Source organism: Thermobia domestica, chromosome 10 (genome assembly GCF_964235325.1).
Source record: "Thermobia domestica chromosome 10, izTheDome1.hap1.1, whole genome shotgun sequence".
In the NCBI taxonomy this organism is placed as follows: domain Eukaryota; kingdom Metazoa; phylum Arthropoda; class Insecta; order Zygentoma; family Lepismatidae; genus Thermobia; species Thermobia domestica.
The window spans coordinates 25,381,006-25,453,094 of record NC_137463.1 but is presented as its reverse complement, the minus strand read 5'-3'; the positions used below and the strand labels follow the sequence as shown (position 1 = coordinate 25,453,094).

Sequence of the window (72,089 nt, the reverse complement as noted above, 5' to 3'; positions counted from 1 at the left end):
AAACTTGGGAGCCTAGTTTTGTCTTTGTGTCTGTAATACATAATCATTTGTCGATTGACTTCAGAAGACTGAGTTTAGCCCGTGAGCATAAGTTGCATAAAGTTCAAACATATCAGATGTACGGTCTTGTTTAACAAATCCTGTGTGCACATATGAAATTCAAAGACAAAGGCAATCAATAGTCTTTAAACAGCTGTATTTTTATGTCAAGTGTAAGTACTAAAATGTACTACGTATAGTTCCAAGAGGTGATCCTTAAAAAAAAAAACTGAACTTACGTATCTAACATTGGCACTCATCTTCTTCTTCATGATTTGATGTAAGAAGCGGCCGCATGATTTCCGGCCAATTGTTTCATCGCCAGTATCTTTGAGCAATGAGTTAGCAGTGGAAGACAAACTTCGTTCTTCTAACTTGATATTTTGAAACATTTACGCAAGTGGTTTTGTTACTTAAATACATATCTATTCACTCTAATAAATTTCAAAAGTACCATTAACTTTATAATAACGTAATGAATGTAAGAGTTACCATGAAAATGTATTTTGTATTTCTTTTTTAATACGAAATTCATTTTTTTTTTTTTTGAATTTCACTGGAGCTATAAGAAATCAATTGTCAGGCTCCCCTCTTTAAATTTTAATCGCTCCCCTACCGCCCCCAATGTAACATTAGGTTTATTACTTTTAAATAATTTTTACAAAAAATGGTAGAAATACTGGATTTTTAAATTACCAAATCATGCTAAATAATGACAGGTTAGATATCAGAGAAAGTTATCTTTATCTACCATCTTAATTAGGGGCGGATCCAAATCTCCTTCGGAAGCGGTTAGATTATCAGTTTCTCTATCACCAGTCTTTTGCAGCACATTCGAAAATGATCTCAATGCAAATTTGTTACTGAAGGCACTGTCAATCGATCGATCACATGGTCCAAATTGGTAGCAATTTCGAAGACGCCTTACCTCAAAACTACACAGTAAAACTTGCTTGAAACAATGAAAGCGCAGTTGCCAAAGTATAACTTTGATTTACAAACATGAACTTCGAGGTTTTGTTGACAGATGAAGTAGGAATTCCTTACATTCTAATGCTACGAAGTTCTCAGTGTTCCTTTGTATACATGACTCCAAAAGTGCATTACCACCTGCAATTCTCCTTTTCCTGCAATAGCAGGCAACCCAAAAAGCTCGGCGCTTCGGTTGGTTGCGAATTCGAAAGGCGTTGGACCAAACCTCAATTTTGTAAAAAGTATATCAGTGTGGCAAACTGCAAATAAGAGAATAAAACAAATTGTTAAAAATGACAACTTTATTATTGTGACGGAGTTGGATGACATCAAAAGTTACAAAATGATCTTACTTAAGCAGTTCAAACAAGATGAATGGCAAGAAACAGATATCAGAGGAAACCATTTCTCTGCTTCCATCCCGGAAGAAGAATTTCATAAAAAGGAAACAATACATAATGTAAAGGTTTAATATAAAAAGCCAATCCCAAAATTTTCAAAGCTGACACACGAAAGGCAAGAACAACTGAACCAAAGTGAATGAAAGTGTGCAGAGATATTGCAGACGTAAAATGAGGGAATCCGGGTTTCGAATTTTAACGGGGAAAACGGTTGGATGGGGCACGGACCCCTCGAAACATTTGATCACGAAATATCAAACGCGCTAGTAACAGTATGTCAGATTGTGTAAAGGACATGAAGAATTGCAACGAAACTTTATGTATGGACAATACGCAAAAAATAAACGAATACGTTTTTTACTTTCTCCGGAAAAACTGTTTTAGGGGCAAAAGGCCCAACCAAAATTTTGAAAGTTGACGCCCGAAAGGCGAATAAAAGTGAATCGAAAACAATGAAATTGTGAAAAATATTGTCGACGTAAAATGAGGCAATACGGGTTTCGTATATTCCTGGAAAAAACGGTTGGGTGGGGAAAGGACCCGTCCAAAATTTTGATCACGAAATATCACTAGTCACAGTATATCAGATACGTGTACAGGACATATAGATTGCAACATTTGTGTATGGACAATACGTAAAAAAGAAAAGAAAACGGGTTTCTTATCTTCTGCGGAAGCACGGTTTTAGGAGGCAAAAGCCCCTACCCAAAGTTTTGAAAGTTGACGATCGAAAGGCAAGAAGTGATGTGAAGTAATGAAATTGTGCACAGATATTGGAGACAAAATGAGGATACGGGTTTCGTATTTTCCTGAAAAAAAGGGTTGGGTGGGGCACGAACCCCTCCAAATCTTTGATCAAGGAATATCAAAAGTGCTGGTAACAGTATGTCACATGCGTGTAAAGGACATGAAGAATTGCAACATAACTTTGTGTATGGACAATACGCAAAAAATAAACGAATACGAGATTTTTGTTCTACGGAGAAACGGTTTTAGGGGGAAAAGGCCCGCACTCGAAATTTTGAATGTTGACGTCCGAAAGGCAAGAAGTGAACCGGAGTGAACGAAAGTGTGCACAGATATTGACGACGTAAAAGGAGGATACGGGTTTCCTATGTTTCTGGAAAAACGGTTCGGTGGGGACCGGACCCCTCCAAACATTTGATCACGAAAAATCTAAAGTGCTAGTAACAGTGTCAGATGTGTGTAAAGAATATGAAGAATTGCAACGACACTTTGTGTATGAACAATACACAAAGAATAAACGAATACGAATTTTTTATGTTCTGCGCAAAAGCGGTTTCAGGTTGCAAAAATCCCCACCCAAAATTTTTAACGTTGACGTCCGACAAGCAAGGAAGAAGTAAATCAAGTGGGTGAAATTGTCCGCAGATATTGCAGATGTAAACTGTGGATACGGATTTCGCATTTTCCGAGAAAAATGGTTGGGTGGTGCACGGACCCCTCCAAACATTTGATCACGAAATATTAAACTGCTAGTAACAGGACGTCAGATTTGTGTGAAGGACATGAAGAATTGCAACGAAACTTTGTTTATGGACAATAAGCGAAAAGGAAACGGATACGTTTTTTTTATTTTCTACAGAAAAACGGTTTAGGTATCAAAAGCTCCCACACAAAATTCTGAAAGTTCACGCTCGAAAGGCAAATTAAAGTGAACCGAATTGAATGAAATTCTGCACAGATATTGTGTAACATCAAATGAGGGAATACGAGTTTCGTATTTTCCTCGAAAAAAGGTTGGGTGGGCACGGATCCCTCCAAACATTTGATCACGAAATATCAAAAGTGCTAGTAACAGTTGTCAGATGGTGTAAAGGACATGAAGAATTGCAACATAACTTTGCGTATGGGCAATACGAAAAGAAATAAACGAATACGGGTTTTTTATGTTCTGTATATGAACGGTTTTAGGTTTCAAAGGCCCCACCCAAAATTTTGAAATTTGACGCCCGAAAGGCAAGAAGGAATGAACCCAAGTAGATGAACTTGTCCACAGATACTGCAGACGTAAAATGAGGATACCGGTTTGATGTTTTCCTGGAGAAAACGGTTGAGTGAGGCACCGACCCCTCCAAACCTTTGATCACGAAAAATCAAAAGTGCTAGTAACAGTATGTCAGATGTGTGTAAAGGACATTTAGAATTGCAACATAACTTTGTGTATGAACAATAGGCAAAAAATAAACGAATACGCGTTTTTTTCGGGGGAAAAACGATTTTTAGGGCAAAAGTCCCCGTCCAAAATTTTGGAATTTGACCCCGAAAGGCAAAAAGAAGTGGACCGAAGTGAATGAAATGTGCACAAATATTGTAGAGGTAAGATGAGGGAATATGTGTTTCGTATTTTCCTCAAAGAAAAAAAAACTTTTGAGTGGACCGAGGCGTTGAGTGGCGAGGAGTAAACCGAAGCGAATTAAGTTGTATGTAGATGTTGGATATGTAAAATATTGCCTTTCGTGTTTCACAAGTGTCGTGTCTTCACCCGATTTCTTCAAATTTGGCAGATCAACTACACGCACAAACATTATAGTGTATTTTATAGTATTTCAGGAGGCATGTTTAACCCTTAGAATGTTTATGCGCATAAACAAAAAGACGTGTCGATTTATTTCCAGTTTGCTCTTGTCTGCCAAATTTGAAGCAAAACTGATAGGGTTACTTCAGAAAGACGAAAGGGCTTATTTTACATAGGGTCTATATAATATCTACACAAAATCATTTCCTTCGGTCCACTGCTTCCTTCGCTATTGCGGTATTATTAATTTTTTTTCGGATTGGGCTTAGGCCCAAACACTGTTTTTCCGCAAAAATTAAAACATGATTCATTTATTGTTTTGCAAATAGTCCCAATACGAAGTTTCGTTGCAATTTTACATATTTTAGGGACTTCTGACGTATGCGTAATTTTTATCCTCGTCACCAAAAGTACCGTTACATCGCCGTGACGGGTATGTGACTGCGCGGTACTCCAAGGAAGGGATAGTTCTATAAGAATTTGTGATTAATTTTGAAGAGTTTTTATTTTGACTAGGGAATTAACATAGGTATAGGGAGTAAATACACAGATTTGAAGCATCAGTGCACTGTCATCTCTGTAAAGATTCCTATTCTCAGCTTTTCTATTTATTGTTTTATATGTTGAGTTAAACACCACAACATATGTCACTGATATCGTAGATCGTAATTTTTTTTTTTTTTTGTAAATCGTGTCTGTAACGTGTCAAAACATTTATCTCCAGACATGATGTAGAGAGAAGAGAAAGAGATACATCTGCAATATATGTATATGTGATTTATGAAATAAGTGTAGGAATTACGTAGTTAAAGGACACGTAAGAGAGCGAAAAGGAGATATAGAAGTCTGAACTTTCAAAAACGTCCTAGATAGGTGAAAATATAGTTAAAAATTGCCAAAGATATCACGTAATTTATTTTTCTTTTCTTATATTCTAGTATAATTTTTCACGTCCAAACATCTCTATCCAGAATTACGAGATAAAAGTGAATAGAGAAACGTTTCCATCTGAAGGATTAAATCAGTAAAAAATCTTTTGACTCGGACTAGTTTCGAACTCACAACCCTTGAATCCATGAGTCAGCGCTCTACCGATTGAGCTAACAACTCCTTTTGTAAAAGACTCATTTCTACAACTACCTGTTGATGAATGGTGTGTATTAACCAAGTTGGCCAAAATGAAATCTTTGAGTTCTACGTCCCGCGGTTATGCCGGTTAGGCTAAAGGAGACGGTGATGATGAGTAATGAATGAAATGGTGGAATGAAGAAACTGGGAGGAAACGGGAGAACCCCGAGAAAACCCACGCACACGGTGTTTGTCCACCACAAATTTCACTTGGCGGGGGCTGGGATCGAACCCGGGACCCCAAGTACCAGAGGTGAACGCTCTACCACAGCCACCGCGGTCCGACAAAGTTGGCCGAGATAATTGCTCCATATAGCTATTGCTATAATAATAATAATAATAATAATGATAATAATAATAATAATAATAATAATAATAATAATAATAATAAGAAGAAGAAGAAGAAGAAGAAGAAGAGAATTTTAAAAGGCGCATTTGTTAAAAGTTTGTATTGCGGAGCAGGTCCTAATATGAGTTTTTAATAAATATAAATGTAAGCGTGCTTTATCCGTGCGTATTGCTCAAACTGCGCAACTCACTACCATAGTTCCATAGGGGTTGTGCGCGTATGGTACAGTAGCCTTGCATATTCCTCCATTTGGAGGGAAAATTATTGCTATCTGAGAGCATCACTTAGAGAAACAACCACGAGATAAATCTGCAGAAATTCCATTCACGTTAAGTTCTAAGAGAGAGAAATTAATGCAAAGAACGAAAATAATAATACGCATCATGCAGAGATCGAAAAAGTATAGAAAGCTAAACAAAATGGGAAAAAAGGAAAGAGGGAAAGGAAAGAGCAAAAGACATGGGAATAAATTAAATTTTAACAAGCAGTCTGCGTCTTTCCCCCTGCCTCCTGTACCTGTCTTAGTTTTTCTTCTTTCATAGGATAAATCTATAGTGTTTAATTCCTTGAAAGAAAATGTAATTCAGTCTGGGGTGCGACTCGAATACAGAATTTTTAGAACAACTGTTACACACGCTACCCACTTATCTACAGGTATACACGCTATATCAACTATGTTTATAAATCAGCTCTCACACGCGCTGTTATCAAACGTGTTAAATCAGTCATTGTCAGTGAGTCGGTGAGCTATGACACACGCTGTTTGTCCACCACAAAGTTCATTTCGAGGACGCTAGGATCGAACCCGGGACCCCAAGCACCAGAGGTGAACGCTCTACCACTGAGCCACCGCGGCTCCAGTTGTATTTAGGGGCTAACGCCTTTGAAAGAATCACTATTCATTTCAGCGACCGTGAAAACTAGGGATTTGACACAAATATAGGTCATTTTGGATTATTTTTACGTGTTTCGGTACCCCCACCCCCGCTGACCCTTGCCCGCATACAATGGTAGCCGATTTTGAGTCATTGCTAATGGAAGTGTCACCATTGATTTCAGCGACCGTGAAAACTATGGATTTGACACAAATATCGGTCATTTTCTAATATCATTACATGTCCCGGTAATTGCACCCTTCCCCTGAGAACCCTGGTTCGAATTTTAAAAGAAAAAGCTTCGTCCTAGTCTGGGGCCTGGACAGAAGTATCCGTGATCAAAATTTAGTAACTTTATGTCAACTCGTCTGATCCCCAGGACGCATACAGACAGACACACAAGCAAACTCGTGCTTCATACACACAACAGATAGAACAAACAGCGTTCTTTCGCATAGAACGTTGCTATGTTGCTTCCACCCAGTTAAGCCTTCTACTAAGTGCCGGAGGGCATCAGTCTTTTATACGTAAACACGTCTGTTTTAATTTGCCTCTTCTATCGAAGTAATGGGTCGCGTGTACTCTTAGCTATTTTGTTGTTATTGACCTTGAAGAACCAACAAATGGTTTTTCATGAAGTCACAAGTCGCTTTGGTCCGTAAAGTTGATATACAGTAGAAATGACCTATGCTTTACTCACCCGTTGTGAAATAGAAAGATTATGTTAGTTTTATCTAAACACCCACAAATCTGTTATAGCAAGAGGCCCTTCCACAACTACTTCCAATCTGGATTAAATTTCACGGCTAACTTTTTGAATTATACACAAGAGTATCATTGATATGTTAGTGTTAATAATATTTATGGGAACAAGAACACATTTTAAAATTCCAAACTATGCTGTGCATAAAAGTAGGAAAAGTTCCAGAGCCCTGCAAACCCAGGCCCAAAGACCGGCCCGGCCCGGCCCGGATGGATCTGAATTCAGTGCCCGGCTCGACCCGATCCGGCCCGGCCCGAATCTCGAGCCGGGTACAAACGGGCCGGACACTAAACTGGCCGGGCACGAACGAGCCGGGCTCTAAACGGACCGGGCGTAACCGGCATGGGGACAACCAAGTTGATAAGTCAAGTCAATCCTTCGATATGCAATGGGAAATGAGAAATGTGTCATCATAATATTACAATGTCTATTTGTTCTTCTCGAATAGGAAAATCGTGTGAAAGTTTACCCAAGGTTTTCTTTCTATGGCCCTATTCTGTCTGTCTATTTGTTATCTGTGCTTGCTTTGTCCAGCCATGTTTATTATACAATAATACAGCTCATGGACGTAAAAGTCTTATACTACGCTCATTAGTGCATTACGAGTAACAGAAAAGATATGTAAAACTGCTACACCGTATGTGATACTAATACTACAACTACTACAGCTGATACTACTATTACTATTAGATTACGAATGCTAGTGTTAATTCCATTATTGCTGCCACTGCTACTACTATTACTACTATCACTACTTCTACTACTCATTACTATACTAATGCGACAGCGAATACCACTACTGCTATTACTAGTAATACGAAAACAAAACAATGAAAATGAAATCTTTGAGTTTTACGTTCCACAATTATGCCGGCTAGGCTAAAGGAGACGGTGATGATGAGAAATAAATGAAATGGTGGAATGAATAAAGTAGGAGGAAACGGGAGAATGCCGAGAAAAACCCACACACGGTGTTTGTCCACCACAAAGTTCACTTGACGAGAGCTGGCATCGAACCAGGGACCACATCAACTAGAGATGAACGTTCAACCACTGAGCCACCATTCCAGGAATATCTAATCGACCCTGGCATCTTGGTGATTTATTTGATCATTATATTTTGTTATATTTGTAGTATCATACTATAAACAATACAGAAAGATGTAACACTATTTGGTATTTGCCTTGCTAATTGAACATTACTACAAATTGTACTGATTTTATGAGCACGCCAGTTCACGGTTTTGGCCTCCGTGGTCTTATGGTAGCGTACCAAATTCTACTTAGTATGTCAAGTACTTGACTTTATCATACGTTCTTTAGGTAACTACGGCTCAGGCCGTATGGATGATGATGGGATGAATTGGTGGAATGAAAACAGTGGGAGGAAGTGGGACCATCCCGGAAACTGCCAAGCACACGGTGTTTGTCCACCACAAAGCTCACATAGCACAAGCAGTGATTGGTCCGACTACCTCTAGCACCTGATGTGAGTGTTTTTCCTACTGAGCCAGCGTTGTCCCTCGTAGATCAAGCATCGGTTCACATTCTATGCAGACCGGCCATAATAACTAGCATTGCTCCGTTTCTTTCTCTATTTAGAAGGTACATTTGGTACCACCGGACATGTCAACTCTGACGCGAAGTCGTAGCAGTTATAGTAGTATTAGCAGTGGTCCTAGTAGTAATAGTAGAAGTAGTAGTAGTAGAAGTAGTAATAGTGGTAGTATTACAGTACTTTGCAGTCTTGAATAAAGAGTCAGCTTCCCAAACACATTACGATTAGTATAGGCTGACAGTAAGACCGTACGATCACGGCAAAGGCAGGGGTAGTGGAGGACATTTAAAAAAAGGCTGACAAGATTAGTTTCCGATCCGTCTTTCAGAGTGGCCGGGTCCGGTTCGGCCCTATAGCATTTGTGCTCGGCCCGGAATATGCCTGGCCCGGTTCGGCCCGGTTAGGGTCCGGTCCAGTTTGATATTATTTGAAACGGGCAGGGCAGGGCCGAGACGGGCATATTCCGGGCCGAACCGGGCGCTCCCGGCCCGTGCAGGGCTCTGCTGTCGACAGATACCTGAGCAAAGACAGTGATATAGAGAAATGGTTTTCTGCTATTGATTCTGCATCCAACGAATAGGTTCCATCTTATCCGTTAACTCTATATTCAAGCCAGAAGTGGTTCAAATTAACAATTTGCGGTTCTAACATTTAACGGCAACACACAGGCATAAGACTTTTTTGTAAGCGATTGCGCGTGTATAGGCAACATATCATGGTCATCCACAAAATTGAAAAGGGTTTAAATTTATTATTACTTCCGGTTTCAACAACAGTTTCAACTTTTATCGTCATAGCATGAAACGGTAACATAGCGAGAACTGATTTTTGAAAACGAGTTACCATCTAGAGCCAATATTAAGAGTATCCAATATATTCTACCGAAACCACAAATGGTTGAAATTTACTATTACTTCCGGTTTCAATTTCTAATTTTCGCCTAATAGAAATAGTAAATGCTTCAAAATGTGGTCTTTTGCAATTAATTCAGTGCCCAAAGAATAGATTTTTTTCTTTCGTTAACCTTCTACTCAAAGCGGAATTGGTTCAAATTAGCCATTTCCGGTTTGAACGTTTGTTGATATATAAAGAAAATGATAATGGATATTGAGAAGTGGTTTCTGTAAATGATTTAGAGTCTAAAGACGACATATCATGACTATCTACAATACTCCAATAAATTCGGCTGTAGTTAGAATTTACTATAACTCTGGTTTCAATAACGGTTTCAACGTTTATCGCTATAGAACGAAAACGGCAGCAGATAGCGAGAAGCAGTTTGAAGCAAACAATTCAGCCTCTCAAGAAACATATCGTTACTATCCATGTAACTACCAAAGCTGGTAATTGTTCAAATTTACTAGTACTTTCGGTCCCAATACTGATTTCCGTAGAGCAAAAGTGTTAAAAGATATTAAAAAGTAGCTTTTGGCAATCGATTCATCATCTCAAGAATAACTTCCTCCTTCTTCATGGCAGCTTTGATCAAAGCAGAATTTGTTAAAATTAGCCATATTCTGTTTGAACGTTCCTCGCCATAGAACGAAAACAGTAACAGATAGCGAGAACATCTTTGTCCAAACGAATTAGCGTCTCAAGGCAATATACCATAATTATTGTCAACACCCTACCGGAACAGGAAGTGGTTGAAATTGACTATTACTTCCTATTTCAATTCTTTTTTCCATAGATCAAAACAATAGGAGATACCAGGATACGGCTTTTTCTTACGATCAACAGGAAGTGTTTCAAATTAACTATTATTTCCTATTTCAATTCTTGTTTCCAGGAATCAAAACAATAGAAGATATCAAGATACGTCTCTTTTAAAATCAATTCAGGGTCGTAGGAAAGTGTTCCTCCAAGAATTCAGCATCACAAGAATATTTTCCACCAATTCCTATTCAAACCAGAAGAGCTGAAGTTAGCCAAGTACGGTTTCAACGTGTATTGCTACAAGTTTCTAATCTATGACTAAGAGTGTCAACTTGTTGCATATATTAGACGAGTTACCAGTACCAATACCAAACTAAAAGAAGTGAAGATTTCCAAACTATATGAATTCAATAGTCAAACTTGAAGTAGTATTCTCATCTGTCACAAAAGAAAATGCATGTTTTTCGAGGAATAGTATCTTTATATCACCTCTCGAAATAATTAAATGTTTTAAAGGACCAATCCCTAACCATAAATCGATAAATGTATTATCTTTCGTTTTGCAACTCAGACAAGATACGATAGAAATATCGTAAACCTTAATAGAAAGACAAAACAGCTACGTTCTTTTACAAGCTTGAAACTTACGAATATTAGCAATATATATTTACAGAGTAGGGAGTTTCTACTACGTTATTCCATAGTTCATTGGATCCGTACAGAACTACCACCCAGATGACCCGTGTTCGAAACTTCGTGCTTTGCTTGTGTTAAAAGAGAAAAGATGATTACAATTGTAATTGAACTCAAAATCAAGTCAAGTTAGAGATGCGCACGAGACGAGTCGAGACAGAATTTTCCTGACAAAATTCGAGTCGAGACACAGCTTTTCCAATAGAGAAATATACATTTTTCGAGTCGAGATATTCCTTTTACAGCACATTTTCGAGACGAGACAGCCTCAAATCTTGTCTCGTGCGCATCCCTAAGTCAAGTCTATGATGGAGCTCAGGAAATCAGCACTTATAATTACTTTACTGTTAGGATACAGCTGAGTTGATTCACTATGTTCTATGCTATCAAATGAAGTATAAATATTACATTGAAGTTTTCCAGACAAGATTATTGGCGTGGACAGCAAACTGTATAGCGAAAAGAAAGATAGAAAGTGAAGGGTTAACTTTAAACGGCCCGCTCCAGTTGAAGTGCTTATACAGACACAGACAGACAATAAATGACACGGAGAATCAGTCGTATTAGCAAATGCTAAAACAAATCTTATGCTCTTACTCACTTTCACTAACGTGTCTGCTCACTACGGACGCATCGTAAGTATATACATTAACATATAGCCACGAGAGAATATATAGGCCGAACTCAGATTTTGAATAGAGTCAAAAGTTCATTTCCGTAAACTGTAAAAGGCTGTGATGCTCAAGCAATAATAGTTCACTTATGTTCTATTAAATCCACTTGTTCTATTTATTGGATATTACAAATATTATGCAAACTTGCAAACTAAAATGAAATATAACAAAAATTAAAACAAGATGGTAATCGATACAAATGTAGAGGATGAATATGACATGCCCGAGTATGATAGAGGAAGCTATTTGTTTACTTCTGGCCAACCACTAAGAGCATTTATAAATCCATATCCTACTTTGTTATGCGGAATTAGTACATTCCATATTCACGAACGACGACGAACTGAAGGGTATGAGGATACCGTTGCAAGTAAAAACTGTAGTCATAATATTATAGTTAAACTAAACAACGGTGAAAATAGTGGGGAAATTAGAATGACTAATACTGAACAGTTTACATCGCTCATTTTGAAATACGGCTAGCAGATTAAACTTACAAGAAATGACAAAAATCAGTGAAATTTGGCGTTATACTAAGCATGGTTTTGGGGGGAAAAGCCGGTGGGGAAACTTCAGTTGCTATCTTGGGAGGAACAAAATGTGATTGAGGGGGACAAATCCCCCTCATCCCCCCGGTAATTCGCACCCTGAAAACAAGGATACCATAATTAACGATATACAGTAAGGGGTTAATATGAATAAACTGTGTTCTGATGAGCAGGCCTACTGTACTACTAGAAAATAGTTTGTTGATGGAATGTAATATTGGAGTTCTTTCAGATCAGTTTGCATATCCTACGCTTCTCTATATTCTGTATTTTTAATTTTACATAACAACATTGTTATTATTATATAATTAGTTTAGCAGAATAATAATAAGCTGCCATTTTTTCTAATGCCTTGGGATGGGCACGAGTCGAGCTAAAATACGACTCGAATTCAAGTCGAGTTTTGAGTCGAATCAAAGGTAATTTTCTCGAATCCAGTTCCGAGACGAGTCAGTTTTTGACGTCGAGTTTCGAGTCGAGCCGTTTGATAAATGGCTCGCTCGTTCCGCTCGTTTTAGAATGACTTCCAGCATTTATACACAGCATAGGTTGGAAGGTCATTTCTATATCAACTTCATGAATTAAAGGGAACTTGCATTCCTCGAAAGGCATTTGTTTTGTCCTTCAAGGTCAATAGAAGAGTGAAAACGCTGATACTAGGAATATTTTAACACGCGACTCACTACGATACATCAGAATGCTGCCTCCGGCTGTTAATAAAAGGCTTAACTAGCTGGAACTCGCTAGTATAGTAGCAACGTTCTGTGCCAAACTTCCATGTGCTGTGTAAGAAATGCTAAGGGTTGTTCTGTCCATGCGAGCCGACCACGTGGGTGCTCCCTGGCTCTAACACTCACACAAATAATCTTGTCTGGACGCTGCAGGCAAGGTTTTTAGGTTCATCGAAACATAATAAAATAAATATTTCTCACTTGCCACTATCAAAAAATAAACAATTAAAACATCGAGATGGAAGTTAAATTTACTAACCTCTAAAGCATAATTGTTTGTTTCAAGTTTGTTTGTGCAAAGGCAACCAAGGAACACACTAAGTTAGTCACTTTATACTTTATGTCCACAACAAAATCCTTGCAATTTCTTTCTACAATAACATTAAAAACATTTTCTTTTATGATGATTTTTTTTTCATTTTAATTTGTATGAATGTAGTATTTTCTTTTAGTAACGTATTGATAATATCACTGCTTCTTGCACACATTGTGCATCATGTAAGTTGTTGAAAATATACACTAAATATCACGATTGTATATGTTAGGAACATGCATTACAATAATTAAAGAGCTCCTCCGTGGCTAAGCGGATAGCATACGCGCCTTTGGCGTGGGAGACCCGGGTTCGATTCCCGGAGGGAGCTCATGTGGTTCGGATTCCACGTTAATAAGTAGGTCCACGTCTCATATAGCCTCGCTGCTGAACGGGACTCAACGCAACTCAACTCAACTACAGTAATTAAACTTGATCACGGGTTTAAACCTGTTTCTTTACGTTTAAGTTAGCCGTGTTACCGACTGAGCTAGGACAGCCCCAATTTATCCTTATATTACCGGTATATTTTACTTTGTCACAGCACAGCCCGTTATGACAGCGTTCATAAAAGATTTTAACTGGGAAGAAATCAATCAAAAAAAATCGAGACTCCCCTGAAAACATATAACACGCCCCGCCATTGATATGCACCCACATACATTTTGGAAAGTCGGCGCCGTTGGTTCTATCTGTTGTGTTTGAAATCAGTGTTTCTTTCAGAAACTATGTTCCCGGGGGGCACATTTGGTATTCCGGGGGACACTGTTGATATTATTCTATTTATTATTATATTATAGACGTATTATTTTGGTCTCTTCCGGGGGTACTCTCACAGCTCCGGGCGAGCAGTGCCCCCTAAAAACACTTCTGGAAGAAACACTGTTTGAAATATACCTAATCTAATATAAATAAAATAAAAAGTTTGATTATGTGTCTGTCTGTCTGAATTTGCACATACATACCCATATCTGAATTTGCATAATCTATCCTAAACAACAATCACTAATCTAACAAGAAGAAAGTAGACTTTGGTAAATTAACTTCGGTGTCATTTTTCGCGAGGTAGTATTGCACATTTAAAATATGAATATTTAGGGATGCGCACGAATCGACATGTCTCGAATCGCGACTGGAATTCGAGTCGAGACACAATTTGTAAAATTCGAGACGTGTCGAGACAAACGTATTTCTCGACTCTAATTTTCGAGTCGAGACACGAGTCGAGTCGAGACTTCGTAAAAATATCGACTCGACTCGAATGTCTCGAAAATCTTTCTATAATTTTTAATATTATTTTGAAGAAAGTATTCACTCACAAACAACCTTAAAATCAATTCCAGCATTTATTACTTTAGAAAGGTACAGAACGGATAAACTTAATAGTTAATCTTTAGAAATCAAGATTTAGTTTTCAGCTCAATTCACTTAATTAAAACTAATAATTAATGTCGTGATATTTGATTTTAATAATAATAATAATAATAATAATAATAATAATAATAATAATAATAATAATAATAATAATAATAATAATAATAATAATGCTCTGGGGAACATTCACGTGAGCATCCATGTGTCTAGTGGAGCTCGAGCAAGGCACAATGACGGCCAAGGCGTATCGCACACTGCTTGCAGACTACGTACACCCCTTCATGACAACCATGTTTCCCAACGGAAGTGGTATTTTTCAACAAGAAAATGTACCATGTCACAAGGCCAGGAGTGTGATGAACTGGTTCGAGAAATGTTCAACAATGTTCTATATCTGTTGACGTTGTGCAAATTACAAGGGGGATGAGGGAAATCCCCATTGGTAATACTGGATGTTGCTATAACCAAAGATTTCCCTCTATGTCAAAGAACTATGTGCTGTGTAATTAAAATGCTATGATTAGTTCTATCTGTAGTGTGTATGAAATAAATTATTAAGAAATGCAATCTATGTGGCTTTCCGATTCTAAAAACGACTTTGGTTTGAATAACATCATAAAACAATAAAAAGAAATTAAATTTTATTGTCAAACCAGCATCCTTTCAAACTCAGACAGAAAAAGACTGACATGCTTGTGTCTTTGTTCGGAACGAGAAAACTCATGAAACAATGGTTAGTCACTGATGAAACTGGCATTAAGAGAACTTGTATTTCTATAAAGGATTTTTATACCTACATATATCCACCAGTCCTCGGAATGAAATCTTCTGAAACACTGATCTCGATGCATGGTTTAACATTTTACTTTAATCTGGAACACTATCACAAAATATTTAAACTTGAATCGATTGGAAAATGGAAATGAAAGCTGTTTGTAAGAATCATTAAAAAAAACTTTAGGTATTCCTTGCTTTTAGGATAGTCCTCACTTGAAATAATAAACGCTAGTATACTTTCGAAGATAATAATTTATTCCGAGTTAATAAATTTTTAAACACTTTCAAAAACTGTGTTTATATTTTTGAGACATGAGACGAGACGAGGCATTTCAAGAGACGTCTCGTCTCATCTCGGAAACCTAGCCGCCGAACCAGGGTATGATCAAGGTAGAGACTAAAGCATAGTTGTCAACTTTATCCAGTGTAAATAAAGTAGGATTGAAACCCATTTTATCCAGTGTATACCAGAGCGTCAAGGGAAGGGCGATAATTATTTCATAAGTTCACACAAGGCACGATCAAGCACTGAATCTATTGAAATGTTACTACGTAATAATTATCGAGTATCTGCACTTTTTCTATTAAAATTCATAGTATATTCTATCATAATATAAATTGTCACTCCTGTACTGTATGCTAATGTAACTCATGATACAAGTATTTTGTTTTAAAACAAAATGAAACGATTGAGGTGGACTCTGGCGAGTAGAAGACATGCAATTTATTAAATCGCCTTGCAACCTACTTGGCCACACACTTAGGTTACACTCTTCAACTTTTTTCCATGTTATCTAAAGTATCGACTAATCTTAAATTCGCATTGCCAATTTGGATTTTCTAACAATTAATCTGTTGCAACTTAATTTGGATGCAAAATCCTGACTTAATTAGCATTTAAGAACTTTACAGTGTGCATTAAAATGATGACAAATATAGTGAAATCTCAGTTTCAAATTTCATGTCTACCTTGAATCTAAATACCTGTGCCGTCATTTCCTTCAATGTTGAAAGGAGCCGAAACTTGCAATAGATCTCAATTTTTCGCTTATATAATCTTTAATTCCCCACTATTTGTTCATAAAATTTTAAAGAAAAAAATCAAATGAAATCTTTAAGTTTTACATCCCACGTTTATGGCGGTTAGGCTAAAGGAGACGGTGATGATGAGAGATGAGGGAAATGGTGGAATGAAAAATGTGAGAGGAAACGGGAGAACCCCGAGAAAACACACGAGCACGGTGTTTGTCCACCACAAAGTCCACACAGCGCGAGCTGGGATCGAACATGGAACCCCAAGCACCGTAGGTGAACGCTCTACCACTGAGCCACCGCGCCTCCAAAATTTTAAAAAAATATTAGTTACTAACAAGTAACACTTCCGATGTGTAACACTTCGATTTTGATAAAATTTGGCAGGTAGATATTACACATGAAATAAACGAATACGTGTCCCCTATTTTCTGCGGAAAAACAGTTTTAGGGGGCAAAAGCCCCCACGTAAAATGTTGAAAGTTGACGGCCCGCAAGGCAAAGAAATTGAACAGAAGTATACGAAATTTTACACACATATTGCAGACAAAATTAGGGAATACGTGCTTCGTATTTTCCTTAAAAAAACGGTTAGGTGGGGCACGGAACCCTCCAAAACTTTCATCACGAAATATTGAAAGTGCTAGTAACAGTATGTCGGATGTGTGTAAAGAACATGAAGAATTGCCACGAAACTTTGTTTAAGAACAATACGCAAAAAATAAAGGAATACGGTTTTCTTATATTCTGCGGAAAAACGGTTTTAGGGGGAAAAGCCCCACCCAAATTTTTTTAAAATTGAGGCCCGAAAGGCCAGAGGAAGTTAACCGAAGTCAATGAAATTGTGCACAGATATCGTAGATATAAAATGAGGGAATACGGGTTCTTTTTTTTTTTTGAAAAAAAGAAAACCGTTTAGGTGGGACACAGCCCCCTCCAAAACTTTGATCGTGAAATATCAAAAGTGCTAATAACAGTGTCAGAAGTGCTTGAAGGACATGAAAAATAGGAACAACACATTGTGTAGGGACAATATGGAAAAAGTATACGAATACGGGTTTTCTATTTTCTGCGGAAAAAAGGTTTTAGGGGCAAAAGCACCCAACCAAAATTTTGAAAATTGAGGCCGAATGGCCAGAGGATGTGAACTGAAGGGAATGAAATTGTGCATAGATACTACAGACATAAAATTAGGGAATGCATGTTTCTTATTGTCCTGAAAAAAAAGAAACCAGTTTAGATGATTCACAGACCCCTCCAAACTTTGATCGTAAAATATCAAAAGTGCTAATAACAGTATGTCACAAGTGCTTGAAGAACATGAGGAATTGGAACAACACATTGAGTAGGGATAATACGCAAAAAAAAAGAATGCGATTTCTTATTCTGCGAAAAAATTGTTTTCAGGGGGCAAAAGCCATACCCAAAATTTTTAAATTTGAGGCCCAAAAGGCAAGAAGAACTGCACCTAATTGAATTACATTGTGCACAGATATTGTAGACGTAAGATGAGATAATTGGGTTTCGTATTATCCTGGAAAAAAGCGGTTGAGTGAGGCACGGACCTTACAAACCGTTGATTACTAAATATCAAAATTGCAAATAAGCATATGTCGGACATTCCTAAAGAATATTTCGAATTACAACGAAACTTCGTATATTCCAAAACAATAAATGAACCGTTTTAATTTTTGCGGGAAAACACTGTTGGGACCTAGGCCCCATCCGAAAAAAAGTAATTATTTCCTTAATAGCGCAGGAAGGAGTGGACCGAAGCAAATGAAATTGTATGTAGATTTTATATACACCCTATGTGAAATAAGCCCTTTCGTGTTTCCCAAGTTTTCCTATCCGTTGCTTCAAATTTGGCAGATCAAGAGCAAACTGCAAATAAATCGACACGTATTTTGTTTATGCGCAAAAACATTATAAGGGTTAAAAGTGCCTCCTGAAATACTATAAAAAACGCTATACTGTTTGTGTTTGTAATTGATCTGAAAAATTTAAAGAAATCGGATGGAGACACGACACATGTGAAACACGAAGGGCCATAGTTCACACACCCAATATCTACATACAATTTCATTCGCTTTGGTCCGCCCTCTCGCCCCTCAAAGCCTCGGTCCACTCAACAGCTTTTTTGTTTCAGGAAGAATACGAAACATATATACCCTCATCTTACCTCTGCAATACTTGTGCACATATCATTCATTCATTTCGGTCCATTTCTTCTTGTCTTTCTTGCGTCAACTTTCAAATTTTTGCGTGGGAGCCTTTGCCCCCTAAAACCATTTATCCACAGAAAATTTAAAAAACGTGTATTCGTTTATTTTTTGCCTATTGTTCATACAAAAAGTTTCGTTCAAATTTTTCATGTCCTTTACAAACATCTGACATACTGTTACTAGCACTTTTGATATTTCGTGATCAAAGGTTTCGAGGGGTCCGTGCCCCACCTAACCGTTTCTTGCAGGAAGATACAAAACTCGTATTCCCTTAGTTTATATCTGCAATATCTGTGCAAAATTTCATTCACTTTAGTTCACTTCTTCTTATCTTACGTAAGTCAACTTTAAACATTTTGGGGTGGGCTCTTTAGCCCCCTGAAACCGTTTCTCCGCAGAAAATAAAATAACTATGCGTTTGTATTTGGCGTTTTGTCCATACACAAAGTTATGCTGCAATTCTTCATGTTCTTTACACACACATCTGACATGCTGTTACTAGTACTTTCGATATTTCGTGATCAAAGGTTTGTAGGGGTCGGTGCACCAAACAACCTTTTTTTTTTTTTCAGAAATATACTAAACCAGTATTCCCTCATTTTATGTCTACAATATCTGAGCACAACTTCTTCACTTTTCTTCCTGCCTTTAGAGCGTCAACACTCAAGATTTTGGGTAGGGGCTTTTGCCCCTAATAAACGTCTTTTTTCAGAAAATAAAACACAGTATGTTTATTTTTTGCGTATTGTTCATACACAAAGTTTCGTTGCAAGTCTTCATGTCCTTTACACACATCTGACATACTGTTACTAGCACTTTCGATATTTCGTGATTAAAGGTTTGGAGGGGTCTTTGCCCTACCCATCCCTTTATTGCAGGAGTATACGGAACCCGCTTTTTGCCATTTTACATCTACAATATCTGTGCACAATTTAATTCACTTTGGTTCACTTGTTTTTGCCTTTCACGTGTCAAATTTCAAAATTTTGTGTTGGGGATTTTGCCCCCTAAAATGTTTTTTTCGCAGAACATAAAAAGCCCGTATTCGTTTGTTTTTTCGTATTGTCCAAACGTAAATTTTTACTGCGATTCTTTATGTTCTTTACACACATCTTACATACTGTTACCAACACTTTTGATGTTTCGTGATCAAATGTTTGGAGGGGCCCATGCCCCACCCAACCGCTTTTTTTAATAAAATACGAAACCCGTATTCCTTCATTTTACGTCTGCAATATCTGTGCACAATTGCACTCATTTCGTTTCAGTTGTTTTTGCCTTTCGGGTGTCAACTTTTTAAATTTTGATTTGGGCTTTTATATTAAACCTTTGCATTATATATATATTTTTTTTTAGATTCATTTTTGGGGGCGAATGAGAGAAATGATATCTGTTTCTCTGATATCTGTTTCTCGCCATTCATCTTGTTTGAACTGCTTAAGTAAGAACATTTTGTAACTTTTGATGTCATCCAACTCCGTCACGATAATAAAATTGTCATTCTTAACAATTTGTTTTATTCTCTTATTTGCAGTTTGCTACACTGATATATTTGTTACAAAATTGAGGTTTGGTCCAACGGCTTTCGAATTCGCAACCAACCGAAGCGCCGAGCTTTTTGGGTTGCCTGCTATTGCAGGAAAAGGAGAATTGCAGGTGGTAATGCACTTTTGGAGTCGTGTATACAACACTGAGGTTAGTTTATTCGCAAGTTATTGCCAAATTAATATGGAGGGTGTATGTACTTTTTTTGCAGTCCCTTAAAATGTTCTGAAAATAACTTACATAACTTTCCCAGGTAACACACCGGACCATGAACGTCTTTTTTTGGGGTTCGAATTCAAAATGACGTCTTTTGAAAATTTGGAACGTCTTTATCACGTACCAAAATGGTAGTAAAAATGACGTGTCAAACATGACCGAAATTGTACGTGTTTATCACGTGCCAGAATGGTAGTAAAAATGACGTGTCAAACATGACCTAAATTGTACGTGTTTATCACGTGCCAGAATGGTTGAAAGAACTGACGTCTTTTTGAGGTGCTAAAAGCGCGGACGTTCTTAGAACAGTGCATGCTGGGAGTCGTGCTTGATAGAATCACATGATAGAATAGCGCGCGTCCATCATTTAGAAAGTCGCGTAGTGTTAATTTAATTTTTAGTAGTAAAAGTACTCGTTTTACAGCAAGATTGTCATAACAGACCACTGTGCTACTATACCGGAGGAGAAGGTAAATTATCTCATCTTATCTTTTCAGAAAATTGCATTTAATTAGTGTGAAGAAGAACCATGTATTGTGTCATTGAGGAAGAACCGGAAATATAGCTGCCTGAAGGCAATCCAGTTATTATTGCCAACGAAATTTGGCTCACTCCACGAAAATGTGAAGTTCTATGGCCTCCATATAAAGTGTCTACTCGTTTCGAACGCGCGCATAAAACAGGGGAACAACCACAAGAAAATTGGCTTCCTGTGAAAATAAAAAACATCAGATTTAAGACAAGTGAGTATTTGCATTGAATTTCCCGTACAGGTTTACTTTTCGCACATGACTTGAAATAATTGTTGATAAATTATAAATCTTTCATTAATTTCCTTCTTATTGTTTCCTAAAAGCTTTCCACTTTCGCATAGATACAAGCCAAGGGTGCCACCGGAATTGTTTTAAAAATTACAATTAGATATATGTCTAGCAGAAGAGGTACAGCAATTTTTTTTTAAGAAAAATATTACAATTTTGGTTATTTCTTTTCATATTAGCTTAGGTTAGATTAGTTTGTTAGATTGTTACTTTAGGGTTCAGCATAATTTTCGAATAAATAATAGAATTTCACTTATTTCTGTTAATAATAGGTTTGGTTAGGGTTATGTGAGGCCTAAGTACATGCATCAACCCATTTCTATAAATCTTATATTTTTTACGTACCTCTGGAACCCTTCTGCTAAACATACCCCAACGATTGTTTTACGATTTATTTATTAATGCGGCTTCTAGATGTGTAGCACAAAACTTTAAAACTAAACTAACCTTTGCTATGTTGCCACTAAGAAGCACGAATACTATCTAATCAAGTCAGGGCAGTGCGAACGCGCGGGAATGCGTCCGAAGGGAGCAGGCACGTCAGCGATTATGGGTATACGCGCTAGTAAGGTTAGTGGACAGAAGTGGGTTTTTGGCAGTGATACGAGTTTTACTAGCACTGGTCATGGTTTCATAGGAACGCTCCAATTGCAAACTTAAAAACACAAGTGGCATTACTTGAACACGCGGTTCTACCAAATTTTGACATCTCTCTTACATGATTACCAATGGGTACCAGGATAACCAAAAGGGTACCTCAAGCAGGTACCAGGATGACGTGATTGAGGTTAAAAAGATGACTTACCATGATGATACCATATAGGTCATCAGTAGACGTCTACAGACGACGAAATCGAGGTGAAAGAAATGACGGTGCACAAATCGTCCTCTGTAGACGTCTACTGCACCTTACAGAAGACGTCGCTGATCACGTGATATTTGATGACATTATCACCAAAAAAATGACGTCATGTGATACCCTTTAAAAAATGTCTTCTGTTCCAATTTGTGTTACCTGGGTTTGAAATTGTGTTTGTTTTAACTTGAACATATGCGTGAAGTGGCTTATTATGAACACGGCAAAAATAACTGTGATAGATTAATTACAAGTAATCCAGTTAGAAACACTGTTGTTTGTATTTTAGTTCCAAAACTGGCCGCTCGCACTCGTTCGCTGGTCAGGATATACTAAATGTGATTTTCCTTGTATTCATCAATTAAGTTATTCAATATAGAAGAGATAAATTTTATAACAAAATACTTTGGATTGAGTAATATTTACCTGTACCTTGGGCAGAAAGTGCTCATACATATGCACTATGCTTCATAGAATGTTAATTTAATAATAACAGAAGAAGAATGTTTTTGAGATATGTAAGATATTATTATGGGATAGTTGTTGCTATGTACATGTTTATGGATACCGAGTCAGCAAGTTTCTGTGCTTGACAGTGTTAAGGAAAATATATTCTAAAATATATCATTTAATAAACCATTTTTCGCACTGTTTATCGACGTTATCATTCTTATGTAAAAGGTGAGAACGATAGTATATGATTATTGAAGATTACTACCACTCGAGATTTATATATCTTACTAAGCCGAACCAGGTTGACGACTACCATCGGTAGGTCGTTATAAAAATTTTGGTTTACCTCACCCGGGATCGACTGTAAATTCACGTCCCGAAGCAAAAGTAAGGGTGAATTTACTTTTATAATTAAGTGAATGAATACGAATTTGACCATATTGCGAAGTGGTAAAGTAATTATAAGAAAAATGGACAACGAAACAATGCAGCATGAATCAAGTATTAGTGACAACGGTGAAACTAGTGTAACACCAGGATTGCCATCGGAGGACCGAATCTTGTTCGCTTTACAGCGAGAATTGATTCAGATGTCTACCGAGCTAAAGCAGACCATGGAACAGAAGTTCAACGAATCTAACCAGACCATGGAACAGAAGTTCAACGAATCTAACCAGACCATGGAGCAGAAGTTCAACGAATCTAACAAGCAAAATGAAGAATTAAAGCAGACCATGGAACAGAAGTTCAACGAATCTAACCAGACCATGGAACAGAAGTTCGACGAATATAACAAACAATATGAAGAATTAAGTAGACGGATAGAACGGATAGAACAGAAATCAGATGAAACGAAACAGACAATTGTCCAGGTGGTGAATGACATATCCTCACAGTTTGAGGAAAAGTTAAAAAGAATATCCGATGATTGTCAGGAAAAGCACAATCACCAAAACCAAGAAATCAGTGCTGTAAAAAAAGATTTAGAAGTAATAGAATCTTCCGTTAAACAGCAAAAGATCCAGGTCATCAACAATTCTAACAACATACGTGCGAATACGCAATTATTAGCTACTATACAGGAAGAGATTAGAACGTTACAGTCTAAAGACAACATTTACCGTAATAACTTGGGTAGTGATCGCTTGGAGTTTCCTCACTCAACAGAGATGAACTCACCTTCGCCGGGGTCTGATGAGGATATTCTATTGGAAGAAAATTATCCGAAGAGTACAGATGGGCGAAACATAGATGGTGTGACGACACAGCACGTCATGGATAGAAATTATCACTCAACAAGTACACGGAACGATAGAAAGAAGGTAAAATTAAGTGTTAAGATGAGTGAAATCCGAGCTATGAGTAAATTCAGTGGTAAGTGTAATGAAAATGCCACTTCTTTCTTAGAGAAATTCCAAGACGAATGCAATATAATGTGTATAGATAAATCACAATATATGAAATTAATACCCCATGTATTACTCCCACCTTGTTCCTTATGGTTTAAAGCAATACGTGATCACATTAGTACATATGAGGAATTCAAAGCGGCATTGATCGCAAATTATGAAAATGACTTTTTGCTGGCAAATAGAGATGCCACCCTTAGAAATCAACACTTCAATCCTCGATTGCATAAATCTGTTGTAGAGTTTGTTGTAAATGTCTACAACGAATTAAAGGTCGTTAATCCATTGCAATCGGAATCGAGAATAATAGCATCGATTCGAAATTTGCTTCCATTTAAATTGCAACAGATCTTATTTTCCACACAGTGTATGAGTTTCAGCCATTTATTGATGCTTGTTCAATGCTATGAAACTCAATACCATGCTATGAATCAACAACCCGGAACGGGTAAAAATAAGAATAATTCAGATCATTTTGTGCCTGTTCGGAATTTGAATATCCGAAGTGTGAACAATACGGAACATAACCTAAGCCGAGTAAATTCTAGAAGTCAAAACGAACAAAATAGACAAAGTTATGTAGGGAATCCGCCTAACCTAATTAAGCACGGTAATCCTGATGCCAGACCATATACTCAAAATAGATTTAAAAACAATCGAAATATAGGACGAAATTACAGAAATACAACAAGCTACATGGATAGACATAATTGGAGATCAAGAGATGGCACTTCACATCCAAATACAGGTATTGAAGTAATTCCTGTACAGAACAGTAACAGGGGACATAATAATGATTGTGCAGTACAATGTACTTTATTAGATTCATATGCAAGTACGAACGTAACCTGATTACCGTTAATGAAATTAGGTTAAATTCATATCAGTTATAGATTCTTGTGAATTTTTATTTTTAAGTTCATGTGTTAATATCAATAATGAAAACGATTCTTATAAATACTTGAAGTGCTTAAATAGAGTTTTAGGTAGACTGAAAAGCTAATTTTCAAATGATTTTTATTCTTTCTTGTTAATGATTTTAATATATGCAAGAATTATAATTCGATTCATAAATGATTAGAAGCAAAGATTATTTATATTAGGTTGACTTGTGTTGAAAACTTAATTGTCAAAGATTATGTTAAGAGTAAGGTTCATTCTATTAAGCTAATTATTCGACGACTGTCTTCATGCTCAATCTTATATGTTTATTTTAAAATATCACCTAAAATGATTATCATATAATGCGCCCTGACTATTTGTAACTCATGTTTGTCCCTTACGATTTTTGATTTAGCACCCCTCAGCGATTAAGTAAATGAACGACGATATTTTTAATAAGAAATATAATAATAATATAACAAATGTAGTTGAATATAAGTATTGATGAAATGTAATATTTGTTTAATGTATATATGAAATGTAATGAAAATATATATGAGGTGCAATCAAAATGTGATGGACATATGCATTTAAGAACACTATTGTAAACGGACCAGTGGTTCTTGAACATAAAAGCCAAACTCGCTTATGACTTTTATATTCAGTCCATTTGTCGGGCGACATTTTATATAACAAAATACTTTGGATTGAGTAATATTTACCTGTACCTTGGGCAGAAAGTGCTCATACATATGCACTATGCTTCATAGAATGTTAATTTAATAATAACAGAAGAAGAATGTTTTTTAGATATGTAAGATATTATTATGGGATAGTTGTTGCTATGTACATGTTTATGGATACCGAGTCAGCAAGTTTCTGTACTTGACAGTGTTAAGGAAAATATATTCTAAAATATATCATTTAATAAACCATTTTTCGCACTGTTTATCGACGTTATCATTCTTATGTAAAAGGTGAGAACGATAGTATATGATTATTGAAGATTACTACCACTCGAGATTTATATATCTTACTAAGCCGAACCAGGTTGACGACTACCATCGGTAGGTCGTTATAATTTCTGATAGATAATTATATACTGTTTATTTCAAACACGAGGTACAGTGGCTAGTGTACATTTCTTTTTTCTTCTTCTGGATCATTGTTTGCATATTCCAAAACATGCTTATAGTTTTATATTGTTGTATTTGTTACCATAGAGATATGTTTGCTTTACTTTATGTCAAGAAACGTAACCCAATTTCAGTGCATAAGGGAATAAATTCTTTTGTTTTATTGGCTATTTTGAACACATGTTACAATTAACATCTCTATTTGAAACTCCTCTCGAAGCTTAGGAGATTGTAAATATTGAGAAAGGATTTTGCAAATATTCCAAATGACTCCTGTAAGGTAGAATAACAATATACATAATGTAAATAGTCTTCAAGTATTAATTGATTCTTATAAGGTAGAGAAACGTTGTATGTTCTCCCTGTAATTAAGTGGTCTGTCAAACTTCATGTCTATTTTCTGCCACTGTTTAATGCAACTTGAATCTCTTGTTCTCGTGGACACCCATTAGTGAAAGGACTTCTGAGTGAAAAGGTAAAGTGATTTTTTTCTTATATTTTGAGAAAGTAAATGAATTGTATAAATTTTCAAAAAAAAATCATCGAGAATACAATCAATAAAAGTATTTACGTCCTTGCCAATCACGCATTCACTGTCGTATGTTGCCATTTCTTCAGGTATGTACGTTTTCTTAGTTTATTACCTCCTTGTTCTTCGCCATTTTATTTACAGACTTTGTAAAAAGAAAATTAAATATTGGACAACTGTTCAAAACTAGAATCATCACAATAGTAATTTCAATCCATCACCTAATCACTATGGAACATATTGTCAAAAAATTCATGCTTCCGACATAAATAATAATCTTTCCTTAACTCGATGTGTTCAACAAAAATATAACAAATAAGACGCTGAGTTGCTCGATTTCTTTGTAATGTGTGCACCGGTCTTCTGATTTCTTTTGTAGTGTAGTTTGTAATCGACGTAGAAAGTATCGCTGCTGTACTTCTGATAATACGCAACTAGAAGTTTATTATTTGGGAAACATTTGCTCTGGTTTCTTTGCTCAATCTTAGCAATGGTCTTCTCAGAGTTCGACATGCTTCTGGCTGACCGGCCCGCAGATATAAAGAACACATCCAAGTGATATCACGTATCCTTTTAGAACCATTTGTAGACAAATTTATGATACAAAGTGAGTACATTTTCAACACGACCCTTCTCTTTCTCACTCTTATTACCCCTTCGGAAATTTGCTGCTACTTGACAGAATGCATTCCAAATCTGTTTCCATTTACAATAAACAAATATATCAAATTTGGAATCTCCAGAGAGCTACTTAAGCTGAAGCCCCTCAAAACGCTCTGTTTATTTTTTCCTCCACGAGTCTTCTTTTTCAAAACAAGTACCTAAATGGAGTTCCATTCTTATTTCAGGTTTCTTTTTATAAAGTTTAGACATAACCGAACTTCATTTGTCAAGGTGAAATTATGAATTTGTTCGGTTCTGTCAGTAACTGGTACTTTACACTTGTTTACACAAACTTAAAAGATAGTCGCTGGGACAAATTTTCGTTGATGTAGTAAAAGTCGCTTGCTCTTCAGCCTCATAGACAAAGGAATCAACAGTAGTTTGTATATGCCTGCAGTAAATCCATCAGCAAATCCATGAAAAGATCAACTTTCAATGTTTTTTTAGATTTGAAGAAGAGTCTGTTTTTTATCATGTCCTCTTAAAGCCAATTCGAAGGTGCCACGAAACGAAATGCAATTGGTGATTATATTGAGCACATACATGTTTTGCGACACATTTTGATTGTGATTCTCAATGGGCCGCCCATAACCAGCATCTAGTTGAGCAGCAATATTTACATTTCCCAACACAGTGAGATTGGAACATGTCTTATATGAGCTGACGAATTTTCATGTTATTTATTTATTTATTTATTGGCAATTTTACTGTCCGTTAGTCCTGGAAACCTGTAATGCCGAATTTCAACTTTCCACGTCAAACGGAAGTACTCCTTTAATTTACTTCAGTTAATATATTGTGATATATAGTTAGGATATAACCTTCAAATATGAAACTGAAAATCGAAAACAAGCCACTTTTTACTTACAATTGCTTGAATTCCAGTTCGTCTTTGTTTGCGTAAAAATCTCTGGATTACTGTTTTAGAAACAGTAATAAGGAGGCCCAAAACCATAAATCTTGAGGATTAAGACTAGGGAAAATTAGGGAAAGAAAAATGCAGAATGAAAAACCGTTCTGTAGCTTAACGTGCAGGGCTTTTTTAGAAACATCTATTAACCCTGCGAACGCAACTTTATTGGATCGAGAGAAAAATTATTATATTTCTCTTCACCGAATTCCTTACATGTATTTTAGCAAGAAGTAGATTGCACCCTTAATTTATGAATTGAACGATATGTTGAACAATAAACAAGTGCGTAGATCATAGCCCCACCAAAAAAGAATTCTGTATTGCTATAAAATACCTGTACATCCACTGATAAATCTATAGACTTAGCAACGCTTGAGAGAAGCAGAAAACTCAAGACGTTGATTTCTTAAACAACACCTTGAATCACATAAGCAGGAGGTGAGCAACAGGAAGCGCGCGTACAATATGAGTCTTCTAAAGCAGTGAAAATTCAGCCAAAGCGTCGCTAACGACTTACTGGCAGAGGTGCCGCAGTGAGTAAGAGGATTCACTAAAAGAGCGCACGTTAGAGTAGCCGTAGAAAGTAGAACTCCCATGTGACATAATGTGGAAATATGAACAGGAAGTCTTCCTGTAACGCAGCAATTCCAATGGCGTTTGTCAGAAATCGAAATTTCGAGCCGTTCCCGAGAGCTATTAGACGAACTGTCTTGGGGTTGCAACACTGTATGAAATCTTGAATGCTTTGCAAAGCGCAGAAACGACAGTGCAGCACCTGAAAAGTTATAGAAAAACCGTGACACGAAAGATAACAAATTTTAGTATGGCAAAATACGAATATTTCTCGCGTTTTTTTTTCACGTTTTATGCTAATTCTTCTTTCACGTTTCTAGTTTTTCCTTCACGTTTTAATGGCATAAAATGATTTACACTTCATTTGAGAATCTGTAAGTTTATGTTGGGGTGACGACACTGCTTGTTTGACACTACTGCCGTGTTCTTTGTCATGTGTCTGCCTCACATAGATATCAGGTTATATGTACACATTTTTCATTTTCTGCTTTTTCCCCGCGTTTTTAGAGTACAACTCGGTACAGTCACACCCGGACACCGTGGTAATTATATGTAGTATAAGTTACGAGTAAACAAGACATTTCCGGATCAAGTAACTATGACCACGATGATTGGAGATTCACAATTGTCAAGGTACCAATTTTCATAAATATCTATATGTCACGGTTTGTATACGTCTCTTGTAAGATTTGTGTCGAATTAATAATTTTCGTGATCGTGGAAATCAGAGGGTGCAATGTCCGGGATGTATGGCGGATGCAATAGTGTCTACCATCCAACTCATAGAATGGTATCCCGGGTTATCCTACCCACGTGGGGCTTAGCGTTGTTCTCTAACAGGAGGACCCATTTGTGATTCAGAAGGGTTTTGAGTTTTTCTTGAACACGACTCAACTGCTTACAATACGCAGTTACGTTGATGCTCTGACCAACTGGTAGCAATTCCCGACACACGATATGGCGAGCAGTCCATCAAACATACAGGAGGATTTTCTTCTTGTGCAGTGTTGTTTCGGCTGTTTTTGAACCGGTTCATGGTATGCTTACGAATGATGACGACTTGTGAAGCTTCATACAGGACCCACTTCTCATTACATGTCAACATTCTGTCTAGAAATGGCTTCTTTCTCAGACGAGACAGCAAAGACACAGGTATCTGCTCGCGATGCCTTCTGGCCCAGAAATAATGTGGGAATTATCGACCCAATTTGTAGTGCTTATGCAGTTGATGAAGATTCTGCCGAATGGTTTCTCCATTCGCACTGAATTGTAGTCCTAGTTCCTCACATGTGTACCTCAATTGCTGCCTGAAGATCTTCATTTGTACAGCGGGGGACACTTCTAAATGGTACAGCCATATGGAGATTTACGGCTAAGGTGTACCATTTAGAAGTGTCCCCCGCTGTACATGTGTTGGTTTTCCGGCACGTGGTGAGTCTTCGGGTGTTTCGTCACCGTCCTGAAACTTGTTAAACCACCGCTGCACCATCACTGCACTGCAAAATCTATTGTTAGCTGTTAGGTACAAGTTATTAGTGTCGCCATTATGGGCGACTGCTAGAACTATTTTGCACATTAACGCACTACAAGACGATAGCGTCATAATCGTCTTGAAATCCAAACTGGGAAAAAGTCAACTGGAAGCTTAATGGAAATAGTTGTTCTAATACGTCGATTTTTCAATGATATTCTTGCTGTATGTTAGGTCGCTATAATTTCCGGTATATTCCAAGGTATAATTTGAAATATTAAAAATCAACCGAAATTGAAAAGTTAAGTGCAATTTATCAAATCAGTTTTGTTCAATGAAATTATGTGGTTTAATTATTCCAGATATCGAGTTTAAAGTTATGATGATGAATCAAATACAGAATGGCTTGTATATAGTTTGAAGTGATTTTGTTAATGTTTCATTGGTATATTTTGTGTGATATAATATTATATCCTGTTATTCCTTACATTAATGAGATAGATTCTTCAATGGGTAAGTTGGAATAATTGATTTGTTCATTTTTGGACCATTTGCTTTTTATAATTATTGAATTTAGCCAAAAGCCCTTAAGGCAAATTGTAAGGTCCAATTTAAATATTCTGCTATTTAATTGTTTCTGCTTCATACTTTTGATACTTTTAAGATTGTGTACAAATGGTTATTTCATTATAACTATTTAGCTTTTCTCATGCAACCTAAATTACAACTATATTTTACGTCCGTAGATGGTAAAGATAATATACACTATAACCTCTTATCACTGAAAAACTTGGTTCGATCCTATTACAAAAGATAATATTGGATATTATTGCGGTACCATTCCAGTATACCTGCCTTATTATAATTAATAAAATGGATTGAGTTTTTTATACTCTTTCTCCCAGTGATGATATTGAAATCTAAGTAGTTAGGTAGTAGGTACGTTACAAGACCATACACGCCCTTATAACGCTCTGTGAAGGTCACATCTTTACTCTGTCCTTACGCACGTTCACGGTGTAACTGAACTGCCCCAACCACATAGTATGTTGGATATACCCACACCAACAACTGACACTCTCCTCATCTCCATTCGCATTCAACTCACGGTGTGAGGGCCAATGAAATACGAACCTACACAGAAAGCGACATAACATTTTTGGTTATCTTTATAGATGATGATAGAGCCTGGAACGATTTCTATCATTTCAATGGTCGAAAATAACCTATATTAGCGCCGAATCCACATTTTTCGGAGTCACTGAGGTGGATAGTGATACTTGCTATGCCGCTTAAATCCTAATTCAGCCCCACAACTTCGGGGAAGAGGAGATATATGTATATAAAAGTAATCGAAAATGACCGTTATTAATGACCAACCTATAGTTTTTTGGGGGTCGTTGAAATGAACAGTGATACTTCCTATGCCGTTTAAATCCAAATTCATAGTTGCAAATTCGGATATTGGGAAGGGAAATATATAAATTGATTGCAAATTATCGATATTAATGTCGTATCCATAATTTTCGTGGTCGCTCAAACAAACAGTGACAGTTCTGATGCAGTTCAAAAATAGATTGAGCCCTCTATGTCCAAACTGAAACGTAGTATCCCGTGCGAAAAACGAGTATTCTGTTAGTTTTTTATATTAAATTTTCATAGTTTGGAAGTCTACTGTAGTTTTACAGCTGCAAAAACAGAATTCATTGGTTAAAATTTTATGATCACGTTAGATTTGTGAAGATTCTTATGACCTCATTAAAAATGCGACGTACTGTAAGTTTAATCATTCAAACGATCAGATGACTAGGTAGGAAGCTGAACGCCCTTTCTTGCAACACTAATGGCGACCTTCATTTTCGAAATTTCTCTGTTTTCCTCCTTTGGAATACTAGAGTATGGGTAAGAGGCAGTGCGTAATTAACAAGTCACACTCTATACCAGAACCCGCTACTAACAATTTAATGAATGAATAAGACATTAAGAGATAACGTAAATTATAGACTTTAGAATTAAAAAAAAAAAAACTCGAAATAGAACTATATCTGGAATAGCCTTTCCCATGTTTCAAGTTATCAATAACTCCTACAGGAAAGATTAGAATAAAAATATACTTGATTGATTTTTATCTTGCGGTTCTATACGCTATTAAAATGAAATATATATGCCAAGTGTTATTAACTATTCATGAATTATTTATCACGCAGGATATTGTCTCCACATAACCTCATTTATTATTTACTTTTCCATTTTCCTGCAATAAAGGATAATAACTATTGGCGACAAGTTGGGTACCAAGCAATATTATTGAGAAATTTCTTGTTGATTGTAGACGGTAAGTCTTGTCTTTCTAGTTAGTTCAAATTATTACTGTCTTCAAATTATCTACGCTGACTTCCGAAAAGGAGCTGCCATAGTCCTTTATAAAGTCGTCCTACCATTAAACTTTAATTTACAATTGACGGCTTCTTTGAGCTGATTTAAACCAAGACTAAAATAAAAGTTACTTATGACCTGGTTAGGTGAAGCACATGAATTGCTCCGCTTTTGCAAATACGGTTCGTAACATTCATTCAAATTTCAAATTTCATTGCATGATGTTCTAAGGGGAACCTCAAAGCTCTATTACCTTCATTGGTATTCTAAAATTGCATGCAAATTACTTGCTTAACAGCATTAATGTTTCTATACAAGAGTGTTCTCAGCCACCATAATCAAAATAATCTCCCGATTTAATACTGTTAAGCAAGACTAGTAATAAATCACTTTTGAAGACTAGTAGAAACAATTGAAGACTAGTAATAAAATCACTCTTGTTTCTTCTTCTTAAGGATAACAATCGTACGTGACATTTTGGCCCACTGGGAGGACGACCATTTTTCATACATAGCAAAAGGAGATGAAACCTGGATATCGTAAACCACTGGTCAGTCAAACCAACAGCTAATGCAATGGCGGCGCTCGATTCCAATTGCCAAATCCCAAACTTTTCCTTCTTAGCTTCCTGTTATCCCTTTATTTTTTCTAAAGTTGTGTCTAATTTCGAATAGCCTCATCTTTAAAATTGGACGTATATTTCCTTGTTTTAAGGAACATGAGGATGCCCTCTAAATTTAACAATTTAATTGAATTTATATTTAAATTATCAGCAATAACAGGTGCTCTTCCAGTTTATTTTGCCCCACCATTACGATAATGTGTTCGTATCTTTACCTACAATTTACTGGAAGGACAGACATCACTCAGAGCCAGTGATGAAAGTTTTTCGATTTATAAAAATATACTCCACTTATTCCTACATCGTTGTTTAACCGTGATGTGAGATGGGAAATTTCCTTCTATATTTTTCATGAAAATATTCCGTTCTAAACAAATATTATTAGTGATCAAGTAACAATTCCTCACTAATCATAAAACTAATTAATAGAAATGTTAGAAAGTGAAAGATCGTTTAAAGAATTTGAAAATTTTCATGACTGAGACAATTTTCATCACTATGTAAGAACAAGTGGAAAGATTTTCATGAATCGAAAACTTGTCTGCCCTGTATGGAAAAATTGAAAAACTTTTTATGAGTCGGAAAACATTCACCATTTTGAAGCAAAAAAAAAAAACTTTTTTGAGAATCGGTAAGTTTTATTGCTCTGTAGAAACATGTGAAAGGAATTTTCATGGATCAGAAAATTTTCATTGCCGTGTAGAAACAAGTGGAAAACCTTTCACAAGCCGGACATTTATGGATATTATATATAGTAATGTTAGGTGGAAAATTTTCCACTATATTTAACTGCACATTGAACTATAAAATTCAATTCCTGTAAAAAAAAGTTAGACAGCAACAAATTATAATTTTCCAATTAGCTTACGGGAACCAGAAAATTCTCTTATATTTCAAGTTGGGAAGTAAAAATTTACATAGTGTTTTTCTCTCTCTCCCTCTCTCTCTCTTTTTGTGTGTGTGTGTATGTGTATGTGTGTGTGTGTGTGTGTGTGTGTGTGTGTGTGTGTGTGTGTGTGTGTGCGTTGACGAAAATGAGTTTGTGGGGAGCTTTTGAAGAATACACACCTTGCGAGTGGGGAACGGTTTTTCCATGCGGGGAACAAAGTCAGATCCCCGGAAGAAAAAATAGTTTTAACCGTCTCATAAGGGCCAAAATATGGTAGAAAACGTTTTTTTAGCGACTTCTGAAAAGTTCCCCAACGTTCCCCAAGTAAAGGGTTCTATACTCGTAAACTTTACACAATGTGTGTAAAATAGTTCTAATTTTCTTCAATAGATGGCAGCACAATCGGTTCCGTGTGTAAGCGACTTCCCGCTCTCGAATGAGTGTATGATGATTTTCGAGTCGATGGATTTGCGTGCAATGTTGCCAACTCTTCCAGCGTTGTTCCGCTGAAGCAAAGGTATGTGTTTCGAGGATTTACGATGGTATTTACTAGAAAAAAGTCTCATATTGAAGAAGGTCGTATACATTACTTATTTAACCGTTTTAGGATTTATGGTATATTTTATACTATGGCGTAGTATCGTCTTCGACCGTTTATTTAGGTTCTATAACAGGTATTTAAGCAAGATTTTTTTATTGGTCAAGCCAAGAATGGAACAAAGAACAACTCAGATGTGTTTTGGAAGCTGGTGGTCAACTTGGTGGCGCCAAGTGGGGCGGGGGACGTGACTTTTTTTCTTTCTTAAGGAAAATTTCAAACATTTTTCACGTCTTTATTTTTCAAGATATCAGATTGAAACTTTGCATACGGATTATGTGTACCTTTGGCTATTTCTACATTTTTTAGATCTATACGTCAAACTGGGCCGGGCCCCAGGGGGTGATTTTTTCAGAAAAGCTTCCTGTTTTTAATGATTATTCCATGTGAGTGGTGCAGTTGGAAAGGGATTGTTAGACTGAAGAAAATATAAATGACGGAGTACACTTTTGAAGTGTATATATATATATATCTATATATCTATATCTATATATCTATATCTATATATCTATATATATATATATATATATATATATATATATATATATATATATATATATATATATATATATATATATATATATATCGTGTTTCAGATAAAACTTCCAGTGCCTATAAATCAGAAACGGCTGGGAATAAAAAGACGAAACAAAAACTGAGATAGCAAAAGGTCTTAGAGCACATGACATGGTGTTGTTGTGGTGGCCCCCAGGGCCCTCCTTGAAGGGGGCCCAGGGGCAAATTTCAAATTTTCAAACAGGAACATGTATTGAATCATACCTCATTCGGTGGTCCTTGAAAAACGAAACAACTTTTGTACTAAACATTGATTGATTGATTTTGAGTTTTACGTCCCGTTCAGCAGCGAGGCTATATGAGACGTGGACCTACTGATTAACGTGGAATCCGAACCACATGAGCTCCCGTCGGGAATCGAACCCGGGTCTCCCGCGCCAAAGACGCGTACGCTAACCGCTTAGCCACGAAGGAGCTCTTTTTTTGCACGAAACAGTTTTCAATTTGAGCCACCGTTTTCAAAATGGACGCAAAAATGTCCTGTGTCAGATATAACGTCCAGTGCTTATAAATCAAAAACGGCTGAGCATAAAAAGATGAAACAAAAACTGTGATAGGAAAATGTCATAGAACACATCACATGGTGCTGTTGTGGTTGCCCCCGGGGCCCTCCTTGAAGGGGGCCCAGGGGCAAATTTCAAATTTTCAAATAGTAACATGTATTGAATCATACCTCATTCGGTGGTCCTTGAAAAACGAAACAACTTTTGTACGAAACAGTTTTCAATTTGGGCCACCGTTTTCAAAATGGACGCAAAAATGTGTCCTGTATCAGATAAAACGTCCAGTGCTTATAAATCAAAAACGGCTGAGAATAAAAAGATGAAACAAAAACTGAGATAGGAAAATGTCATAGAACACATCACATGGTGCTGTTGTGGTGGTACTCAGAGCCCTCGTTGAAGGGGGCCCAGGGACCAACTTCCAAATTTTTAAATAGAATCATGTATTGAATCATACCTCATTCGCTGGTCCTTGAAAAACGAAACAACTTTTGTAGGAAATAATTTTCAATTTGGGCCACTGTTTTCAAAATGGCTGCAAAATGTGGGTCCTGTATAAGGTAAAAAAATCAAAAACGGCTATGAATAAAAACAGTTTTCGTTTTCAAAATGAATATAAAATGTTGGTCCAGTATCAGATAAAGCGTCCAGTTCTTATAAATCAGAAACGGTTCAGAAGAGAAAGATAAAACAAAAACTGAGATAGGAAAATGACATAGGGCACTTAACATGTTGTTGTGGTGACCCCCAGGGCCCTCCTTGAATTTGTCGCAGGGACCAACTTCAAATTTTTAAATGGAAACATGTATTGAATCATAACTCATTTGGTAGTCCTTGAAAAACGAAACAACTTTTATAGGAAAAGATTTTCGATTTGGGCCACCGTTTTCAAAATGGCCGCAAAACTGGTTCCTGTATCGGATAAAACGCCCAGCGCTCATAAATCCGATCTTAGTTTTTGTTTCATCTTTTATTCTCAGCCGTTTCTGATTTATATACATTAGACGTTTTATCTGATACAGGACCCACTTTTTGCGTCCATTTTGAAAACGGAAGCCCTAATCGAGAATTGTTTCGTTTTTAAGAACTACCGAATGAGGTTTGATACAATACATGTTCCCATTTGAAAATTTGAAGTTCTCCCTGGACCTCCTGTATCAGATAACGCGTAAAGCGCAAAAATACAACTTGCTCTCTCTTCGTATTACCAATCTAAACCACTCAATCGTTCCGATCTCAATAAACCCTGCCTGACAGGAAAAACATTCTGCAAGAAACGTATCTTGTTCAGTTTTTCAACCATGAAGTAAACTACATACATTTCCCTTTACAATGGTCCGGTCTCTACAATCCTCCTCCGAAAGGTGAAACATGTTGCGCCTTTTGTGGGAATAAAGAACGTTGTGTTCAATGCACTCTATGACATTTCCCAATTGCACTAGTTCAAAATGGTGGACCAAATCGAAATTTCCTTCCAACAAACGTCGTTTCTTTTCATTTGACTATTTAATAAAGTATGAACCACCCAATGTTCCTATTTGAAACTTGGAAGTTAGCACCCTTCACGGAGAGCCTTGGGGGTCACCACAAGATCATGTGATGTGCCCTTGACATTTTCCTATCTCAGTTTATGCTTCATCTTTTTATTCTCAGCCGTTTCTGATTTATAAGCACTGGAAGTTTTATCTGATACAGGACCAACTTTTTGCGTCCATTTTGAAAACGGTCGCCCAAATCAAAAATTGTTTCCTACAAAAGTTGTTTCGTTTTTCAAGGACTACCGAATGAGGTATGATTCAATACATGTTCCAATTTGAAAATTTGAAGTTGGCCCCTGGGTTCTCTTCAAGGAGGGCCCTGGGGTTCACCACAACAATATCATGTGATGTGCCCTATAACATTTTCCTGTCTCAGTTTTCGCTTCATCTTTTTATTCTCAGCCGTTTCTGATTTATAAGCACTGGACATTTTATCTGTAACACCCTATATATATATATATATATATATATACATGAGTCATCTTCAGACTTTCAAAAATTTCTCCCGACCTTAGTTTTCAAGATTCAGGATTAAAAATTTGCACACGTATTATGTACATAACAACGCGTTTTTTTTTTTGGTAAAAAGTCAGATTCCTACGTGAATCCAGGCCTAGGCCAGAGGGGTGCAAGTTTCGAATTTTTTCGAAAAATCTTCCAATTTTCCCGATTTTCTGGTTCTGGTGTATAATACGGACAAGCGAGTGGTGCTGTTACAAAGTATACTTTACCTTGAAAAAAGACCATGATTCTACGATAGACAGTAAGCAAGCTGTAGCTGTTTGAGTGAAAGCGTAAAATTTACCTCAAAAATCGGAAATCCTAAAAGGGTTGGAGTCTTTTATTATGTATAAGGACATCTTCCCATTTTCGAAGCACACTATAATATAGTAAGACGACATTTACATTACTTCAATTAACATTATTTGTTTTAGTGTGACCATGTGAGCTATTTTACAACAACATAAATTTGTAAAATTTACGGAAGAAATGTGCATGTTGTCCTATTTTACGACCACATAAGTACGTTCATGAAATATTAACTTCTTTTAGCATCAAATGAACTGTTACAGCGTCTGTGTTAGAAAGTGTTTCTTAGGGGAAATTTCATTGAAATTGTACGTTTCGATTCAGATCAAGATCATTGAAAAATATAGTCTAATAGTTCAAATATGCATATGGTGCTTTGGCGTGTATTTACAGTTTTAAGATACTTTTCTCTAAATTTTAACTACTTTGAGAAATGATATTAGATATTTTAACTTAGTTTGTCCTCTTACTAAATGTGAATCCCTCAAAAAGCTTTCCATCTTTCAAATAAATTCCTGCCTACATCTTTGCAAAGCAGTCATGATTTTAAAGAATGGTCAGGGTTAATGCTTCTCTGCAGCAACGACATTTCCTTAGATCTTCACTAGTTCTCCCCTAGTCCCCTAGTGACCCCCAGACCAGTTCGGCCGATCTTGGACATATACCACATCTGGAATATCATTATTTATGTTAGTGATCCTAAAAACTATGCATTCGATACAAATATAGGATGTTTTCGATTATTTTTGAGTGTCATTCCCACACTCTGAGCGTCATGCCAACTAAGGCCTAACTTAGAGTTACGCATCATTTATAGTGTCATTATTCATTTTTGCGACCCCGAAGACTATTAATTCGACACTAATATCGTTCATATACCTTCCCCCTCTGACTTTCGTTGACTACCTCCACCCCTTAGTAGGGATTGTTTCAGCGTCTCGCCCCCACAACTACGGAGGAATTTCAACCAACTTAAATATGCTTATAAATTACCATCTGAAAAACAATTATGCGGTTGATTTTTTTCCGATAGAAATTCGGCAACTACTTTTTCAGTATCAATTTGGTAGCTCTTTTCGCTTTACATGCTGAAGACGGTCAAAGAGCCCAACTTCATCTGCACTATTGTAGTATGAATATAGGTTTCAATGGAATTTAGTTGAATGAATGCTCCCTTAGATGTTGCTCTCGTCACAGAAATGTGAGATGCGGTTATAAAAGAGTAATAGTCTAAACAAATACGGAACACTACTAGCAATGACAGTTATCTAAGATTAAAATTTTTAGATAATTCAATCTAAGTTGAAAATTCATTCAATCTTTTCCTTCATTAGTGTTCGAAAATTTAAAGTTGTTGCAAAAGAGGTGATACATCATTTGAGTAGACTTCACAGCCTATAGGTTCTTTCACTACTTCTTGTTCATCTGAAGCTAAAGTAGTGTGCATTTTAGACAATGAGGAAAAAGTGTGAAATTATATAAAAACCTGCAGAGTGGATTTACGAAACTTAAATAAGGCCTCTCTTTCCTTGGAGCTACCCCACCTATCGCCGTCCAGTGCGCATGATGGCATTTCCCCTCTTTAGGAATATTTTCTAAGTCAGTAAGGGTTTCTTTTTTTGCTGTAGGAATTGAGTTGTATTTGGTAGAACTGTCTGATAAAATAGACAATATACTCAGACAAAACATATATTTCGAAGCTCTAGCTGAGAATGCAACAAATCGTCGTAAATATGTCGCGTTTTCCAAGAGAAAAAGAACAAAACAGTTATTGCTTATACGCGTAATGGTGTCACTTAGATGCAGATTTATAATTTACAAAATGTCATGGTTACGTCATGGCTTGTTAGATAAAAGGTTAGATAAGGAGGTTCCTACGCTGGTGGTCCTGACCTCGAAACTTGGCCGTTCTTGTTACTATTTTCTTCTGGCTACACTTAATTTGTACATTCTAGACCTTCGGGTTTGAATTAAGTATAAAAGCAGCTAGTTAATTAAATATAGCCAAAGTTATTTTCAAATATGAGACTACTAATACATGTTTTTTCTTTAATTTACGTTTCAACTTTGATATAAAATCTTGAAATCTTAATTTAACTCATCTTCCGGTGTCAAGCAATGATGAACATTTTTACAACGACGCCAGCCGAGTTAAAATACTATATTCCATTGTTACTCGTATATACCTAGGTACTTGTTTATTTGTTTACTTATTTTTGAATTGTTTAACTAAAACGTATGGCGGACCGTACAATGTATCATGTGACGGAGCTACGTAGGCAGACATAGCAGGAGACGTAATGCAAATCTCCCTGGTGATAAAAGAGTACGGCAATTCTTCGCAAGATTTGAACCACTGCTTCAACTAATATTTGTTTACATAGTAAGCGTAATACCACTCTGCCATAATGTCTCACAAATTAGTCTGCTTATTAGTGCAGAACTCATTGAGACGTACATTTACAGGTGTCGCGTAAAGTATTTGATAAAACTTTGCTAATAAGTGGGTCGAATTAGGTGCCCTTCGAGACGGCTGATCCTGTTGTGGGCGAGCGTTTATTAATAGTATGTCTAGTTGCCTTAGGACTCCATCATAGCTGCCGTACGCTGTAGCATTGAATCCGCCAGGCGAGAGATATAGCGTTGTGTGCAAAAGATTGACCACACATCTTCAACACGTTCCCATAACTCGTCGTATCTTCGTGGAGGATTGTTTAATCACGTTTCCCGCAATGGTCGGGCAACAGGGGCCTATACATTTTCAATAGATATCAGATCTGCTCCACGAGGAACCCAGTCAATTGTTTCGACATCAGGTTGCCTCTGCAACCATGTCCGAATCACATTTGTATTAAGTATCAATGTATTATCCTGTTGTAAGTATGATATGCCGTCACCTACATGAGATTTTATTCCGGAAGCGTTTCTTCCAGATTTTCCTAATCCTTGTGGATAGGGATGCACACGAGACGAATCGAGACAGGATTTTCCTGACAAAATTCGAGTCGAGACACGGCTCTTCCAATAGAGAAATATACATTTTTCGAGTCGAGACATAACTTTTACAGCACATTTTCGAGACGAGACAGCCACAAATCTTGTCTCATGAGCATCTCTACTTGTGGACGTTCAGATGACAAGGAATCTTGTAGATTCCACTGAAATTTGAAGTCTTGCATATCCACCAGCAGCAGTGGATTGTTACAGTACTTTTTTTTACCTGAACGGCAAACGCATTCAGAGGCATAATTTTTTCCATGTGGGCGGTAAATACACTTGTCTCGATGTTTGCACTGGAAAGTATTTTTCACCTGTATAAACGATCTCGTTCCACACAGTGCAATATTTACCTGCCCCATATTACAGACGTCAAGCATGTGGTCGTCTGTTAACCGCTCCTTAACAGCAGCCCTGTATGACATCAAACTAAATAACAGTCGGACAGGTTGTCAATCTGTCGGATAATTGTAGGATCGCCTGGGAAATTGGTTTCCTCTCGCAACTTTCGAGCAGACATGAAAGGCTTCTCACAGCATTGGGCAGTTAACCTTTGGTTGTTTTCGGCAAAGAAAACTTTTTGAGCCCAGTTCCTCTTTTGGTCTTACATCTCATGTTTCCTCATATCTCCTCCTCAAACTCCGTGCTGTTGCAAGGTTAACGCCATATCACGCGCCTGCTTCACTGCACTTCATGTCCATATGGTCAACTAAAGCAATTATCCTGCTTTTAACAGAAACTTGGTAATGAGCTATTTTCATACCAGTAGGAAAATGGTAGCTTTACTTAGGTGTTTGAACGGAAGGTAATTCGTGTGACGTCACACAATAAGGCGGGGTTTCCTCCCATTGTTGTATATCATATCCTACACCCTCTGCTGGATGTTTATGAATTTTAAAAAATCTACTGTCGTGATTGACAGTTTCCATAGATTTCACAAGGACCGTCTTCTTAGCTTGTAGTCTTTGTAGAAGGGAAAGAATGCAAATAAAGGCGTTTGTAAAGCTATAGCAACGTTTTGTAACATTTTTAAATTCAGGTTCTAAAAAGGCATTTCAGAACAAACGAATGAAAGAGACGGTTTTTAGGGCTATGAAACTTGGAAACCTAGTTTTTGTTTGTTCCGCCTGAATGGAAGGTGTATATTACGTCATACACTACCCTAGACAAGGAAAATGAAATGAAATCTTCCAGCTTTACGTCCTACGTTATGACGGCTAGGCTAAAGAATACGGTGATGATGAGAAATGAATGAAATCGTGGAATGAATAGTGGGAGGAAATGGGACAACTCATTAACATGGTGTTTGTCCACTACGAAGCCTCACTTTGTGAGAGCTGGGATCGAACCAGGGACCCCACGCACCAGAGTTGAACGCTCTACCACTGAGCCACTGTGCCCAATTTAGACAAGGAGAGGTGAGGGAGTGGATAAGTTGGATTCAATGCCAAACCAAGTAGACGATCGAGATGTGTGTTTCTGAATGCATAAGCTAGCCGGGCAAGAGCTTGTAATTAATTTGGGTTTAAAATTTTTGTAACGATTTTTAAGCAGCTATTAGTAAATATAAACAGACCTGACGAAAAATATCAATAAAATAAAGCCGTTGAAAACTCAATTTATTTCAAAGGAAACAGAACACTTCTCATGTAAATCAATGGACTCAAGAAGAAAAATCGTGGGGGTATTCAAGACCCTTAATAATTTGTTCTTTGTTGTTGATCCTTGGTTAAGGAATTATTGATATCGACTATGTATGGTGTCCTTTAGTGCCAAATCTTAATCGAAGGTTTATTATTATTATTATTATTATTATTATTATTATTATTATTATTATTATTATTATTATTATTATTATTATTATTATTAATATTATTATTATTATTAACTACTTGTAACAGCACATGCATTTTCCTTACAGGCTGTACTGGTCACAATATTATGTAACGACTTTGTCTATCGTCGGTCCGTGCTGCAAGTTGATTTCATACTTCAGATGGCTGGTGCGGTCTGGCACGTTATTTCATTTCGTATGGCTCAGATACAGGTTGATTTGAATCCGAACTTTAAATTTTTCTCTACTAGTTTTAACTGCAGATAATAGCGATACGCAATCTCCCTTGTTCATTCAGTATAGGTTTTGGCAAAATTTTAGATTGGCAACGTGGTATGCCGATAATCACTATCCAAAAAGCAAGTTTTTCGTTGTGTCTAAGCAAACCAGTACGGAATGAGGCCTTCTTTCAATATTTGGTAATTATATATTTAAGTAATATGATAAACGCTTCGGGTTCTATAGAGTCGTGTTGACGTATGATTAGCGTCGTATTAAAGGCTGACTACTAAAGGAAACATATGTTCTTTGAACTCTTTAGTATGGAACCAATCATGCGTCAGAACTCTGCATAAGGCATTTCATGTTTAAATTTTATTTTTATATATATTTGCAGTTGTTCTTGATAGGTTGACAACGCAATATGTAACAGATAAGCGAAGAATCATGGACAACATTCCATATCTGCCTTTGCAAACTTTGCATATCGCAACCAAACACAAAAAAAGCGAAAGCCAATAATAATTGCAATGCTGACTACCGCAAACCCAAGTTTTGTGTTGCGTTGCTGCACGCCAATACAGAATGAGGCTGTAAGTGTAAGCGTGGAATACTGATAACCAAAATTTTAGCAGAAATATACAAAGAGTTTGCAACAGTTGCCATGACGTATTGATAGACCGGAAGTTCCCCAATGTGTACGTTTTAACTGCAATGTAAAAAAATGATGGAATCGTGTGTTTCCCCACAAGATGACAGAGAAAAAAACTGTACTTACACATTATACCCCAATGTGGTACATGTATGTTGGTGTGTTTACATGTTTCCCCAATAGCATAGTGTTGTTTGCGGAAGTTGCATGACGTACTTCCGTTCCCCGATAATAACTTTCTCAACGTGTTAGTACCCCGGATACATGATTTTACACACGTGAATTTTAATCAATATATCTCGTAATTATTGAGCTTTTCATGGCAATGTCAGATTTGTAGCTGATTTTTTTCTCTTTCCGCAGCTTGCAAAAGATACGAGAACCCGATACACCCGGTTACCCGAAGGCAGTAATGAAGTGAGGGTCCCCGTAATTTTCACACTGCCAACCATAGTGTGTGTGTGTGTGTGTGTGTGTGTGTAAATTGCAGGAAACATCATCGAGTTCGTAGAGAACTAATATCCCATTCCAATACTTAAAATGTAACAAGAAATCAAAGAGAAACCTTTGTGATATTATGAATTATTTTACAAACAGAAAATTCCACTATTTGTTCACATAGGCCTTCCTATGTAGTAAAATAACTACAAAAAAGTTCTTTATAAAGATTAATTTTGTAACAGAAAATAAGAAGAAATGCTTTAATTTTTTTGTGTTTAACACTCGTAAATCATAATTTCAATATTGGACTTTTGTATAATCAACATCTTACCAGGGATGATATCGAAACTGCACCTTGAATTCGGAGACATTCTATATATTTCCTGATAGGACTTCTCGAGCAAGTTCCAAAACAGGTGTTCGTATCGTGCCCGGAAGTGACCCCGCCTTTGCAGGGGCTAAAATATACAGAACATTTTTACCTATTTTCTATAGCAGGTGTACATAAAGTATGTTGCTACCCCTAAAAGTTGAAACCTATGCTAAAACACCAAAACACCTGTTTCATCATTGTAAAAGCACAACTTAACGAAGTGAAAATATTTGCCCCAGGGTCCCCGCAGGGTCCCAGGTGAGGTCCAACTCAAAATTTGCAATTGGAAAGAGGGGCAAATAGCATATCGTTTGAAACCCAGTGTTAAAAGAAAAACGCTAACAGAGGTATCACAGCTCTAATCAAACTCTGTGCAAAATGCCGGAAGATTCAAAATTTGAAAACAGTCTGTAGCTAACAGTGCATGGCCACCACTAGAATTCCAAAACGGTAAAACAGGTGTCAAAATTCTAAAACATGCGTTTCATTATTTGAAAAGTCTTATTTATCGAAAGGATAATGTTTACCCCAGGGTCCCCGCACGATCCCAGGTGGGGTCCAACTCAAAATTTGCAATTTAAAAGAGGGACAAGTAGCATATCGTTTGAAAGCTGGTGTTAAAAGAAAAACGCTAACAGAAGTTTCACAGCTCATTACAAACTCTGTGTGAAATGGCGGAAGATTCAGAATTTGAAAACAGTCTGCAGCTAATAGTTCATGGCCACCACTAGAAATCCAAAACGGTGAAACAGGTGTCAAAATTCTAAAACACGTGTTACAATATTTAGAACGTGCAATTTATCGAAATGAAACTGTTTGCCCCAGGGCCTTCGTAGGGTCCCACGCGGAGTCTACCTCGAAGTTTTGATTTGGAAAGGGTTCAAGATATATATCGTCTATAAACTATCGCTCTTCAACTTTCCGACGGTCCGTCTTGTAGCAGCAGTCTAGAAAACACGGCTCCGTTGAATGTTGCTTGCTGAAGATTGGGTTTTGTTCTGGTCTATGTGTGATAGCCACTTAAGTCACACGCCACGGTCGTAGAAACGTGGTATCTGCCAGGACATTATCTTCATTATGCAAGTATGAGGGCCATATGCATGACGATCACTCTGCAGCGTGGCTTGAGTGTCTCGTGGAGGGGTGCGCCCATGTTGTTCATAAAGAATTGATAAAAGCACAGTGGTTGCAGACACCAACTGCACTGAATAAAACTCTTCTCCATGCAGTGTTAGTCGTCCGGAATCGAACATGTCGAGAAAGCTGGATCCTTTGTGTGGAAACTGAAAGAGAAGTATCTCACTGACTGGTAACTAAAATCGTCAGGAAGGTCGATGTATCCACATTTGCCGAAAGCGTACTTGATCATATCTTGGAATCTGGGTGATTCCAACTGATTTCGTGTTATCCCAATCAAGTGAGCACTGGAATACCGACTTGTCATGTGCAGCTTGCCTCCAAGTCCTTCATACCCAACATACTTGTGGGCACGTTTCACCATCATTTTTCTGTAAAGAATATATCCCAAATCGAATGGCTGTCAATAGGAAGTACACCCTGGAGTGATTGTTCGTGGATGTAAGTCAATACAGTTTTCTATTGCAAATTTTGAGTTGGACCCCGCCTGGGTCCCTGCGGGGACCCTGGGGTAAACATTATTATTTTGATAAATAGCACTTTTCAAATAATGAAACACATGTTTTAGAATTTTGACACCTGTTTCACCGTTTTGGAATTCTAGTGGTGACCATGCACTGTTAGCTACAGACTGTTTTCAAATTTTGAATCTTCCGGCATTTCGCACAGACTTTGATTAGAGCTGTGAGACTTCTGTTAGCGTTTTTCTTTTAACAATGGGTTTCAAACGATATGCTACTTGCTCCTCTTTTCTATTGAAAATTTTGAGTTGGACCCCACCTGGGACCCTGCGGGGACCCTGGGGCAAATATTTTCACTTCGTTAAGTTGTGCTTTTACAATGATGAAACAGGTGTTTTGGCGTTTTAGCATAGGTTTCAACTTTTAGAGGTAGCAACGTACTTTATGTACACCTGCTATAGAAAATAGGGAAAAATGTTCTGTATATTTTAGCCCCTGCAAAGGAGGGGTCACTTCCGGGCACGAAATGAACACCTGTTTTGGAACTTGCTCGAGAAGTCCTATCAGGAAATATATAGAATGTCTCCGAATTCAAGGTGCAGTTTCGATATCATCCCTGGTTAGAGCAGATATTTGTATTATAAAACTAGCATTATTATGTATAAAATGTATTAGAAATAATAGCAATAATAGAAATAATAGATTGTATTAACGATACCATAAAACAAGTATATATATATATATATATATATATGTGTGTGTGTGTGTGTGTGTGTGTGTGTGTGTGTGTTTGTATGTCTGTGTGTGTAAATAAAAGGAAAAATATTTTTTAAATATATTTTTATTTTGTAAATTAAAATGAAATTACATGTTGTTTTTAGGACGGAGCGCTTTTTACGTTTCTTTTTTAATATTTTTTGGAGGAACACATACACAAATCAGATTCCTTATTAGTCGTATTTCACTTTCTCTTCAGAATGAATATATGAATAAATAAATGTTTGTTTCCAGAAAATGGTCAGTATTTGTTTTCATGAGTTACTTAAACTCGAATTTTGGGTAGTCAAAAATTTACAGTAGGCACTTTATATTATCTCTACTTATTTATAAATTTTGCAGTATGTAAATCTAGAAAAGTAGTAAAGCTATGAGAAAACTTCATCTTACTCGTATTGAACTGACGAAATATAATTTTATGAGATCAAAGGTGGATTCTGAGAGTAAAACGCTTTGAAGTTTTCGGAACATTTTTGAACAAATGAAGAATCGTTAGCTTTTCACTTCATGAGACACTTTAGACAATATTTATTGCCAATAAATTTTACGGCTAGCCAACTATGTACAAATAAGTGAAGTATGTTTTTATGAATAGGAAAATGTTAATCACTTTTAATAAATTTAAACTTTAAATAATAAAATGGGATATTTGTACTCTACAAACTCGATGTATGTTTCCTGCACTATACACACACATACATACACACACAGAGAGAGAAAGAGAGAGAGAGAGAGAGAGAGAAAGAGAGTGAGAGAGAAAGAGAGAGTTGAATTGAGTTGATTTTGAGTTTAACGTCTCTTTGAGCAGCGAGGCTATGTGAGAGGGGACCTACTGATTAACTTGGAATCCGAACCACATGAGCTCCTGCCGGGAATCGAAGTCAGGTCTCCCATGCCAAAGGCGCGTATGCAAATCTCTTAGAAACGAAGGAGCTCGCAGAGAGAGAGAGAGAGAGAGAGGGAGAGAGAGAGAGAGAGAGAAAGAAAGAAAGAAAGAAAGAAAGAAACACCATGCAAATTTTTACTTCCCAACTTGAAATATTAGAAAATTTTCCGGTTGCAGAAAAGTAATTGAAAATTATAATTTCTTGCTAACTTTCCTCTACAGAAATTCAATTTTGTAGCTGAATGTGCAGTTAAATATAGTGGAAACGTTTCCACCAAACATCCAAACATAATATCCAAAATTGTCCGGCTTATGAAAAGTTTTTTCCACTTGTTTCTATATGGTAATTAAAATTTTCCGACGTATGAAAATTCCTTTCACCTTTCTCTACACAGCAATAAAAGTTACCAATTCACAAAAAGTTGTTTTGTTTTTTGCTTCAAAATAAAAATTTTCCGACTCATAAAAGGTTCTTCAATTTTTCCATAGAAGAAAGAAAATATTTTCGATTCATGAAAAATTGTTTCACTTGTTGGTACATAGTATTGAAAATTGTCTGAATCGTGAAAATTTTCAGATTCTTTAAAAGATCTTTCACTTTTTAGCATTTCTATGTACCAATTCAATCAATTTTATGATTACTGAGGAATTGTTACCTGATTACTGATATTTTTAGAACATAAAATTTTTCGGAAGAATATAGCGGAAAATATTCCGAAATGGAAAATTTTTCATCCTACATCACTACTCCGAGCTGGCTATAATTACAAGTATATCGAAATATGTAAATTGAGAATTACGATTAAGTGAAGGAAATACAACATACGCATATAATGACATACGAGTGAAATACGAGTAGTCGTAACAAATGTCTCTTACATCATTATAATAGGTATTCAGCCATTATTGGCAAATTGCTTGACGCAACTGCGAAGCTTACATGCTCAATAGTCTTCTCCTAACTTTTTCGCCTTGATATATGATTCTTGTGTTTTTACATTGTCCATTTATTATAGTATTCTTTGTCCGATCCTTCTCTTTCTTACCATCATACCCCTTAGCACGTAACTCATGATATAATTCCTACATGGCCAATGTTCAAAACACTTTCTTTTCTTTCCTTTATAATATCTAAAAATTTTCTTTCCTCCCCCATTTCTAACACCCTTTCGTTCGTTTTCTGCTTGAACCATCTAGTTCTTTAAATCTTATTTATACCCACATTCCCAAAGTTTCCAGTCTTTTAAATCATTTTTTTAATAATTTCCACGTTTCTTCCCTATACAGTACAATACTCCACACGAAACATTTTATAAATCTTTCTCTCAACTCTTTATTCAAGGTCCAACAAAATAGATTTTCTTTCCTTCTAAAAGCTTCTTTCGCTACTCCTATACCTCCTTTCATTTAACGTTCGCCTTTTACATCAGCACTAATAATACTACTCAGATATCGAAAAGTAGTCAAATGTTCTATTTTGTGTCCTCCTACTTGTATATTTGATACCGGTCTTTTGGTTCCAATCACCATGGCTATTGGCTTTCTAATTTCATATTTTCATTCCATAGTTTTCTAGTATATTATTGATTTTCTTTTAAGATTCCGCAACAAGAGTCATATACCTAATTATTGTACCTCCCATATGCTTAATCATTTCACTACCTTTTTAAGATACATATTAAATATTGTTCAGGACGGACAGCATCTCTATCGAACTCCCTTTATAGTGGCACTCTCCTGTGTCATTTCCTTCTCTATTCTAACAGTTTCCTGTAGGTTCATATATAATTTTCTTCTGAGTCTTCTATCTTTCCATTGCAATCCAAGGTTCTTTAGATCTCCCAACAACAAATCCCAATTCACACGGTCAAAAACCTTTTCCGATCAATATATTCAACATAAATCTCTTTCCCTTTTCCTGTAAACATTTCTTTGATCATCCGTAATAACCCAATTGCATCTCTTGAACCTTTACCTCTCCTGAACCCAAAGTGTTCCTCTTTAACTCTTTCATTTGCTCTTCTATACGACTTTTTGTTCAGAATCTAAATAAAATTGTTGGTGCATAAGATATGAGAGTTCTACAACTGTCATGCGTCTGTGGAGTCGATTTCTTAGCCATTGCTATCATGATCGTCTTCATGAACTCCTTTGGCCACTCTCTTGTTTCATATATTTCGTTGCAGAGTAGGAAAGATTCTTTCTTCCTTTTGTCTCCCATTTTCTTAAGGAATTCGATTGGTTAATTATCTATCCCAGTTTCGTTTCTATTCCTAATCTCGGATATAGCTTTCTCAAACTTAACCTAAAGGATACTAAATCCTTTATCATCTTCGCATACAAAATTTTCTACTCAACACCTAGTTCCCGACGGTCTCTCTCTATTGTTATTTAAATCCTTAATACAGTATTTCCCTCTTCTCAAGGCTTCACTTCTCTCCCTGTCTATCATCCCATCCTCACTTTCAACTATCATTTTATTACACCCCGGTGGTAGAAATGTAAGATTTGGCATCACTAATTTCAACAGACAAGCTTATAGGGGAGTAACGATGTTTCCATTGGAAGGACCGGGTTTTCAAAACTAATTTTTTCGGTATGTAGAGGACAATAAACATGCAGATCCATTAAAATGTAGAATTGAATTTATTTTACTATAAATATATTTTCTTCTCTCCTACCGTAGTTCGAAAGCAAAAATTGTTTTATTTAAGGAAGTTCGTACTCATTATCATTGTGAATCCATATTGTAAATCTGCACACAAGTAGTTTGAGTAAAATATTCGTGCATGAATAAACTGAACATCATTTTATAAAGAAATCACTTAACAGAAAACTTAATATGGACGTGTTCAAAACCAGTTACAGCTTAGACTACCTACAGAGCGAGGGATTGAAACATAAAATTGATATTACATTTACTTCGTTTCCTTTTCGTTGTCATTATTGTTTGTGATAGCTATAAACCGAAGCTTTTTTCTTTCTTTTTCTTTTTTTTTTTACAAGAATACTAAGTATAAGAGGTAATTCATTTAATTCATTCACTGTTTTTCCAAAGCAAGTTTAACTTCTTAAATAACTAGTGTACATTTAATGCGTTTTAAAATTATTACAGTAACAAGGACATTATAAAGAAAGGTTTTAATGAGGTAGGTGATAATTACAAATATAATGGTTGCAATCTAAAGCATCAAACTTGTAGGCACAATGTGAAATCCATTTCGAAATCCTGTAAAATTTATTATATATTAATGTTATTAATTTAATAAAAACGTTTCATTCAGAATCATAAATAACTCTAATATATATAACTAAAATTGTGAATACCCAAAAGTCATCAGAACAAAGAACAAATAGAAAATATTGCACATCATGTCAGAGACATTATAATCATAAAGAAAAACTCCAGCGAAAATAATCGGACAACAAATTATGTTGAAGATAGTTCACTACTACTATATCTTTGCACTTAAGAAATCAGTAATGCCATACAACACATAGATCACTTTTGAGTTGAGTTGAGTTGATTTTAGTTTAGCGTTCCTTTCAGCAGCGAGGCTATATGAGACGTGAACCTACTGATTAACGTGGAATCGGAATCACATGAACTCCCACCTAGGTCATTTTTGATTCATAAACCTCAATTTTAGGTTGTCCATTCTTAAGTTATGTCCTTTGTTCATTAAAATGCATTTGTGGGCTGAAAACGATCCTTTGGCATATATCGACGCAACAGAATAAGAGTTGAAACACAGGCTAGTAATTCATATACAGTAAACATCAACTATGATTTCCACTTATTTGGTATGGCTACTCTTCAGTTAAGAGGCCCTAAATTCCATATCTTAAGGATAAGCTGTATTCAACAATGACATCAATAAGTGTGACTTGTAACTCGTAAAATAGGAAACGTGATTAATAATCCCAATAATTTGCATTTGTTCACTGTTTCTTAGAGAAATGGAAAAATGTGGGATTTTAAAATAACTCCCAATATTTAGTAATAATAACCAAGAACTAATAACTTTACTATATAAGGGTATCCGGTGAGGATGTGCAGATACACTGGAAGGTGTTAGAAGTGGACAAACTACGCAAAGAAGTATATATAAACATATGATCTATTCCCCGTGGATTCAGAGATAAGGAGTACCTTCTCAGCGCGTAAAACATGCTGAGTTTCAGTTAATTACGTATAGCAGTGATTCTCAAACTTTTCGATAACGCGAACCCCCTGTTCATTCGGAAAGTGATAACGCAGACCCCTTGCAACGCTCTCTGAAATTTCACATGGTATTAAAAATATACCAATTAAAATTACCACTGACAAGAAAAAAGATTTTAAAAAACGCAATAAGTAATTTATTCTAAAGATACATGATTGTTTCCTAGTGAACGAAATTTCAATTGAAAATACAGTAACTTTCAAGACTGAAAATCAATGTCTTTTTTTCAAGTAATCCACTTGGTAAAAAGTGTTCTCAAATGTGGGGTCACTAATGTGAAAAATTAAATTATTTCTCTTTTTCCATAATTTCATCTGTAATAACTTTCGTAATCATCAATCTTTGGTCCGATTCCACATTAAGACGATTTCGCTTTAAGGTTTTAATACTGCAAAGAGCAGAAAAGGTCTGTTCACATAAGTAATTGGTAGAGAAAGGCATTAAATGTTGCAATGTATTTTTAGATAATTCTTGATACTCACAGACAGAAATTTAGTAAAGTAGGAAACATTAAATTTACAAACGTAGGTACAGCTGTGAGTTCCATTTTATTACAACACATTTCAATTTTTAGGCATCGCGGACCCCTGGCAAGGTCCCGCGGACCCCACTTTGAGTACCACTGACGTATGGAATCCTCTAGTTAGTTTAAAGAGGAAAATTGTAAATCCGTCGAAAACTAATGAAAAAGCCTTTGCTACAACTTACAGATTATTGGAAATATTCCTAAAGGAGGGGAGTAATAGAAGGAAAATTTTATAATTTCCCTCTATTTTTTTTTACAAGAGTCCCCTATTATTAAGTAGGCACTTCAGCTAGAACAAAATGTAAAAATGGGTAGATACTGCTCTCTATCCCGAGGATGTTAAGGATTCACGTTGTTGGATTGAGCAATAGTGGAGAAAAAATCATATTGTAACTGTACGATTGTAAAAACGATGTGTCTTTTGCCTTCTGACAAGGCTATTTCAATAATGTTATTAATAATAATTTACGCTTCAGTAATAATTTATTTAATTGCAATAATAATTAATTTACAATAACAGTGACATTTTATGTTACAGAACAAAAAAATAGTAAAGTACAAAAATACAGTATATACAAAAGTGAAAGATAGTAAAAATGAAATTGGCCTCAGCTTTTAGATACAATAGAAGGGCAAATTGAGTAAAAGAAGTTACAGTTAACACTAAAGAGAACCTAATAGTGGATATTCCGACAGTTTATGGTACGTGATGAAAGAAGATTTTCAAAAACATCACCACCATGTTCGATGCATTCTTATTATGGGTCATTGCATGTTTTGTTGCCCATCTAATGTCTCCTGATCGCCTACTCAATGTCCTTCAACCACCCCGACAAGCAAAATACATATGTGTTAGATCGGGTGAACGATGTGACAAGTTAATGACAAGTTAATGTGACAAGTCCCGGTAAGTCATCGCGTATGAAGTGCTAACAGGCTTCGCCTTGCAAACGCTGAAGCAGGAGAAAAAGGGATCAATAATTTGATCATCAAAAATACCAGTTTGCAAGTTTACCATAAGTCATTCTTGACAATTTCTTACTACCGTTGCTCTAGAATTCTCGTTACTCCAACGATGATCGTTGGGGCGTTGTTCGAGTCAAAGTGACATCATCAATAAACAGAATAAATGCCAAAATATTAGGATGCACCTGCTACGATACGAAAACCGCAACACTGTACCCTGGTTGGAAGATAATGCACGTATTGAAGATTAAATGGGTAAAGCCAATCTCCTTGAACTGCATTATGTACATCCGTCAGGAGATTAAAAGATAACACAAAATTCTTCTAACTCTTGCTGTTGGACTCTGCTATACAGTTAGAATGATCCCTCCGTTTTTCTTAGGAATATACACTAAGGCAAATTTCGATGTTCTCGTACAATGGGAAGCTCACAAGTTCACCTAGTTGATCATGTAAGTGTGAGAACACTCATAAATTACTTACTCTACACTACAGTCAAGAAATCTACTAGGCATGCTTCTACGTCAGCTGTGAAACTACCTTCTCAAAATCAGTAGACGTACAGCATGTCCACATGCTCAATATGTATGAATATGAACCGTATATTACTGTAAACACCTTACATACTACCACTTTAGTAATTTTGAAAGAACTGTATTAATCACTTCCTCACTCTCACTATCTGTAATTAAATGCTTTCCAACTAGTTTAACAGTCTCTGTATTGTTTATAAGTGCCTAGCTGCTTTGTTTTGTATCTTGTCAGAATATTAGCTCTCTATTAGGTTCCTAAAGTATAGTAATACTAGATGAGAAGCATTTTGAGAGGGTATAGTAAAGGTTACTTATTAAACCTTTGTTAGAAAGATTTTGAGAGGTTTAAAGAGCTCTGCTTACCTTAACATCAGGCCGGGTAAGTGGTAAATCAATTTCATGATCTCCGCTAAAGGGAAGTCTGAACATAAAGCAAGAATTGATACATGGAGGTGTAACATATTAGTCATTATGTAAGTATTCTATGCTTTCAAGATGAGGTGTGCGATCACATCACAACATAAGAAGTTACTTGAATAACGAAGTTTTCTCTCCTAGAGGCTGCTCTATACTTTGATGTAGACAATGGGAGCCATGTTAGTTGTAGATAGGCTCATTGTGCAACAACATGATGAAAAGATGAGTGAAAGAGAAGCATGAATTGAATAGTCTGCAAGTAACGAAAATCTAGGGCATCAGGGAGTAGGGTCTAAAGGGTGTAGCATTACAGACTGTAAAGCGATTGAAACCGGTGGTTAGGAATATCGAGATAATTCTGGATGGAGTAAATATGTTTAGTAGTCAAACGTAGAGGTTGTAATACTTGACAGTGATTAGATGTAGAGGTGAGACGTAGCTATAGAAAATGAAACTAAAGCAATGGAAACTGAATACTATGGTACAGCTCTATGTTGGTCTAGGTAGCTTTATTCAAAATGTAATTAGCAATGCATACCTTTCTAACACTAAAAGCACGACAGTGTAGGAGCAGTTCATGCTGTGTGACAGTATGTTTGAATCGATCGTAGGAAAGTTTTACAGGTATTCAAAACCGTTTTAAGTTCCAAGACCCATAATGCTTCGGTTAACCATTTTAACAGGCTTAGTATATTGTAGGCCTTGGTAGGGACTGTTCAAAGTTACAGTTTCCATGTGAGATGTTTATAGAAGATATATATAAAGCAGGAAACTAGAATGTGATAGATAGTTGTTTATAGAAACGTGGCAGAACCGACCTATTAAGAAGTTGTAAATCAGTTTAGTATATTTGACTGTTAATAGAGTAGTACTAAGTGCGATACTTTGACAAACGGTTTCTAAGAACAAATGGTACAAGGCATGATGGTTTGGCAGAATTATAATTATGTGTAATCATAGTTGTTCAGCGAAGTAGTTGATCGATTATAGAATACTGCGGTCGAAATCCTGCTTGATCGATGGAAGGAAGGTTTTGACTTTGATGTATGAATGTAGACGTTGGACTAAAATGCGTTCTAAGATTTAACTGAAGGTAAACACTAATTGTACAAGAAGATAAGACGATATTATTGCAGGTGGCTTGAGCGGTTTTGGAAACATTAAGGTATTCGAAGTCTTCAAGATAGCTTGTACGAAGAATGAAGGTAAAGATATTGGCGAGTAGAATAAGCAACTGGAGTGGACTTTCTTTGATATGTCCAAAAATGATACTACCGAATCTTGGAACTCTTGTATTTATTTCGAACAACTATGGTGATGTCCTAAGCTGAGATTGGTCTCTCAGAAGTTGATTGTGTGGAAGAGCGTCAAGTACATGAGGATATAACGAAAGGAGACTACGTATAAACTTTGTCTGTTGAATGCGATACGTACATGTAGAGTTGTTAGGTGTAAAGATTATTTGAAGAAAATCAGCAAATATGTTGGCTTTGTCTGTATTTGTCTGGATTCGAGACCTCCTTTCTAATAGTAAATTCTTCGGGCCTACTTTGCACAAAGAATGTTAAAACGTTTCCAATACATTGTGGAATGATTGACGTCAGAGAAGTAATTACATGTTTTTGCACAACATCGAAGTTTGGAAGCATAAATATAGACCTTCAACATTTGCTGAAATTACTGATAGTCATGGATTGATTTAGTATTGTTCGTAATTTAATAATCTCTATAAAACTATCGAGAGTGAGTAATGAATGTGATGTACTGATGATATAATTCAGACCGGTATGGTTTGAAGGTAGTAACTGGTAGTAGAAGAACTTTTCTCCTGGATCGTAGTTGAGATGGCTTCGATCCGAGTATAGAGTTCTTCTCTTTTTAGTAGTTTACTTCTAACTATCATTTATATCTACATCTATCATTTGCTTTGCGATTTCAGTGCGGTTTCGGAGTGTGATTCTGTTTCGGTCTAATCTACTCTATGCGTGTTGAAATTGGCCATGATTATAAAAAAAGGTTTATAATTATCGGAGATATGCTGAATGAAAAGTTGATTAGTGCATATCCCGATTTAAAGTTAAATAGCGACAATAGTGATCGCTACGTTAGTAAATGTGCTGTGAGTAGCAGATATCCAGGAAAACTAGGTAAATTACAATAATGTCTGCGAATGAATACGGAGAGGAAATTCCACATCTGATTCCCATTAGCATGTTCGGAAGAAAGGAAGCATGATCAATATATAGTCAGCCAACTGACAAGAGATGGTGGAATTGAGAAAGGATTCATTAGGGTGAAGAATTACTTTTTCCTCTAGAGTAATGCTTCGAGTAAAGAATTTTCTTGTGGGATATAAATGTTGTGAATATTAGCGTTAAATCCGTTATGACACAAGCTAAGCTAGACACTTGTTTCCAAAGGAAAGGTATGGAAATAGACATTTTATCCTGAATAAGCAACATCGAAGTTATCTTAGAAAATTTCTTTCACTGAGTAAGTAATTTTTTGTAAGACATGGGAACCATGGAATGGTTGGATATTTGAAAGGTAAGTGTGAGAAAGGCAAGGTTTCGTACTAGGTGAATCAGGATAGGGAGGAACTTAGGTGGAATATTTGTGAGTGCGCAGCAGCACCACATATTCTTGATGATCTACATTAGATGCAGGTTTTCCTTTGTATTTATAACTGTATATTGAATGTATCTCGCGACAATCAAAGAAGTAATTGGCATTTGGAGATTTGGAGTTAAGTGTTCGCCAGAGTAATAACATACTTTTTTATTATATTTGATTTTGAGATTCAGTTGCGAGGTCATATGATACGTGGACGTATTGAGTAACGTGAAGTCCGAACCTCATGAGCTCCGCCGGGAATCGAACCCTTTTCTTCCGCCCCAAATGCGCGTACGCTAACCGCGTAACCAAGAGAGAGAGCTCAACAGACGTTGATATTAGTACATTTGTGCGTAGTCTGTTAATTAAGTATGACATTTTGCACAAAGGAAGGGCGAAGATGCAGAGGAAACATGAGGGTTCGACACGATGCTTCCTGTTAAATATGTATGTTCTATTAGAAGGATACTATATATATTTTGGTTTGTAAAGGCGTTAAAACTCGAACTTCTCAGGTTAATTCTTATGGGGGTTATTCTCAGGTTAATGTATATGGGGATTTCTCAGGTTAATTCTTGTTGAATCTACTCATTGATGTAGGAAGGATCAACAACCCGACTAACCACAAAAAGCATTGATATACGTCATGTTGAAGGCATTTGCCTATGTTTAGATACATTAAAGCTGCTAATTTGTGCATTTTTATCAAACATATCGACAGAGAGTTTGTTCTTAAAAGCGCTGTGTAAGTTGGTTTTCTCAATTTTAAAGATGCATCTGATACATGTTTTGATAATTTCCTTTAACGAATCTATACGGAGATATTCATGAAACTGTAGAGGAAATTGTTTCTCATTCAAGCGACTGTCAAAATTAGTAAATAGGAATAAGTAAGTCGTTGTAGGTGATGGAAAATCAGACGTTGGGAATAACTCATTGTCCATGTTAACAGTGGAGTCTTCTGTGCTGCTTTCACTTAGGGGTTGCAAACTGGAAGAAGGCAACATACTTAGCTACCTTATTGCATTGAAGAGGGAGCAGCCAATGTTCTAACAGAATTTGTAATGCGTTTTTGATACGAACAGGTATCTTATTAAATCACGCTTTTCCTTTTCCCACCTTAGAAAAAAAATGAAATGAAATCTTTAAGTTTTACGTCCCACGGTTATGCCGGTTAGGCTAAAGGAGACGGTGATGATGAGAGATGAGTGAAATGATGGAATGAAGAAAGTGGGAGGAAACGGGAGAGCCCCGAGAAAACCCACGAGCACGGTGTTTGTCCACCACAAAGTCCACACGGCGCGAGCTGGGATCGAACCAAGGACCCCAAGCACCGGAGATGAACGCTCAACCACTGAGCCACCGCGCCACCCTCCCACCTTGGAAGAACACCTAGAAGGACCAGGAAAGAAGCTTGGCAACTCGTGACTTGCATTGATTTGCCAAGTTCGATGAAAGATTCCGGCATCGTGAAGATCCTTTGATGGGCTGACAAGTGAGCTCAACTGTGGTTAAGCGTGACGTGATGTTGATAAATAAGCAAGATATAATGTGAGGTGCCCCGTTCGGATAATTCTCTAGGTAAGGCAGTTCATTCTGCCTTAGCTGTGACAGTAAGAGCTCAATTCCCCAAATAATTTAGAAAAAGAAATGCCCACGATGAGGAAACGGAAAGTAATTAATAACAGAAAACACAGCAAAATAAGTAAGTTGCGGTAAGAATCGAATCGGTAGAAGAAACTCATTCGATCAGAAAATGTGCGGTATCCGTATTATTTTAGGTCCAGTTTTATGACCTGCCTCAGATGGTTGTGCCTCAGAAATTTACACCTTTACTTGAACTATATATGTACTGTACATCACATTAGTTATAAATAAAGGATGTTTTGCTGTAACAAACCAATGAGTGGTACCATATCATTTCAGGGTACGTTAAAATATGTAAAATACTTGAGTGTAATTAGACATTTTACAACTTCTGCCAATGTACTGTAATGAGTGACTTTTAGAATAGTGTCTTCTGCTGTGTGTTTGACTAAATGCTTTATTTTAATGTCATCTGTTATTCACAAACGTAACTGTTGATTGCGTATAATGTCAAGATATTTTAGGACAACTATTTAAGTTGTATCATGTATTTAATTGTTCGTATGTAACTGTAAAGATATTTTGATTACTATTATTGGAAATTATTTATTACTGAATTAAATAAATTATTATTGAATGACATTATTGAAATAAACAGTCGTATGGCCCAAGACACATTGATTTTACAAGCTGAGAGTTATAATATGAGTTTTCTCTACTACTCTTCATGGCAACAACGTAAGTTTTAACAACATTCTCAGCACAAAGTGTAGATGCACCAAAACCTTTTCTCTTGCTCTAGTGTTTCCAATCAATAGTTGGAACTAATTGTGAAAAATGGCATTTTGGAGGATTTTGTTAAAGATCTGTCTGTTATTTCACTCCTTTAGGCATAAGCACAATGATCTGCACACCGTCGGAATGGTTATTTCAATACCTTTCGAGTGAGATATAATTTTCATCTCTTTAGCAAGTACATGGTGTGTTACACGTAATTAACTGTAACTAAGAGGGATTCATGGGTTGAAAAATACCCTATATTTCGAGATCCAGTGTAAATAAACCATATGTTTATATAAAAATTTTACTTTAGTATGACCTCCGGAAGCACTACCAAAAATATCTATACTCCTATCTGGGCACACTATACATTTGTATTTAATTTATTTTACTCACATTTTGCTCTGCGATTGACTAAAATAACATTTTTACTCTTTCCAGGAAAATGGTTTCTATAATTCTAATCCTCCTCATAATCATACATCTGTGTTTATTTAAGCAGATTGAAAACTTTATCTCTAGTGAATTACAAAACGGAGACTTGAGTAAATGTGTTGATGCAGTTTGGCTATCGTACTTGAGTAAAAGCAAAACAATAATTCTCTTTCAAGAGTACCAGGTGGAGAATAATGCACTAATTACAACAAATATTACAACACCAATAGTCAGATTGCAAATGCCACCTTTAACAGGAGACAAAAACCGTATTAATAATGCAACAGAAGAAATAGAACAACGATTAATTTCATCGTATAACGGACTGGGAAATGTCGGTTATATATTTATAGTTGAAGACGTTTCGCAAATCTCAGAATTAATGGAAAGATACTATTGGATTATATTTGCTAATATTCCCACTCATGTTATTGTATTGTTTACAAATTGTTTTTGTGAAAATACACACGTAAGAAAAGCGCTCAAGATTTTGAATTACTACGGCATGGTGAACTCAATAGTCTTATGCAATAGTAGGTTTGGAGCGCATGGGAATGAACATTTAAAGAGTAGTAGTTATCCTATATCTGTTTATGCATATTTTCCATTTACTGAACATTATTGTAGATCAATGCAGGATGAGGTTCTTATGGATATCTGGGTTGACGATAAGTTTGTCTTTGGAATCAACCTGTTCCCCAGCAAAGTTCATAATCTACATACTTGTAAAATACTAATAGCCACAACATACGATCAGTTTCACTATTACTGGGAGAAGACAGATGAAGGAACTGTAATTGTCAGTGGTACGTATGGGAAATACCTGACAGTGTTATCGGAAGTCATGAATTTTAGTTTACAGCTTAGCGTTCATCGTAATACTCAATCTGGAGCGCAAGAAGCTGTTATGAAAGTATTTGTAGAGGGATATGACGGGATGTTTATGATCATGGATATAGGTAGTTCTAGTGGATATTTGGATTACATATTATCTGGGTATTTTAGTCACAAAATTTGGATTTTCCCACTTTCCTCTGAATATCCGAGATGGATGTCTTTAATACTTCCATTCTGTTATATGACATGGATGTTCTTACTTTTGTCTTTTCTTATTTTGTTTTTCTCATTTAAAAGTTTCTCCTATTTTAACGTAAGTCAGGTGCTAAATCACGCTGCTTACAACAACCCAATACTACACAACTTGGCTATTTTATTAAATATATCTGTTTCCTCTGTCCCTTCAAACCTTCCTTTTAGGATGATGTTTATTGCATGGGTGTTAGAGTCGTTGGTTCTCAACACTGCGTACCAAGCTGCTCTCTTTTATTTTGTCATGCACCCTGCGATGCATCCACCTTTAGACAACGAAGAGGAACTTGTAAAATCTTCTTTGTCATTTGGAGGTTTTGTAAATAATAGGCAACTCTTCCAGGGAAAAAATGACAGTGTGTCAATAAGTATTCTAGAGAGATGGACCTATGTGAATTATACGTATGACTCGTTCAAAAGAACAATTGGAGAGAAAGATTTTGCTTTTGTTTCTTCTAAGGAATATGCAGATTTATTCGAGAATGTTGTTTATCGTGATTACGAGAAACCCTTATTCCACATAGGCTCTGAAGTACTTAACTACAAGCCCTCAAGTTTTTATATGAGTCGTGGTTCAGCTTTCACAACCACCTTTAGACGTATTATTGATATTTGTTTTGAAGCTGGGCTTCCTTTGAGGTGGATGAAAGAGGCATATAACTATTTCAGAAGAAATAAAGTGAATAATTTGCCTTTAAATAAAACAAAATCAGGGCCTGTATCCATTTCATTGCACAATATTCTGGGTGCTTATGTAATTTTATTTCTTGGTTTAATCTGTTCAGTCTTAACATTTTTAGTTGAGATAACATACAGGTATATTCGGAGACAATCAGAAGCTAAATAATGAACGACTGATTTATATACAAAGTATAGAATACATAAATATAGAATATATATAGAAAATATAGATAGTATAAAGCAGGCCCGCAACTAAAGGGGGCCTGCCCTCCCTAAATTTTTCATGACCCCACCAGACCTCAATACAAAATGCTGTTATTAATACATAAATCACAATTTAGATATCTGTAAGAGATTTTTTACTGACTTGGCCCTCATATCCTATCGTGCCTCCCCAAACTTCTGTGTCTGGTTTGCGGGTCTGGTACAAAGTATAGAATGTACAAAATATCACAAATTTTGACCAGTCGTATAAGAGTTAAAAGAAATTGAATTATTCTGTATCCAAAGTTGACAATCCTGTATAACTGGTCTGTGCTGCGTTGGAAGAAGATGAAAGTCGCTGAGATACAACACTTGTTTTTTTTTTCTTAATTCAACATCCTTTGAAGGAAACGAAGAAATGAGAAAAACGTGTTAGGAAAAAATGAAATGAAATTTTTCAATTGACCGTCTGTTTTAGGCTGCTGTAGGCCGTTTCAAGCTAAAAGAGACAGATGATTAAGATAAATGAGTTATGATAAAATAATTGTGTATAACAAGAATGCTAGAGAACAAAGAAGTATTCCAAGAAATTCTAGGGTCCTAATGTTATCCACGACAAGATTGCTTAACAAAGAGATCGATCTAGGAATATCACGTACTACAGGTAAAATGTTTAATGTGAGCTACTGTGTTTCCATATAATATGTAAAGCATATTTTTCGGTATGACTGGAATTAATTATGATTAACAAATTGCTGATTTTTATACTTCCTACCTTTTATTTCTTTTGTTCACTGAATGTATGTGACTATATTATGTGGTTATTTGTAGTAATCTAAGTAATCTATATGTGCATGTGATATGATGTGATGTGTGTGTGTGTGTGTGTGTGTGTGCACATATGATTTGGAGTTTATATATATATAATACACATTTTATTGTTATTATTGTATTACTAATCATAATACTAATGTATTGCATGTGCATGGTCAAGTGGGAGACAAGGCATTAGCCTTAACTTCGCCATATAAAATAAGACTAAATAAATAAATATAAACTGATATATCTTAAAATAAAAGTTTTCACTTACATAGTATAAAATACAGCTTGATTGAAGCCGCAAAAAACAATTTAGTTTATATGATTTTTCTGTCGATATACTGGTTTTCTGTTCATTAAAACCTACATGTTTGTTTGAGAAGTAAATGTTGGCCCCTATAAGATCTAGAGAAAAATCAATTTAAAAGAAAAAATATGGTTTTATATCTATTTAATGTAGTTTACAGCTATTATATTTTTATGTGAAATGATAAATTATTGTGAAGAGACTCATGGAACTGGACTTGACTGGATGATTTTTTTATAAGTTTTAATAAGCTAAAGATGCATAAGAAGCCCAAACTATGAATTCTAATGAACTATTGCAAGTATATATCAGTAGACTATTGCGAGTAACCCACAAATATTGTAATTGTTTTAGCATCATAAAATTACCAAGAGAAAGTGTGAATTTTTTATGGTTGTGAAGCCAGAAAGATAGATACGGAATACAATGGGTGATATCAATAAAAATAAGTAACTACTCCTGAGAAGTCCTGCTCGAGAATCGGAGTAACTACACCTGGAGTAATCTCCTCCCTCAATTTCGTATCAATAAAACAAGCCACTACTCAGGTCTAGTCTGCTCCAGATTTATGAATGTTCACTCGCGTTTCCTCTGCACGTAGCACTGAATCGTATCAATAAAAGAAGTGATTACTCATTTCTCCCATCTGTTGGGCGGTCATTTCGTTGTGGGTAACATATGGCGCAGTATCTAAACGCCATGGAAGGGACAAATAGCAACGACAGTTTCAATTAAAGTGCATTTGTGGATATTATAAAAGTTCCTGTGCTACTTTCAAAGTCACAGTTACCAGAAAGTAAACGAAGGAAAGCCGAAGCTTTGCAACGAAATATCAAATACATATACAAATGAGACACAAATTCAAAAGAGAATCTTTATTATCCGAGCGAGCATTAAAAAAAAGAAAAAGAAAACGGGAAACAAGAAAGTAATACTGAAACCACGGAAACGAACCTCTTGGAACTGATGGATGTTGATTGGAATCCAGCAATATCAAGATTAGCACAACAAGTGCATATCACGTGTTGTCCAAGGTCTTGTCCAAGATTGTTTGGCTTTAAGAACGAAATCAGACACTAGGTCCCTTTGTTTCCTTTTTCTAAATAGTCCAGCCAGTCACGTCGTAAAGCACGTCCATCTGATTGCGTTTAGCACACCATACGTGTCACCTTCCACCTTGGCATAAAAAATATACATTCTCATGTATACACCCTTCCTATCAGCGTTGAGTTGATTTTGAGTTTAATGTCCTTTTCAGTAGCGGGGCTATATGAGACGGGATCCACTGATTAACTTGGAATCCGAACCATATGAGCTCCCACCGGGAATCGAACGCGGGTCTCTCATGCCAAAGGCATGTACGCTAACCGCTTAGCTACGAAGGAGCTCTTCCTATTAGCGTATTCGGCTTCAAAATACTGTTTTTTTTATTGCCACATGTTTATAGTCAAGTGCTCTTATAGCACCCAGAAATGTATATTGTTCTTGCCATTCTGCCTTTGCTGTTTGAATATTACACACACCTCCTTAAACAATCAATTTTCAGATTTCGCAATAATCGCATCCATTACATTTGTAGTAGTCATAGACAGTACTTTGAGCCACAACAGAATCCCCTGACATTCAGACCTGGAATCCCGGATCACTCACGTAAAGCAAGAAAACCCGCATCTTTTCATCATTACGTAGTGCATCACCCCAAATTTCCGTTGATTCTCCTAAAAAATGTCGTGCTAACTACTCTACATTTTCTTTCATGAACCTATGTTTTTTGTAATCTCCATTTGCAACATTTCTATGCAATTTAAAAATTTTGCTACATAGCAAAACAATCATATACTCTGCCATATTTTGCACAGAGTCACCTATTTAGCTTGCTCCACAAATTTGGAGAAGTTACTAGCATCACAGAAGAGTCTTTGATTTTTATTGATATCAAACGCGGAGTAGTTATTCGGCTCGAGAATAAAGGTGTGGTTACTTCAAAAGGGCGGGGCTTCTTCGAGGTCAGCCGAGACGACTAGTGCTCAGTTCTCTTTTTATTGATACCAATGCGAGTAACTACTTCAAAATTGGGCGTAATGAGTAACTTCTCCGTTTTATTGATATCACCCAATGAGTAACATTATGTAATTGAACATTAAAAAATCTTTTTCAGCAGCATTCAATTAAAATCAAAGTAAAAGTGCTACTGGTTTTAATAGATAACATATTAACAGAAAGGGAGCTGATTGTTAGGAAAGCAAACCTCTAAAGAAAACTCAAAATTTTTTGAATTATTTATTATTGTTTGATATCATAAAATCTTAATTTACATTTACATAATTAATTTACATCCATTACGATGTTCGACAAAATTCAACTTTTTTCTTTTCTCTGGGGTGGCAATATCTGATTTTTATCTCAACGGACCTCCTAAATGTGAATTTGCAATTTGGTTTGCTCTGACAGGGATAGTTTTGGAAATATTTTGTGATATATGTTTTCCGATATGTTTTGTAGTAAAAGTTATATGACGTCTGGTAGTTCAAAATATAATTTCTTTATTGCATATGAAATTAATACACATAGCACTATAAACACATATAATCATCGTGAAAACAATACAGACATGTTTCCTGATTTCAAAGTGATAATAACTGTAACTAATTCAGGAAGTGATACCCGTTTGCGTGTGACATTTTTACAGTCTCTGGCAATCATTCAGCAATAGTCACCCAGAAGTCAAAGCACCCACTTTCCTGCATAACGTTTTTCTAATGTTTATATGTCCTTATGGAATCTCTCACCATGTTCATGCGAAAAGTCACTGCAATTAGCTGGGAAGTAAACTAGAGATAAGGTGCATAAAGTGTACTTTCACGGACATATTGCATCTCAAGGATTGATATGTGCTAAGAACTTTTGTTAATAAGTATGCCCGTTCCTTGCCCAGGAAGTTGAATGCACAGAAAACCAATTCCTGCACAGTTTTCTTTGACCGTTAATCTGGCTTCCAACATAAAGTCACGTATTAGTTCATGGATTTGTGGATCCAGAAACACTCCTTCCTTTATCTTAGATAACTTAGGAAATTTGAACAACATATATTCAAAACCTTCGCCACTTCTATCCATCGCCTTCACAAATTGCTTAATCAGTCCTAATTTAATGTGAAGATGAGGAATGAGAATATCTTCGTGAGCAACTAGAGTTTGGCGCTGAACATTTTTTCTCCAATTGTCCAATTTTTTTCGGGCCATTCTTGTCTTATTTAATGGGTATCGCGTTGAGGACTATCCCATTCACAAAGAAAGCAAGCGTATTTGATGTTTCCCTGTTGCATTCTCGAAATAATTATAAGAAGCTTTAACTCACAACCAATCTTCCATTTATGAGTAATATCTTGAATGTAAATTAACATACTCCTTAGAGGATCATGTGATTTTATCTTCATAGAAGCATATGGAAAAGGAATTGAAGGAAGAGTATCGACATTATGGTGAAGCACTCCTTTCAAAGTAATCTTGCATGCATCGATGAAGATTTTCCAGTTCGTCGGTTCGTAGTGTATTTAGAGGTACCATTAAAACGTTTATGTTGTCGCAGAAGGAATATTGTTCACCGGTAGCTGAACAATTGGAGACATGCTCGCTTTCTGTGTCTGAAGCTGGTTATATTTCTAGCTGGTTGCAGTAGGAAACGTTCCTGCAGCCTTGATGATGGAAGTTCTGTTTAGTATTTAGGAAAAAAAAAACAGGACTAAGTCATTAAGATGGGCATAATTGTAAATGATTAGAGAACGAGTACCTGGAGGACATCTTAACGCCATTTTGCAATTTTCCATCGGATCTCTACAAAAATCTACACAGCAAGTTTTGTGTGTCTCCTGAGACTACTCTCAGTATGTCAATTTAAAAATCTGAAAAGTGCGTCCAGAGAGACAAACGAACAAATGTAGATCCGTCGTTTCAGATGCCTTTTTGACTTCGACATTTAGTGCTATATCCCAACAACTATCCCTGATACCCAATTTCTGATGTCATATCCGGATTTACCATACCAAGACACAAATTTCCAAGTACTAGAAAAAAAAACAGTTGTCGAACAGTGTTTTTCACTTCTAAACTTTATACTTTTTGTTAGTGAAACATAACATGATCAACAAGCTTTATTCTTATTAGTAGTAGTGCTTCACCAACTTCATCCAAACACAATATACATTAACAATATAAGGAAATGAACACACATTTCAGAAAAGTTTGTTTTTATGCTATTTACAGAACAAAAAATGAACTGAAATTCAAACATATGTGATAGATAGACATTCGCCATAAACCAGGGTTCATTTGCGCCGTACAATAGTAAAGTTAGGCAACCAACCACACAGTCAAGTAAGCTGGGTTTCCTAAACAAGAGGGTAACATGCTTACGAAAGCACTTTGTCTTCATATAAAAAACATATCATACACTAAAAATTATATTCTGGTATCATGCAAGTCGTTTTCGACGACACTAAACGTAACAAACTATATTCGTATAGCATAAGAGACGTGGAAGTTGTTAACAAATTATTACTGCTCCAAGAAATATATAGATTTAACAACAATCTACATATACGGTAAATGAAAAAACACAAAGAAGGAAAGGAAAAAGGAAAATAACCCAAACATCCAAGCCAAGAAAATTTCTAAGGCAGGTTACGTGTTATAACATCGAACCCCATGACGAAAGATCTGTTGCATCAATCGTGAGTTATTCCTCGTAATTGCGTTTACCCGAAATTCTGAATAATAACGTACCAATTACTAATCAACGCACAGATCTAATTTGTTCACCAATTAAAAAACCAAACAAAAATCAATCTTATTTTAGACAATCTAAACTACATCTATAATTTCTAATTAAGAGACGTCATCGGGTTTCAAAGCCATCACTTAAGAACACATCTTTCATCTAAAATAAGTAACCTCTTACTACATATCTAAATTTTCATGTCCATCAAGTTAGACCGCACCAATTTCAAATTTAAATCAAAACCTTACCAAAAATTTGTACCCAATATGTACCAATTTGTACTACCAAAATTAGCATTTGTACCCCATCAATTCCGAGAAAAATAATGTTTTGATGAAGGGTCAGCTTGACGTCAAGCTGGCCCGCAGAATTTATTTTTCTTTCCAATTCAAACCAAAACGGAACCATAAATTTCTACCCGAGATGTACCAATTTGCACCACTAGGATTTGTACCGCCACCAATTTCGAAAAATTTATGTTTTGGATATCGGATGAAGTTAACGGGCATATTTTGTCTTTAAAATTTGAACCAAAACTTAGTACTCAATATGTAGCAATTTCTAACAGTTTCGTACAATTTGTAAAATTTGTACCCCCACCAATTTCGTGAAAATTGAATTTTTAATGGCTGAACAGCTTAAGGGTAATTGGCCCGCACAACTTGTTATTCTTTTCAATTAGAATCAAAATATTACCAAAATTTGTACCGAATATGTACCAATTTGTAGCACCAGAATTAAATTTGTACTCCAACAATTTAGAGAAATTTGAGTTTTCATTGCTCGGGCCAACTTAATGTCAAAACTGGACTCACGCGACACATTTCTTTTGCAAATTGTTATCTAAATGTTACCAAGAACTTTTGCCAAATATGTAGCAATTTGTATCACCAAACTTAGAATTTGTACCCCTATCAGTTTCTAGAAATTTCAATTTTCATTGCTGTCTGGGCGGGCTCGCCAATCCTTTTTCTTTTATTTTTGTATTCGAATCGAACGAGCATGCGTAAGCAAATTTCCCTTGAATTCGTAAAAAGGGCACGAAAAAATTGCATATAACCTGCCCCAGCAAAATTGTATATGAATAAAAATTAGAGATTGTTATTTAACGAACAACCAATTTGTCAAGCTAGTCAAAAAGAGTGTCAAATCTTTCAGCACAAGGGCTTGTTTAAAATTCAAATGAAAATTGTCTAAGAAATTTTTGGACAATTTGCAGCAAAAAATGGAAATTGTTCCTGCAAAAATTCAGCAAATTTGAAGAGTTGACTCAAGTATGTGGATCTATTTTATGTCAAGCTAGTCAGCACAGCACAATTTTATTTTTGGTTGTAATTTCAACGTCAGCACTTTGCAAACGGATTTTTGACTTGTTCCAATGAACATTCTTCTTCTAGTGCTTATTATTTATGATGATATAATTTGTACCAATTTCTATTGGCAAAATTATAATTTAGACTCTGTTATCTAAACGAAGGTATGAGTAAATGGTAACGACTTCACAGCAAACTGATCCTTTGAACATGTTCTATAATAAAAATTAATATTCTCCATGATGACAGACGGTTGGAGAAAAGAATTATCCACCCATAAAACATCAACATGTGTAGATGTTTACTTCTCTCACCCAACCAAGTTGTACAAAAGCCAATGCTATCTACTTAATCTACTACTCCCAAACGAACTGTTTTGAGATAATGCTTTAATTTATTCTTCTAGTACTGCAAAAGAACACCGTCGGCTACCTTGATCTGCCATAAAGATTGAAATTTCTCTAAATTGGTTGGGCTACAAATTCTAATTTTGCTTGCACAAATTGGTACATATTGGACACATTTTTTTCTTTCGTTTGATTTGAATTGGAATGAAAAATAAGTTGTGCGGGCTAGATTGACCCGCCATCAAAATTCAAATTTGTCGAAATTGGTCGGAGTGAAAAATTCTAATTTTGGCTGTGTATATTCTAACATTTCACTACAAATTTTTGGTACCGTTTTGATTCGAATTAGAAGAAATAATACGTTGTGAAGGCCAGCTTCACCTGCCAACAAACGATTTAAGTTTCTCGAAACTGGTAGGGTACCCTTTTTCTTTTTAGTGATAGAAAGCTGTACATATTGAGTACAAATTTTTGGTACGGTTTATATTCGAATTGCAAAAAATAAGCTGTGAAGGCCAGCTTAATATCAACCTCGCTCGCCATCAAACGTTCAAATTTTTCGAAATTGGTGGGGGTACAAATTCTAAATTTGATGGTACAAATTCGTACATATTGGGTACAAGATTTTAGTACTGTTTTCATTCGAATCGTATAAAATAATTAGTTGTGGCAGCCAGTTTGACGTCAAGCTGGACAGCCACCACATATTAAAATTTCTCGAATTCCTGGTGGTACAAATCCTAATTTTGGTGGTACAAATTGGTACATATTTTGAACAAATTTTTCGTACTGTTCTTGTTCGAATTGGATAGAAAAATAAGTTGTGGGAGCCAGATTGACGTCAAGGTGGCAATCCATCCAAAATTTAAATATTTCGAAATTGATGGGGTTACAAATTCCAATTTCGGTGTTAGAAATTGATACATATTGGATACAAATTTTTTGTAAGATTTTTAGTCGAATTTGAATTTTGACCGGGCCAGCTTGACGGACATAAATTTTCTATTCCAACTTAATCATGAAATCTCCTCTTTCACTTAATTGACTTAATTCACGCATGCCAGACAATAGCACCAAATGCATTAGTACGAACATTAGGAATACAATTAAGTCGTATAGAAACCATTTTCTCTATTTAAAAAATAAGATTACACGATCGTAATTTGCTGAAATTTCAAAAATAGCATGCACATCGAAGTGAATAATAAAGTATACTAGCATACGAGCATTTGGAGAACGTTCGTAGATGTTCAATTCCATTCCGTACTGTCAATTCCGTGCGTGGTTTATATCAACAAGAACTTAATCTGAATCAGTGTTGTCATAGGCAGCTGTCGAAATATCATACACAAGTGTTTAAAATTGTACGTGGTTTATGTTTATCCTATTTACGAATAGTAATTATACTAGTATCTGCACATGATATAGGAGCTTAGACGATTTGTATTATCACAACGTAGGAAGACAACGAGTTAAGCTAAATTACATAAAAATGCACATAATTTGGTATTATCCATATACGCAACAAAATTGCATGTCTGAACATTAACTCAGACACTCGCACGTCGACGAAAGCAGATGTTGTATTTGTTGTGATACGTTTGCTAATCTTCTCTACTGTTCAGTTTGGTGTAAATGTCACTGAGAAATCATTCAATAAAGCCTCAGGAATAAAAAATCAACTATATCTATTTATATTAATCATCTTCTAAAGCGTGTATTCATATGTGTTTAAAAGATAGACCTATTTTGTGGTTTAACAAATCCAACTATCCAAACATACATTATCAAGAGATACATGTTTAGAATAATAAGATACTCAAGCAACGATTCCTAAAGTGTCAGTTTGACTATAATTTGAAGTACTCACAAAGTATCTCTATAAAAATAGTTGCGGAAGTACAACAGGATTCTGAAACATGGATATTTAAATAGGGCACATACTAGTTCCTAAGTCAAGTCTTGACCCGACAATTGCAGATCCCATAGTTTTGGAGCTATGGACCTTCAAAGTTCATTTGTTCATGGTTTCGGCAGCCTATAACTCCGAAAGGAAGCATTTGTGCACCCAGGAAGCATTTGTACTTTTCGTCTTATCTTGATGTCAGGAATCACCTCCCAAACGTTGTCGGTATTGTTTTGAAACACCCTGTACATAGTGTATTTAGTTGATGACTGAAATGAGGCAGATGTGGCTGAAGGTATTTGTACGTTCAAGAGGTATTATAGCCTAATATGGTTATTGGTATTTTACGTGTATTGTAATTCCAGGCGTGGCTTACGTTACTGGAATAGTTTCTAGAATACAGAGAGGTTCCTGTTTAGTAGATGTCGTAGTACAAGCGAAGTAAAGATTGACCGGGAAAGAAAGTTATATACTCATTCATTTGTAAAGTATATTACTTTTAGGAAGTTAATTAAAGTAATACCTTTGCACTAATTGTTGACATCGTAACATTGAGGTTTATTTCTGGAGACATGTACCAATGAAACTGATAAGGAAGAGAAAAAGGTTTGTTACTTCATTCTTAATATAAGTGTTCAAAGGCTTATCCGTTATGCCTGCTGCAGAAAATTAAGCGTGCCAGTATTTTATCATGTACTCTTTGAAGCATCGCTGGTGTCACAGACACACATGTGCCAATCATTCTTTGTTGTAAAACCTCA

General features: G+C 36.1%; 1 protein-coding gene across 1 annotated transcript; it reads left to right on the top strand.

Moving 5' to 3' along the window:
• Window positions 1-26,306: 26,306 nt before the first annotated feature.
• LOC145661419 (uncharacterized) lies at window positions 26,307-61,822 on the top strand. The gene is made up of 2 exons (XM_081726721.1): window positions 26,307-26,440; window positions 59,893-61,822. The coding sequence occupies exon 2, from the start codon at window positions 59,897-59,899 to the stop codon at window positions 61,820-61,822; it is 1,926 nt and encodes a 641-aa protein (XP_081582847.1). The 5' UTR covers window positions 26,307-26,440; window positions 59,893-59,896.
• Window positions 61,823-72,089: the final 10,267 nt, after the last annotated feature.

Bases quoted from the DNA above. Each gene is read 5' to 3' on its own strand.
- LOC145661419 (XM_081726721.1), top strand. From the start codon at position 59,897: ATGGTTTCTATAATTCTAATCCTCCTCATAATCATACATCTGTGTTTA.